At 34.2% G+C, this 72,089-nt stretch overlaps 2 pseudogenes; one reads left to right on the plus strand and one right to left on the minus strand.

Moving 5' to 3' along the window:
* The first annotated feature begins 2,934 nt into the window (after positions 1 to 2,934).
* LOC143590498 (uncharacterized) lies at positions 2,935 to 32,215 on the plus strand (annotated as a pseudogene).
* Positions 32,216 to 64,292: 32,077 nt separating this feature from the next.
* On the minus strand, positions 64,293 to 65,916 carry LOC143590499 (heat shock 70 kDa protein 4-like; annotated as a pseudogene).
* Between the last annotated feature and the right edge of the window lie 6,173 nt (positions 65,917 to 72,089).

Below are 72,089 nucleotides of genomic sequence, written 5' to 3' on the forward strand. Positions count from 1 at the left end.
CACTGCATTCTCTTTAATCCACTCACAACACCTAAACCACTCTCTCTAAATTATGAAATTTTCCTCGTAAATTTGATGGGTTGAATGAGAATGCTCTAATGACGGTTAAAGTATGATTATTAGAGTATTCACATTCCATCCATCATTTTTCACCCTATAAGCATTCACAAAGTCATCAAAATATGTGAGTGGAGTTTTTAAATGAAGGAAGTGATTTAAGGTGTTGTGAGTGGAGAAGAGAGAAATTCAGTGATTTGTCTGTATATTTGAAAAGTTATTGTTCATGCCATATAGTTTTTTAATATGTTTTGAAAATGGTTATGAGAGAAGGAAAGAGAAATGGTAATGATAAAAGTATAAAAAAATATTATTTAATTGAAAATGTTGTGATTTTTAGTGTAATTTTGGATTTGAAGATATGGAAATGATGGGAATGCTCTAAATCCGTTCTCCAAATTACGTGAGGGGGCTCTCCATTATATAGAGATGGTTAAAAGTGGTTGTGAGAAAAGGAGAGAGAAAATATTATTGTTCATGGTTAAATTTGGAGAAACACATTGTTCACCTCTATAAATTTTTAATGTTTTTTGAAAGTGGTTGTGAGTGAATAAGAAAGAAAAGATAATGATAAAAGTATAAAAAGGTATATTATTAAATTGAAAATGAGAGAGAAAAGATGATGTTTTTAGTGTAATTATAGAAATGTAGATGGAGAACGGATTGGGAATGCTCTTAGTTAACTAATATTCATACTTTTTATAAAAAAAATACTCTTATTTAAAAACTTTCCATAACCCATACATCATTTTTATCTTTATCCTACTCACAAACAATTACTATATTTCTCGTTTTAATACAGTAATTTTTTATGTATACAAAGTTGATATATCAACTTTTTATAATTTAGGGTTAAAGTAAACAAATGGTGAGTGGGATATATAAAAAGTTGATATAACAACTTTTTTAATAGTTTTTTATTTTTAAATTTAAAGATAGGGAAGAAGATGATGGTTGTGATAAGAATGCTTGCTCTAAGGCCTTATATCATTATTTTGGATCAATATTTTTTATTTCGACCTCAAATTTTAAGCTTAAATGGTAATACCGGAAACAATAAAACTAAACCCAAATTTAAAATTTTTAAAAATTAGAATCAAACGTTTTTCCAAAATTTAATAATCGAAGTTTCAGTGTTAGCTCAAAACTAACCCGAAAGAAACCGTGCACACCAACAAGAATAAGCTACTTTAAATGGAATTGAACCCAAACTAATCAACCGAAACCAAACGGTTTCCAAAAATTCAAAAACCAAAGCTTTGGTTTTAACTCAAAACGAACCCAAAACAAATCGTACACTGAAACTTCGAACCCTAGACTAACAAGCTACTTAATAGTTTATACTAATTAAACTCTTTAAATAAGCTACTTTAAATGGAATTGAACCCAAACTAATCAACCGAAACCAAACGGTTTCCAAAAATTCAAAAACCAAAGCTTTGGTTTTAACTCAAAACGAACCCAAAACAAATCGTACACTGAAACTTCGAACCCTAGACTAACAAGCTACTTAATAGTTTATACTAATTAAACTCTTTATCTCTATTCTATATAATGCAGGAGTTATTGGCAAAAATAAGAGTGTGATTTTAAGAGATTTACAACCCATTAAACACATGGTACAACTTCAAAGAGAGACAAAATGGTAATTGAAGAATTAAATCTCACGTGTTTTCAACTTTGTTTAAAATAATTACAATTTTTCCCTCTAACTTTAGATATCTTTTGTTAATTTTAAAAAAACTTACAAGTTTACTCCTCCATCTTTAACATTTTTTGACAACTTTATTTAAAATTATTATTCTTTCAATATATGTTAAAAAAACACTGATCTTACCGTTGCAACGTGTTTATTTTGTCAACGTTTCGATATAAAAAACTCTCAAATCCGACTTGTGGATTATAATGTACATATCAATAAAGCATTGAAGTACAAGTTTCTTGAAGCATAGGTATTTATAGTTTAATACTTAAATGTTGCAGTTATCTTTGTTATTATTATTATATTTATAATTATTATTATTAATATTATTTTATCTCTTTCAGTTTTCGATTCCACGTACTCCTCCTGAATAGTTGCTACTGTAACAGTTACTACATAAAACCACCCACGCTCTAATAAATCTATCCAACAAGAACTTCTATTTCTTTTTTGCCTTTCATCTTAAATTAGGGTTTTTTTTGTCGTTCGCGTGTTCTATTGAATCAAATTGCTGAATAAATTTTGTGGTGAATTAATTAATAATGACCAAATTATCGATTTGGTTCGTAGAGAGTCAATTATTTGTTGGTTGTTTCATCTCGATATGCCCACTGCATTATCTCAGGCGGTTGCAACATATTTTGATTCTTTTTGTTTCAATTTACGAATCGGAACCCTGACTTGGCGGTAAATGACATATATACTATGAAATCGAATTGCGTCGACGCTTAAGAAATTTGTTTGTGCAGCTATTCAGGTCTTCAATCGGCCTTGGGGGATTAAAATTTCATAAGGATATGTGCAAATTAGATCATCCCAATTTTAAGGTTTTAATTGATCACAACTATTTATATGTTGCTTTCATATCTTAATTATTTTGCTTCTTCCTATTAATATTGTCCATGACAACTTCATGATTCATCATGCTTATTGTGAAAACAGATCAAATTTGTCAAACGTGTATTCAGAATGCATAAAATTTCTTAGTAAAAATTGATTATCATTATAATAATATAGTTTGAAAGTGATATTGTTGAACTGTATGTGACGTTACTATAAAAACTAAGACTCAAATGCAGTCTTCGTTAGGAGAATTTGAAGTTGTGTTGTCAAGTTATCATATCTCTTCAAAGTCAATATGAACTTTTTTTTAGCTTAATAACATTAATTATGGCATGCCTTTATATGATCTCCTATATGATGTTGAGAGGTAATCATGTTTTACTAATTTATAACTAAAAACAAATTACTTTTGATGTGATTTATTTATCCTTTTTTATTTTAGGTTTGTATTTGTGCTTCAAGGATCAATCAAATTCACTAATGCTTCTGGAACTGGTCAAACATTGACGGTAAATGACCTCACTTGATCTTGTAATCGTTTTGTTCTATGTATAAGTATATATGTTTTGCAAGAATTAATTTAACATATTATTAATAGCAACAAATATGGATGTTAATAAGGTCAAGGAACTGCATCTGTTTTGAGTTCAGAAATATTTAGTTTGTCTTTACTCTCTGTTTGAACTATAGGTAGTAGATCTGTTTGCTTACATACCTCCTAACTTGAAACGCCTCTTTGAAAGTTATGAATGAGACACACTTGTTATATTCATACGAAGGTACATTTTTCTTTGATTTATTATCTGATTATTAATAAACCACAACGTCTATAAAAATTCACTTTTATACAGGTACGCTTATGTGAGCCTGTTGTCGGTTCCACTGATCAACTACTTCTTGACAACCCTGGATAGGTACATATGATTTTTAGTTAAATATATTTAACTTAACCCATTTGACCCGTATTCTTTTTATTTAAATATTTTAGCATAACCCATTTGACCTGTTAGATATAAAATTGGTTGGTTTTACTTTAACCGTATGTAATTACTATCTATTACTATGGATATTATTAAGGATGTTAAAAGGATACTATAATGAGAGCTCCTATGATTAGGTATGTAACAACCTAATATACTTTACTATATACTTTACTGTGCATTTTCCCTATTTGATTTCATTTTTAAAGTTACAGTGAAAAGAAAAAAAAAACAATTATTGTTATTATTTAGTACCCCTACAAGTTAAAAAGAATGCAACTTATAGTTAACGGACACTTTGCATGAGACCTACGTACCTTCTTTATATCATCATTAATGCTACATGTACTTGGAATTCAAAAAAATATCGTTTAATGTTTGGATATGATACCATTGTTTAAAGTTAAAGTAATAATTCTAAGACCATCCATACTCGGGCGTTTTGGGGGGTGCGTTTTGGCCCAAAACGCCGGGGAACACCCCCCCCCCCCCGGCGTTTTGGGGTTTTTTTTGGAGCGTTTTGTGTATAACGCGAGAAATGGGCGCAAAAATCAAAAATCTATCCGTTAAAAATTTCATTAGATCCCCTTTAGTATACATTAAAAATAGATAAAGAACAAAACCTTAATTGCAAAAAAAACCATAGAGGTGGATCTAGGGATGCTAAGAAGAGAAACATGCTAGGGTTTATTGTTTTATAATGGTTGAGTGTTTTTGTTTAGTCCCTATGGTACTATTTATTTATGTAGTTAACCTTGTTTTTAATATTATTTGCATTGAAGTCCTTGCAACTTGGTACTTTGTTTAAGATATTTATATATAGAAAAAAATTAGAAACAAAATGTATTTACGATAATAAGATGCCATATGCCAAACTTGATATAAGAATGAATTTTTAAAACTTCTACATTCGTTTAATGTATTTTTCTAATATTAATATAGTTTTTTAATTTTATATCTATTATTTAAATGAATTATTATTTAAAAAACAAAAATAATTAACGGTGACTGAGCGCCACGTGGCGCATAATACCTGGGGGTGGGGCTTTATGACCACATCATATTTTTGTATAAAACCATAACTCTGAGTGGACGCCACGTGTCACATAATGTCTGGGGGTGAGCCTTTATGACTACTCATGGTCTAATCATTTAACAAAAAAATCAAAATCAGGTAAAGCCTAATGCCATTTACCTTTAAATGGTCAGTTTCTTATTACTATAGCAAGTTGGCTTTTCAGAAGACATTGTCACATTAAATGTTTACTTTTTACACATTAAAAGGGTTGAGTTGTCAAAGGATTCGGGTTAAATAGTGTTTGGTTGAACATAAAACACCTTTTGTCCATCTTTTAAATAATTATGCTTTCTTTGAGTCAAGGTTCACTTTGGGCTACTTTCTACCTATTTAACGTGTTCCCCTTTTAATCAGGTTTAGTTTTTCCGACCCATTAAGAAACATCACAACCGGTTGTATTGGTTCGGTTTTATTTTTTGCATACAACCCCCTAAATCTCTATATTTAATTATTTATAGACAAATGTACCCAAATAGTAACTATTTGGGTTGTAACATCATGCTTTTGATTATAATAAATAAAAGACGTTTGTTTATTTAAAGTGTGTTAAAATTTTAATTAAGATAAATAAAATAATTGAGTGTAGGCTTTGTCCATAAAAGATGGAATAAGGGATGGTGATGGGCCTTAGATCCATGGGTTTAAGGATATATATAAACCCCTAAACCTCCCGAAAACCCTAAAATCCCTCATTCTTATCCTCTAGCCTTCATACACACTCAAAAACACACACACAAACACTCTCAAACCTTACGGCGATCCGCAACAAATATATAGAAAGGTTTGTGTTAGATCCTTGTTATACAAGAAAGAAACAAGTCCAAGGTCACGTATTGAAGCTTACCCGTAGCTCAAGTGAACCTAAGAGGTACGCTTTACGCTTAAAGGTTCCATTTTTAAAAGACGTTTGCCCTAAGATTTGGTATGAAGGCAAATCAGGCACTTTTTATGCAATAAAAATGTGAACTTGATGCTAAATATGGACTTATTAAACTCGTTAGTATGTACGACTCACTTAGTAACCCTGGATCTAGCTTAAACAAGTTTGAAATCAATAAAGGTTTAAACTTTATTGCTAAACGAGCTAGATCTTAGTCAAGGGTAGAAATGAAAATGTTTAAAAGATGAAATAATACTAAAATATGATAATAGATGATAATATATGTAGAAATAATCTCTACTATATATAATATACAAGTTAGGGACCTCTTAATTTTTAAGAGGTACCCAACTTATTGCTATAAGTACAAACCATATAGCATGGATTTTTGAATTTGAAGGGGTAATAAAGTCTTTTAGTCACTAGCATTTTACGTAACATTTACTTTGTCAATATGTAATTACATTTTTTATCTTTCATCTTTCCTTTTTTTTGTAAAAAATGGCATACGTACTTTTTCACCCCTTTATCTTTGTCCATATATTCCTCAAACATATTTTTTCCACTATTTCTTTTATATCCTTAAGTATATTATGTTTTTTAAAAAAATTCAAACATATCATTTCAACACTTTTATTTTTATCTACGTTTTGATATAATTTTTTTTAAACTGAGATGTGGATTATAATGTACAACTTATTGATGCATCAATGTACATGTATATGAAGCATTATTTTGTTGGGCTGAAATTTAGAACAAATATCAATTTATTTTCTACCTTAACATTATAAATAAAAAATACCAAAAACTGTATGATATAATCGTGGCTCTGATTAAGTAACTGTTCCCTCCACAACATCCCAATTGTTAATCCCCCTATTGTTGCCTCGACTCGTTGATAATCCCCCTACAACCTCTTTCTTTTCAAACCCTAAGAGGTTAAAGTTCTCGTCGATGAAGATCGCATTCTGTTTACAACCTTGGTTGGGTCTCCGACACCGGTGGAAGTATCACCACTATGCATAATTCACAATCATATCCAGTGTTGTAAAAATCGGATTCCAAGGTCTTGGAATCGGCGATTCCAAGGTCCTCGGACATCAACCTTGTCGCCTTTTCCCAACTCGGCCACCATTACTCGCCAAGGTCCAACTCCGTCGAAAGTCGGAGTACTCAGGATTACTCAGCCTCCAAGGTCAACTCGGCCACAATTATTTTTTTATTTTTTTTGTTTATTTGTTTAGTAAAATGGTAAAAATAACAACAAAACATGAATTTTTTGAATCATGTTTTTTTTTTCATATGGAATTATGCTTATTTTGACGTGAATTATGCTTATCTTAACATATATATAATATCCTATAATTAATTTATGTTATATGTATATCATATCCGAGTACAAGCCGAGTACTCCCCGAGTACTCCGAGTACTCCCTACAAGGGGGTTGCCCGCCTAGGAACCGCCTAGCGAGTTTTACAACATTGATCATATCCCACTCCGGTATGTATCTCTCTCAACTTCCTCTATATCTATAGATTCAATTCTGGACGTTGTTCTTTTGTGATGTTGTCTACAAATTTGGATATGGGCCTGAATGCTATGTGAGTGATTTAATGTTTTATGTAATGTAATATATTAAACTAAAACAAGTAACTACGTGGGCATCTTAAGCATGCATCAAGGTGCTAACATTTGCAGTTTATGACTTTGATTGCAGGTTTTCAGATGTGACATTCGAGTACCACTGCCACATAATCAGATTGTAAGACATTGATGCCATGACTTAGAGTTGATATATTATTATTAGATTATATATTTAGATATATAATCCACTTAATGCTTTTATATTTCATTTTCTATATAACATGCAAAAAAGTCAACTGCAAAAAAACTAAATTTATAATTTAACAATATTATGTATGGTGTTGTCAATAAACACACAATCTATTTTACTAAATATAGTTCTATAATCTTGTGAGGCTATTTTAGTCCTTTCTATTTATACCTCCTAATACAAGTCCAAAAAGTATATGGTTTACATTTTTACTTTGGACTTATGTGCAGGATAAAGTATTCGAACAAACTAAAAAAACCAAGGGAAAAGCGGTTTATGAAGCCATCGACGCCCAAGGCCTGGTCCCAAAGTCCACATCATCAAATTGTTCTTCAACAACAATTAACGAACCTAAAAATGCATACGTAGCTGTTAACGAACCTACAGTTTTAATCTTTGTCTAGCTCGAGTTCTAAATATGACAACCCAAATAATGGCAACACCGACCCCCTCTTTTAGGAACAAGAATGTTGGTAAGTATTCTCATTAACATATTGGTGGTAAGCAACAGAGTGGTCCTTTGTTTTTATGTAGACTATTTTGGTGATTGTTACATTTGGGCTCCACATCTACTACGGGTTAGTTTATTTGTTTAAGTTAGCTCGTAGTTAGTTTTTGTTACTTTGAGGTGCCTTTGGGTATATCTTTAGCTTCCTTTTAGTTGTGTTGCATACGGTTATTCTTTTTATTAATTAAGTTTACCAGGTTCCCCAAAAAAATATTAGCTAATAATGGTTAATAAGTCAAAAATACCAAACGGGTTAAAATTATAATTTTAGTAAATGGGTCAATTTAATGAACTGAATCCAAGCAGCCTTAGAAGGTTTAGAAGATTCTTTGACAAAAAGTGTATTATGGTAAGTACGGAAACATTGAAGAAAATAAGAAACTTGGTAAAACGCTCTGCTTGCGGTGCGCCCATGTAATGTATATATGTGTGAACCCTCGGGGGCGTGGTCCTTGAGGCACGGGGGCGTGGTTGAGGATTTTCTTGAGTTTTCTTTCGATTTTTCTTTGTCTTTTCACTTGTTTCTTCGTTTAAGGCTTGGTTTTACCTGAAATTGCCTTTTAATATGATAAATAGCCTTCTGAGCTATATTATTCGATAGAAGTTGCAGTTTTTAGAGATTAATTGATGCTAAAAAGATGTATAATTTTATGTACATCACAATGTGATGCTCAAGGTCTCGCCTTGGAAGTGATTATTCGTTTTAGGAAGAGGGGAAAGTTGAGTCCAAGTTACATTGGACCATTCAAGATTGTAGATCGCGTGGGTGAAGTGGCTTACAAGCTAGATTTACCTGAAGAGTCGGAAAGAATTCATTCTACTTTCCATGTTTTTCATTTGAGAACATGTCTAGCTGATGACACGTCTCATGTGCCATTATTAGACATTGAAGTTGATGAACATTTAAACTATATTGAACAGCTTGTAGAGATCGTTGACCGCAAGGAAAAACAATTTCGTCATAAAGTTATCCCATTAGTGAAAGTGATATGGAAGCATCGTAAGGGATCAGATGCCACTTGGGAAGTTGAAGAAGAGAAGCGCAATTTTTACCCTGAATTGTTTAAGTGATAGTTAGGTTTCGGGGACGAAACCTTTTTAAGGAGAGAATACTTGTAACATCCTACTTTGGATTACAATAAATAAAAAGGTGTTTGTTTATTTAAAAGCGTGTTAAAAAACTAATTAAGATAAATAAAATAATTGAGTGTAGGCTTAGTCCATAAAAGATGGAATAAGGTATGGTGATGGGACTTAGGTCCATGGGTTTAAGGATATATATAAACCCCCTTAAACCTCCCTAAAACCCTAAAATCCCTTATTCTTATCCTCTAGCCTCCATACACACAAACACTCTTAAACCTTACGACGATCCGCAACAAATATAGGAAGGTTTATGTTAGATCCTTGTTATACAAGAAAGAAACAAGTCCAAGGTCATGTATTAAAGCTAACCCGTAGCTCGAGTGAACCTAAGAGGTACGTTTAAGCTTAAAGGTTTAATTTTTAAAAGACGGTTTGCCCTAATATTTGGTATGAAGGCAAATCAGGCACTTTTTATGCAATAAAAATGTGAACTTGATGCTAAATATGGACTTATTAAACTCGTTAGTATGTACGGCTCACTTAGTAACACTAGATCTAGCTTAAACGGGTTTGAATCAATAAAGGTTTAAACTTTATTGCTAAACGAGCTAGATCTTGGTCAAGTGTAGAAATGGAAATGTTTAAAAGATGAAATAATACTAAAATATGATAATAGATGATAATATATGCAGAAATAAAAATAATAATAATAATAATAATAATAATAATAATAATAATAATAAAAACGCTTAATCGACTGAAAAGGGTTTTATTGAATGGAATGTATTCGAATGGGAAGTATTCGAATAGAAAATGGAAGGAAAGGAAACATATGAATCAAGTCCTTAAAAACCTCTGATTCAGCAGAGTAATCGAATCGAACAAAGACAAGTAATCGAATCCAAATAAGAAAGTAATCGAATCGAATGTGAAGAAAGTAATCGAATCGAATCTGAGGTAAAAGTGATCGAATCGAATGCCCATTCGATTAGAAATGACCATTCGATTAGGAAAGGAACCATTCGATTAGAAGGTTTCATTCGATTAGATCAAGACATTCATTTAGAAACTGGCAATTCGATTAGAATCTGTCCATTCGATTATTAAGGTTCATTTAATTAGGATCTGCTATTCTATTATAATCTATCATTTGATTAGAATATGCCATTCGAATACAATCTGTCATTAGATTAGAATTTGCCATTAGATTAGAATGATGATTCGATTAGAATGGTGAAACTGATCAGAATGGGATTCGATTAGAATGTGATTCAATTAGATTTATGATTTGAGTGGAAGATATAATTAGGAGTAGTTGAATAATACTATACTTGTTTAACAGTTAGCCGTGCACAGTTAAAGAAATCAGTTACCATTAACTCTGAAAGGAACGAAGTTCAGGTGAGTTTCTAGCCCCACTTTTCTTGTTATGTTTTTGGGGATGCGTGCATACTCAGTGTGAATGTTAATACACTTGCCTTAAGTGGTAAGCGTATGCCATAATGATAAGTGTGATAGTTATATTATATTAATGTTATGAATGAATGTTTGTCGGTGCGTGAACGATTTTCGGATATTGCATGTATTGTCAAGAAAGGTAATATGTAGTATGCATAGTATGAGATGTGTATGTAAAGGAAAGTATGTATGGAATGTGTACGTAAAGGAAAGTATGTATGGAATGTGTATGTGTAGGAAAGGATGTAAGATGACATAGACAAAATGGACCAAACCCTAATAGTATCTGAGACAAAAGGGACCAGACCCTTATAATATCTGAGACAGAAGAGACCGGAACCTACAAATATCTTAGACAGAAGGGACCAGACCATAATAATATCTGAGACCGAAAGGACCATACCCTAATAATATCTTAGACATAAAATATAGTATGAATGTAGTATGAAAGTATGAAAAATATGATGGAATGGAGAATGTTTGTATGAATGTAGGAAAGAAAGATAGTAGGTAACGTATTTGATATCTATCTTCGGATGCGTATATGAAAGTATGTGTATGAATGTATGTTTCCTGATTAACTAGAACTCACTTAGCGTAGTTGACTTTTAGTATGCACGTAGGTGAGTAGGATGAGACATCTGATTTGAGGAGGGCACATGACAGAAGAATAAAGAAGCTGACATCTGGAGACTTAATGCTATGATATTATAAAGACTTATGTTTTATTTTGAAAGACAAAAGATGTTTATTTAAGAAAAGATCTTAAAATGCTATGCAATGTATGATAGAGTTTTATATTTCGTGAAAAGTTTTAATTAACTCTGATATTTAAAATCGTGTATATGAATAAATCCAACGCCAAAGTAGGGCATCATAAACGGGGCCTTACATGGGTCAAACTAACCTAGCCTAATCTACTTTGACCCGTTACACATATTAGTAAATAGAAACAAAACAAAGTTAAAAAGGCAACGGGTCAATGGTTTTAATTGCCCAATGTGTAAATGCATATTACCACCAAAAATAAATTTATTTAATAAATATTAATTTTTTATAAACAAATGGACAAAATGGGTTAATATGTGAATCATTATGGTGGTTATAGGCATCGATGGACAGTTTAATGTCTTCTACAATTGAAAAGAGTTGCGGTTGTTATAATGATGTAAACTTAAACACCTCTCACATTGCTCACACAAATTGATGTAAATAGTGAATCTTTTTATATTACAATTGCAGGTTCGTTGTGAAGTTTTGATGCATGTTTGTTGAGATGAATATTCTAGAATCTCGAAGCAAAAGAAGGCCAACGGTCTCATACTGGTTTGTTTAAGAAGCCAATATTGTATGTTCAAAATTTTGTTTCTTTGTTGCAGTTACAAACAAGATGGTGAATTTGGTTATGGGAATGAAAGAAATGGTAATGAGTTGTATCTAAAAATTGTTTTTTTTTTCTTTTGCTAGGCATTTGTTGTCAACCTAAGCTTTACTAGATTGTAGTTTTTTTTGTTTTGGATATAGGTTTGGCTTTGAAAAGTCAAGGTTTTATCGACGCCGCAGCAACACGTAGGTTTCCAACTAGTTTTTGTTAATTAGTTTAAAAATCAAATACTTAAAGGACAAAAATTAATATAAAAACTTGAAAGTTTTAAAGTGTTGAAAAACTGAAAATGATCCAAACTCTAAACCTTCTAGAAACACGTATTCTCCAATTCCCAATCAAGTTTCAAACCCAACGTTTTTCCGGTTAGACCATGTGTAGTCATAAAGCTCCATTACCAGGCATTATGCGCCACGTGGCGCCCAGTCAGAGTTATGGTTTTTTACAAAAACAGGCTGGAGTCATAACTCTCCACCCCCAGACATTATGCGCCACGTGACGCCAGTCATTATTAATTTTATTTGTTTTTTTAAATACTAAATCATTTAAATAAATTAACATAAAATTAAAAAATACATTAAACTTCCAAATAAAAACTAAATTAAAAAAAAATACATCAAATTAAAAAAAATACATAAATAACTAATAAAACTAAAACTTATTTACATTTTTCTAAAATTTTCGCTCGTCGAGCGGCTTTTAGAGATTTGACTATCGGGTCGTCTTCGGATAGCTCATTTGATAAAACCTCGATTTCTTTGTCCATTTCATTCCTTCTAAGTAGGTCGACGGCGTCCAAATTTACTTGAAGTCGTTGGTTTCCAAGGTCGTGTAAAGCTCGATGTTTTGGAAACCGGGCAACACATTTGGCATAGCGTTTTGTAGATATGCAATGTACGCGGCCATTTGCGAGTCATACGTATGCGGGATGGGTACGGTTGGCGTCGGGGCGGTAGATTGGTTCGGTTGTGGATTTTGGTTGCCTTGACAGGCATATTGACCGAAACCGATAATATTTTAGTTGTTATTTGGAAACATGATGGTATAAATATTTGTGTAAAAGATATAAATTGGTATAGAAGTGGAAGGAATGTGTTAAAAAAATGAGTTTGGTTTGTTTATATAGTATAATTAATATAATTTTTTTTTTAAAAAAGCCCAACGGCTCCAAGACCCCACCCAACGGCTCTTTTTTTTATTAGCGTGCCATGTAAGCGCGTTTTGTATAAAACGTTGGAAAAAAAAAACATAACGCAGGGGGGCGGTGTACCCCCCGCGTTTTCACCCTATAACGTTGGTGGCAACGTGCCACTACACATGGTCTTAGTATAAATAAACAAATTTCCCACTTCCACCTTCCAAAACACATCATCCCAAATTCAGTACAACACAATGACATTATCCAAAATTCAACACTTTTAGAAAATCATTGATTTAGGTTTCGAATTTGAGACCTTAAGATTTCAAGCCTTTACCATCATTCACATGCTATTGTACCAAAATACCAATTGCAAGAAGAGGCAAAACCTTTTAAATGCCTAAAATTCTGAGCAGAAGTGATACGATACATGATTCTAATACATTATATGAATTTAATATATATTAATTAAGTTTATCTCTTATTTAGTTTTGTTATTGTTTCTAATTAGGTTTTCTTATTGTTTATCTTTTCATAACCTTATGTTTTTTTCTTTCTTATAAATTGTAATCACTTCTTTAAGAAAAATAATTAGAAAATTGTTTCAAGTTTGGTTTCTCTTCTTTTTGTTCTAAGAGCATAACCCACTCTACGGCTTTATCGAGAGATTCACCATCTCGAATCGGTCTTATTCTTCTTCTTATAATCCACTATACGGGTCTATCGAGAGATTGACCATCTCGGATTGGTCTCTATCAATTTGGTGCTTTCATTCATCGCCCTCATGCCTCATTCGGCTCTTGAAGACCTGATCATGGCCTTGGTCGTCAAAATTGATCGGTTATTGATCCAACAAAAAATCAAGCATCGCCCAACAAGCTACCCTAGCCAGGTTCCACTTTGACTCCCTCACAACCACCATGAACCAAGTCATCGCTAACCTTACCGCCACCCTCAACAAAATTTCCGGCACATCCTTGTCAATGTCCTGCCGAAAATCAGCCCTTACACCCCTAATCCTGGCATCTCCACCACCTCCTGTATTGGAACACTTTGTTCCCATCCCAACCAGCGGCCTGTAAAAGACAAGGAAACCGCTACCAAATGACGTGAACTTGGTCGCCATAGCAAAGAAAATCACCTCCAACTCTTGTCGCGCCTACAAAACATGTGCGGCCCATATGGGTTTTCAAAAGGTTCTAGTGTCAAGAACTTCAACATTTATAGCTTCCACGACACAAAACTTCGTTGCCAAAACACATATTCCATATTTCACGACGAGACGCGAGTGGCAACCATCGTGGCGCGTCATCCCGTCCTTGAGGAAAAAGGGCGTTTTGACGAGGCGTGGAATTGATACAATACATTTAGTTTCACTATTGTACTTTAATTAGGTTTCCTTATTGTATATATTTTTCTAAATCTATGTCTTTTTTTTCCCTATAAATTGTAATCGTTTCTTTTTAAAAAATAATTATAAAATTGTCTCATGTTTGGTTTCTCCCTTTTTTTGTTCTGGGAGTCTAACCCACTCGAATTGGTCTATATCAACAGTCTCGCAACTAAGAAATTTTTCGTTAGAGAAAAAAGGTTATTTAGTTTCAAAATTAAATAATAAATTATTAAGTCTAAAACAATTAATGTGAAATGTGAAATTAACGATAGTTAAATTATGATTATTAGAGCGTTCACATTCTACCCATAACTTTTTATCCTATAATTTAACTAAAATTCATACTTTTAAAAATTTTAATATTTATATTTAAAAATTTCCCACAAACCATCCATCATTTTATCTATATCCTACTAAAAACAATTGTATTATTATATTTCTCATTTTTATACGGTCACAGTAATTTAATGAATGATGAATACCAATTTTTTGATATAATATTTTTTTATAATCTAGGGATAGAGTAAACAAATGGTGGATGATATATATAAATAATAATTTTTTTTAAATTTAAAGATCGGTGAAGAGATGTTGGATGAGATAAGAATGGTTGCTTAAGGCCTTGATCATTATTTTGGATCAATAATTTTTATTTTGACATAAAATTTTAAGCTTAAATAATAATACCGAAAAGAATGAAAGTGAACCCATATTGAAAATCAAACACTAGAATCAAACGCTTTTTCAAAATTCAATAATCGAAGTTTCATTGTTAGGTGCACACCAACAAGACAAATTAAACAAAATTACAACAAAAAAATGTTTTTAACTATTTTCAAGTGCAAATAATAAAAGCCAAAAATAAATATAAAAAAGTTTGGCGGTGGTGAAAGAAACAGTCGAAACCCTCACTACAAATAAAAAAAATAAAAAAAAATAAAATCAAATTTGAAACGAAACGTTTCCCTCCCTCCCTCCCTCCCTCCCGGTTTAACAAAAAACAAATAAATCCCCCACACTTTCCGCTTTACACAAAATCAAAATGAATGAGGAGACAATCACCACCAGTCCACCACCGTGCCCTAACACCGTCCGCCGTAACCCTCCCCGACACCCTACTCCGCCGTACCTCTGTCGTTTTACGTTTAATTATAGTTTGTGGATAGTGATTTGTTGTTCTGTGATGTTATTAGTTTTTTTTTTTTTAATTTTGGGATTAATAAATGTTGTGGTTAACTGATTCTTAACAAAATCATGATAATTAGGTCAATTTTAGTTATGTAATAGTGAAAGGATAAGTTGTCGTAGTTTTGATTTCAGTTTGTTTTTGGCAGAGTTGAGTATGTGAGACTGAGAGAATCATATTTAGGGTCTAGCTTTTTAGTGTTTAGTATTTTTAGGGTTTTGTCTTAAGGTTAAGGTTCAACGAGCTGGTTCCAACACTGCTGTAAAGAGTTCACTTGGAGTTCTTCGAGTCATTTCCCTTTGGTTCTCCTATTTTTTTGGAGTTTCCTGATCAGCCCACCATTTCCTTTATATTAGGCTGACGGTTCTGTGATATTTGGAATTGTTCTTCATTTTTCGGACTGATAACTGTTTTGATCAACAGGTTGTAATACAATCATGATAATTAGGTCAAAGTTTTGAAATAGTGAAAGGGTAAGATGTTTTTGTAGTTTTGATGATTTCAGTTTGTTTTAGGCAGGGTTTCTTTAATTATGGGACTAATAACTGTTGTCTTTAACTGATTTTAACACAGTCATGGTAATTAGGTCAATTTAGATATCGAGTATTGTAACATTAAGATGTTGCTTTAGTATTGATTTCAATTTGTTTTTGGCAGTGAAGTATATGAGAGAATGATGTATCCACTAGTGACAGACTTTTTAAAGGGAAAGAGCGGAATGCTTGCTGCCATGGGACCTAGTGGATCTGGTAAAACTCACTGTTTTTGGAAGTACTAGACAGCCTGGTATGGTTGCTCTTGCTCTTCGCCAAATATTTTCAGAGAACGAGATCAGTAGATCCAAATGTTCAAGGTCATTTGTTAAATGATAGTTTCATGATTCATGTGTTTATCTTCGTGTTCTGTTGATAAGTATAAGTGTATAATCATGGTTTGTTATATTGTTGCAGGACTTTTCATCTATCGATGTTCGAAATATACTCAGAGCGAGGAAAAGGGGAAAAGATTATGAATTTATCACACGAAGGAGGTGATTTATTCATGCAACAATCAAATATTAAAGGTCTCAAAGAGGTTGTTTAACTTTCATTATTATATTATTATCCCATATGTTCATCTCCTGAATTTACGCATCTTTCTTGAATCTACCTGAAATAAAATAGGGATACTAAAAGTGTTCAATTTGTTTTTATAATGATGCACACAGGAGGTCATTCATGATGTTCAACAAGCTGAATCCTTGATTGCAAGTGGAATGTTAAAGCGTTCTACTGCTATGACAAATTCCAATATTCAGTCGAGGTACATGGCAGTGGTCATTTGTTTGTTAGGAAGTAATATTATTTCTACTGTCAACTTTTTTGTAATTAACTGTGATATTCGCTTGTATCTTTAGATTGTCCCAGTCGTTCACAGTGCATTATAAACATTCGCTGTGACCTTGATAACCTTGATGAAGATCAGTCTTACACTGCTGTATTGACCATAGTTGACCTTGCTGGAGCTGAAAGAGAAACGAAGACTGGAAATCAGGTGCCTATTATTACTGCTTTTAGTTTTGTTATTTCACATGTTAGGTGCTGTTTGTTTTTCAGAGGTAAAATGTCAGAAGACTGCGAAACCACATCTGCCAACATCTGTAGCAGAAGAGGTGGACCAAAACTCTGCAGTCTGCAACAAGAAGACTGTTTGTTTTTTAACATCTGCAGACTGCTAAAATAAGCTGAAATTTAAATAATTAAAGAAAAATAAGTAGTATAAACGATGATGGTTCGGGTGAAATATATGACTCAAAAATCTTCAAATACCATCATCTATAAATATCAAAAGAAACTAAAACTTGAAATTCATCAATGATTTAATAATCACTATAAAGAGGCTCAGACCTATCGAAACATTGGTGCAAAAGGTTCAAAGTGCCATGGCTGCAAGGGTACCTGCCATCCTGCATTTTTGCCACGCCAGGCACATATCCTGAGCTGATGTTAACTCGAACAACATTAGATCATCACAGCCACAAACCTGATTTCATATTTCAAACAACCATCCAAAAAACCCAAATCAAATGTCAATCGACATCGACAGAGGCGGCAACCGGCGTCAGAAACCGTGGATTTAAAAGCCATCACTTCCCCACACCGGAGTACAGCCACCACACCGAATCCGGTAACAATCAGAGGTCATAAACCCTAGATTTAACAACCGTAATTTCCCAACATCGGTGAGCTGCCACCACCACACGATCGCTGCCTAGGGTTCGTAAATCAAACCCAGTAACAATCGGCGATGATGGCGGCAATAGATAGAAAAACACAGCCATAAACAAAGATTATGGTGACAACAAATGAAAAGAATAAAATGAAGTGTGGTGGAGTCATCAGTAGCAACTTGGCTCATCACTTCTGGGAGAAGAGGTTAAAGAAGTAATAATACCAACACTTCTGGGAGAAGAGGGCGCGCAGACGTTTTTTAATGAAACGTCTTCGAAAAAACAAACACACTGCAGAGCCCAACGTCTGCGCGCCCTCTTCTCAGTGCAGACAAAAGAGGTGGAGAAGTCCTTCTGAGGAAAAACAAACAGCACCTTAGTTGAAAACTTGAAATATCTGCAATGTGTATACTGTGATTGCTCTATGTTCATATCAAGTACTGGATGTGCCTTTTTCGGGTGTAACTAATTTTGTTACTGGTTATTTGTGTGTGCTCATTTTTGATTTAGAATCTTGATTGCTTTTTATGTTTTTGACAGGGAGCTAGATTACTGGAAAGCAATTTTATTAATAACACATCTATGGTTTTTGGATTATGTTTGAGGGTATGCATCAAAACTTTAGTTATAAAATGAAAATATTATATTTACTTTGCTTACTTTATTTTCTCTCTCTTGCTATATATACAAGTGTATACACACACTTTGCATTCTACAATTTAACACTGATTAGGCTTGTAAATGAACCGAATCGGACATGTACGTGTTTGTCTGTTTAACTCTAATTGAGCAAATGAATGAACACAAACAATTAAACGAACACAGTTTTGTTGTTCTTGTTCTTTTGTTAAGAAAAGTAGCGTCTTCGTGTTCATTAATGAAGACAAATTAACATAGATTAACAAACATAACCAAGCGAACACTAAACATGTACATCATTCTGTCAGGGGGTTAAAAATTTATTAAAATTAGCGCATTTAAAAAATGTAACTGAATATATGCACGAATGAATATAAACACATGTAAACTAACGAACATAAATGAACGTGAACAAGCGTAAATTAAAGAACATAAATGAAGTTCACGAACATAAGTAAACGAATAAGACTGTTCATTTGTGTTCGTTTAATTAAAAATGAGCGCAAATTTTTGTGCATATTGTTTGATAAATAAACAAATTTCTTGTCAAATGATTCATTAAACGTTCGGTTCGTTTACCACCCAATACAAATCTCTTTCATTTGTTGATAAACAGTATTTATAATAACCTGTGATTTACTAACTGTTTAATTTTCTATCTTTAGTCTTTATTAGAGCACCAAAGGAACCCTAAGAAACCTTTACATAAGCATTTCCAAAATTCAATGGTAAGCCCTTGCATATTAGTTTTGGTTAAAGTTTGTTCTTATTGCTTTATATTTTTTTGGCATAGTTTTTGAGACACCATCATTTTGTATTTTTTGCCAGTTAACAAAATATTTGCGCGATTTCTTAGAGGGAAAAAAGAGAATGGCGTTGGTATGCATCTTTATTTCTAGACATGACAAAATGTTTGATCTGACAATTTAATGTCATGTCATGATACTATGAATTTCTTTTATTTTTGTGTTACAGTTGGTTGGCTAATTAATTACTTTTTGTAGATATTAACAGCCAAACCAGAGGAAGAAGATTATCAAGATACATTGTATTTATTGAGACAAGCTTCCCCCTTCATGAATATAAAGTATAAAACTTTTAATGTTTGTTTTTGTCATTTTTGACTATTTGAAGTCAACTCTAAATATCTCATTCAATGTTTCTGTTTTAGGTTTGAGCGTATTGAAGAACAGCCAATAGGCAATAAAAGACGGATCCAAACGTTGCCAAAAGCTGAAGTAACTAAAAGAATGAAGCTCAGTAGTAATGAAGTTTGCATGGTATCTTTCATTCGTTTTCCTACTTAACGTTTGAATGCTTATTAGGGTTGTATGGGTTGGTTTTGGGCTTAAACTGGACCGAAAACCAAAACTTCTGTTGATGAGTTTTAAAAATCGTTTGGTTTTGGTTTTGCCATTTGGGCTTAAAATTTATACTACGAAAAATAATGAGTTTGGGCCTACATCTTTTCATTAGTTAGTAGTTAATTGAATATTTTACATTTGGGCTAAAAATTTGGATTGCATTATATATAAGATTTTTTGTAATTTACTTAGTTCAAAATTTAAAATGAAAATTCATAATCTGGTTCTGTTCTTTTACAGTTTTAGTTACTTGCGAAACCAAGACAAACCTAAAGTTTGATTTTTATTAAAACATAAAACCAACCCGTCAGTTTTTGTTTGGGTCCGGTTATTTTGGTTCAAAGTTTTCAGTTTCGGGTCAGCCTTTTGGTTTTTTGCGCACTCCTAGCTTACATATTTGAACATTTAAATTGTTTTGCTACTTTTTTAAATGAATATTGCATACTATTTTACTTTCGCATTGTTAACTTTCTTTTTTCAGGATAATGAAGTAAAGGGCGATATTCTTGATCAGCCTCATAAAGAAGGTTACACAAAAATTAGATTCCTTATTTTTTTATTGTACTTACGTGGCACCATTTTTTTAGTGTTTTAAGGTTGGTTTGCTGTTTGGACAGAACTTATTTCAGAGCCAGACAAAGATGTCGAAACCAGTGAATCATCATTTCAGTTTCCAGTTGATGTTAATATAAAAGCAAACAAGAAAAAAGTTACTAAGGAAAGTGTCATTAATCAAGCTAATACAGCTAGGGAGAATCGGATTCTTTCAAACTTTTCTAAAGCCTTGTGGAAAGTTTTGAAAGAACACAAGAACAAGTTAGAGGTAATCTTTTTTACTGACAATTGCACATGAACAATTTAAACGGACATAATTTTTTTGTTCATGTTTGTTTGTTAAGTAAATGAACGTGTCTGTGTTCGTTTATGTATGTTTGTTAACAGTTTAAGCAAACTGTTGACGGACACAAACAGACGTAAACAAACAAACATAACTTAACACAGATAAATGAGCATAAACAAACTTAATTGAGTGAACTACCAAATAAATGTAATCATGATTGTTAATCGGTTAGGCCTTAAAATAGTAGAAGTAGACTAAATTGTGATAGTCTTATAAAGTTTAAATGGGTGTATATATATACGAATGAACATAAAAAATCGTAATTTAACAAACATAAATGAACACCGATGGACAAACATAAACAAATGTAAAGTTATGAAAACATTCACGATTGTATATGAAACGAACGAGGCATGTGTTCATAATCGTACTTTTAACTAAAAGATACAAAAGTGTTGCTCGTGCTCGTTTGTCCGTTTATTAAATAAACGAATGTAAATTAACATAAAGGAGCAAACATAGAAAAACGTAAACGAACAAACGCATGTGAATTTATAAAAATGAACGACACATGTGTTCATTTCGTTCATTTAATTAAATGAACCAAAATTGTTGTTTGTGTTCATTCTTTTACTAAATAAACAAACATAAATGTACTTTCCGTTGAATGATTGACTGAGCATTTAGTTCGTTTACAGGCCTAAATCTTGTATAGTTCATAGGTTAATAATATTTTTAAATATGTATCACAGGCCAGTGAAAATGAAGCTAATGTTTTAAGACATAATCTTACTGCTGAAAAAGAACGGTTGCTGCACTGGAATCTGAACTCAACTTGATGAAGGCTTCATGCTTATGTGGAAAGGTTCCCAAAGTTCTGTACTGTTTACTTAAACATATAATATACTTTTATTTTACTTTTCTTATCATTTTTTTCAGTCTAATGCACAAGTATCTTCACATTCCAACAAAATGAAGTGCATTAAGAAGAAACAGATAGCTACTGATCCTGTAAGCCTACACACTTGTTTTCATTTCGTAGTATTTGTAATGGGCTTCTTTTAACTTAGCTGATTTGAATTAAAATCTATATTCAGGTCACTGCTTCTGTTCCACTAGTTTCTGATTGTTTCAACACGGTCAACTTAGAAAACCAGGTTTGTAATTTGAGTTTGGTTTTCCAAGGTTTGAATAATAGTACAAGTTATCTTATTATCTTTATATAGCTTCAGGTTGATGCACAAGTGTTTTGTTCAAATAATTGTGAAGAAACTGTGGACACTAGTGTGATATCTAACATCAATGTAAGTCACTTATTGTTGTAGGTTATGTTTGTATTAGAGGTGGTAATTTTTATAAGTTAGTACTTTTACACTATATAATTTTATTCATAACATTGTTATATTATTTAGTTATTTTTATCATAGTTTTATATATAATATTGAATTTATTATAAATATATGTTCAATAAACATTATATAAATAATAGGCTTGTTTAGTTTCGCTAGCTGGCTCGAGCTTGATAAGTGAAGCTCATGTACAGGCTCGTTAATTAACAAGTTTACTTTTTGGCTCAAGTTTGTCTAAGCTCGGATAACTCAAGCTTTTAGTGAGCTGTTCCCGAGTAGCTCTTGAACGGCTTGGCTTGTTTACACTCGTACTTACAATCATCTAAACCTTTTTACGTAAAACGTTAGAATGACATAATATTACTCTTTATAATTATAATATGGAGTAAACAGTGTTTCCAATCAACTCAACCTGGCACTCATAAAATGACATGTTTTGATACGGGACATGGTTTTGATACAATACCAACTCGAATGTCCTTTATGTTGCTACATCTACTATGTTTTATGCGTTCTTTTCGATGATGACAGTTATTTTGTTATTTATTAGGATACAAGCTCGGTTGAAGTTGCGTCGACATCGTTGAATGTTCAGAGTTTTGAAGAACATAACAACGAGGTATATCATAATTGTGATGGTTTGGATAGTCTATTAAGTTTATAAATAGAAACTGCTGTTATGGTGTTATAACAATTCTTAACTAATAAGTTTTTCATTGTATTGATGCACAAGTGTTTTGTTCAAATAATTGTGAAGAAACTGTGGACACTAGTGTGATATCTAACATCAATGTAAGTCACTTATTGTTGTAGGTTATGTTTGTATTAGAGGTGGTAATTTTTATAAGTTAGTACTTTTACACTATATAATTTTATTCATAACATTGTTATATTATTTAGTTATTTTTATCATAGTTTTATATATAATATTGAATTTATTATAAATATATATTCAATAAACATTATATAAATAATAGGCTTGCTTAGTTTCGCTAGCTGGCTCGAGCTTGATAAGTGAAGCTCATGTACAGGCTCGTTAATTAACAAGTTTACTTTTTGGCTCAAGTTTGTCTAAGCTCGGATAACTCAAGCTTTTAGTGAGCTGTTCCCGAGTAGCTCTTGAACGGCTTGGCTTGTTTACACTCGTACTTACAATCATCTAAACCTTTTTACGTAAAACGTTAGAATGACATAATATTACTCTTTATAATTATAATATGGAGTAAACAGTGTTTCCAATCAACTCAACCTGGCACTCATAAAATGACATGTTTTGATACGGGACATGGTTTTGATACAATACCAACTCGAATGTCCTTTATGTTGCTACATCTACTATGTTTTATGCGTTCTTTTCGATGATGACAGTTATTTTGTTATTTATTAGGATACAAGCTCGGTTGAAGTAGCGTCGACATCGTTGAATGTTCAGAGTTTTGAAGAACATAACAACGAGGTATATCATAATTGTGATGGTTTGGATAGTCTATTAAGTTTATAAATAGAAACTGCTGTTATGGTGTTATAACAATTCTTAACTAATAAGTTTTTCATTGTATTAATCAGGAAAACAATGTTTTATGTGAATATGTTGTGTTTGATAAAGAAGATTTGATTGAATTTGGAGATTCAGAGTTCATCAATAACATAGCAGGTTAGATTTTCAATTATAGCTCCTTTTTTGTTATTTTTATGCTTATTTTATAAGTTTTTTTTTACTTTTGTCTAAATTGCTTGTAATCATACTTTAGAGACGGATGTTAATGATTTACTTGGAGATAAAGGCCAAATGAAACACGAGGAAGAAGAAGAGGAGGAAGACCAAATCAAACTGGAGGAAGAAGAGGTTTGTTTGATCTTTTTAGTGTGTTCAGTTGGAAAATATTGTGCTTTTTAATATGGCAACCTTTGTCATTTATTTTTCATATTAATTTCAGTTAGTTGCACAAGATTCATCTTCGGAAGTTAGTGAATCAGAGTGCTTTCAGAAGCCAGATGTATTGGGTGACACTGTAAGCATTGCAGTTATATTCTTTATATATGTTTGTTATTTGTAAATATGCTTTCAATGAAGTTATATTTTAATGAAGATTTCTAACCCTAACTGAAAACTATCAATATTGCTCAGGTCACTACGGATCATGAAATAAGTCCTTTTCGAGTGATACTGAAAGACACTGATCTTGAACATTTCGAAGAACAGAGTAAAGAGGTATATCATAGCTAGAAATGGTTATTTATGGGTCGTTTGTTACAATTAAAGTTGATAGTTTTGTTATTATATGAAGCAGAAAGTTGATGTTGATCATGTTTTAAGTCCAAATGTTGTGCTTGATAAACAAGAATTCAAGGAAACTGAAGAAAGAGTGACTAATGGAGAAGTAAGAGGTTCAGGTTAGAGATCCGACCTGATCTTATGTTTTGTGAATATTTGATTACTTTGTTTTTTAAGCTATAGGCTTTCCAATGACTATGATTACCAACTGATTGGTAATTTAATCACTTTAAAGTAGTATCATGGTTGCTAATTTGACTAAACTAGATGAAATGTTGTAATCAATGTGGTTGTTTGAATACAATTATGCCATTGTAATACATTTGAGATGGCTTTCAACATGTTTTCTTATTTTTACGCATTTGAACAAATTGTATTAAAAACAGCAATACGAAACTTAAAAAGTTCAGTGATTGCTATTTCTAAACATAGTTCGTACAGTGTTGTTGGACATTGTTTTTTTATCAAGGGTCTTCATATGTTTGTGTTAGGTTCAGTTGGGTCAATGTTCGTTTTTATTAAGGTTTCTTTTAATTTGCTTAATTTGTAGGTTGTGATAATTTAGAGTCAACTGTTTGCGATTCAGAGTTACATCTACATGGAGAAAATAGGTCTTCATTTGTGAAGGAAGACCGGTCAGAACACGAGGAAGATGTTAGTTTGATTTTTAACGATATCAAATTACACATAACTGTGTATTATAGAAATGATAATTTTATTATTGGTTATTTACTTTGGTTGCAGGCAAAAGCACAAGTTTCATCTTCACATCTCTGTGAGTCTGATTGTGATGAAAAGCAGGATATATTGGATGACACTGTAAGTAAATACACCTTTTTAATAGTTTTAAAACTTATAGATATATGCATATTTAATTACACAAATAATCTGAATGATTGATGATGAATGCTATTTCACTTCTGATTAGGGAATAAGTTTTGTTGAAGTCATATCTAGTGATCTTGGAAAGTTTGAAGATCGGAGTAAGGAGGTAAAGTTTATTGCTAGAAATTTTTATTAATGGTGCATAATATCCAAATTTGATAATGCTACTTTATTTTGATCAGATACTTGATCTTTCTTCAAATGCTGTGTGTGATAAACAAGAGCTGAAGGAAGTTGAAAAAACAAAAGCTGATGGAGAAGTAACAGGTTCGAGAATCCAACCAGACCTCATGTGTTTCTTGTTTCATTGATTGTTTGTACAGTGTTGTTGGACATTGTTTTTTATAAAGGGTTTATATATATATATATATATATATATATGTATTAGGTTATGTAGGGCCATTGTTTGTTACATTAAGGTTTTTTCTTTACTTTGCTTAATTTGTAGGCTGTGATAATTTAGAGTCAACTGATTGTGATTCAGAGTTACATCTACATGGAGAAAATAATTTTCCATTTGTGAAGGAAGACCAGTCACAACACGTGGAAGATGTTAGTTTGATCTTTAATGATATCAAATTACACATTATTACTGTTTTAGTTAAAAATGCTAATTTTGTTTTTTTTTTCTGGTTACCTATCTTGGTTTCAGGCAAATGCACATGTTTCATCTTCACATCTGTGTGAGTCTCAGTGTGATGAGAAGCAGGGCATATTGGATGACACTGTAAGTAAATACTCCTTTTCAACAGTTTTAAAACTTATAGATATACACATATTTAATTACACGAATAATCTGAATGATTGATGATGAATGCTATTTCACTTCTAATCGGGGAATACGTGTTGAAGTCATATCAGGTGATCTTGAAAAGTTTGATGATCAGAGTGAGGTAAAGTTTATAGATAGAAATTGTTATTTAATGGTTGTGTGTGATAGTTTTACTTTATTTTTTTTATCAGATACTTGATCTTTCTTCAAATGCAGTGTGTGATAAACAAGAAATGAATGAAGTTGAAAAAACAGAGGCCGGTGGAGAAGTAACGGGTTAGAGATTCAACCAGACCTCATGTGTTTCTTGATTCATTGATTGCTCTATGTATTTACATTAACATTTAATAACAAATAATATTTCATTTAGTATATTTTTTTGTCATGATAATCGTTTAATAATTAACCTGATATATCGTTTGCTTTTTGTAGTTGCTGATGAAGTTTCTTCTTCTGTGGTGGAAGTACAACAAGAACCTAAAGAAAAAGAGGTTAGTTAAACATTTAATTATCTATTTTCTTGAAATTGTATATGCTATATTGTTTCATTGTTTTTATGTCACCTAAAAACATGGTTGCCGGTAGGGGTTAAAAGTATACTTGTGCACTGAAATTAATATTTAGTGAATATTTTACCGTGTAACAGACATTATTTTGCTTCTGCTTACCAATATGTGCATGGAAAACATATTCAAGATTTTTGTCGATACCTGAAATCTGAATGAACAAACACGGGGTAATACTGTTGATGGTTTTTGTTTACTCTCTGCCTTGTCCACAGCTTGAAAGACATGTAATCATTGATTTGCAGCTATATGACACTTGCTACTTTTTTTAGTTTAGATATACGTGTTTTTTCATTGCTTAACGGTTGCATGTATGTTTTTTTTAAAAAGCAATGCTTGAGTTTTAGGAAACAATGTTGTATTTTGTTGTTTAATGAAATATAAGTATCTTAGTTTCCTGCCATTAGTGTTGTTGTTGTTGTTGTTATTATTGTTATTAATTGTTTTTGTGACCAGGTAAATGCCCCAATTTCTTCATCAGATCTTGAGGGATCAAAGTGTGTTGGGAACACACAGCTTATAGATTTAACTGTAAGTAATTCTGTTCATTTATTTATGTTTGTTTGAACTATTATCCAATCTTGATCCGTTTACCTACATAAAGATCAATTCGAGTTTTATTTATCTTTATGTAGTAAAATGACAGTTTTGTTAAACAGTAAAACTTCTACACTTCTAATGTTTTAAGTAAAAATTTCGGTATTTTAGTTTTTTCTACTAAAAGGGTAAATGGACAAAAATACCCTTATGTGTTGTGCAATCGACTTTATTTAACATAAAAATCTATTTCTAATGTGTCAAATGACCTTTTATAATAAAAAAGAATTCTAAATTTAGGTATTTTGGACGAAAATACCTATGTGCCATGCACGACTTTAGTTAACAGAAAAATGAAACGCCCGTTAGAGGAAAGAACGAAAACTGTGACAAAATATAAACAGAAAGGATGATCCCAGTTATTTCTATAGTTTAAGGACGAAACTTAAAATTTGCTGTATATCTAAAAGACTAAAAGTGTAATATAAACCTTTCATTCTAGCTTACCTTACAGACCAATATAGTATCTATATTTAACATGCTCTATCTCCGATTTCAGGAGTCCCCGGATCAACAGCTGGTCATACATGAAGATGTTATCAGTTCTCAAAGCTGCAATGCTAGTATATTGCCAGAGATGCCACATGTGCAACCCTCCCAACCATTACCAGCCGTGAAACCAAAAAGGTAAGGCCTTTTTATTAGCAAAAGTTTAGCCCTACAGGTGTCAATTTGATTTAATGAATCAAAAGTTTGTTGGTATTTTAACATTTTTTAAAACAAAACACAATTTACTTGAGATTCATACAACACAGCCTAGATCAAACTATATTATATTCAAACAAATGGGTTGAAATCGAGCCAGGGGTTATAATTCTTATTATCAAATTTATTTTGATATTAGAAACATTTTTATAATTTGTGTATTCTTTTAAAGTCAGTATATATGTTTTTTTGCAATTAGGAGGCTTCATCCTGCTTCATCTCTGATAAAGAATATAACCTCTTGATGATGCAACCACAATGCCAAAGGTACATAATATCTCATTTATTCAACTTTCAATAAGTGTGTGCATATATATTGTGTATTCTGGTTTGAATTTACTCCATAGGTTAAAAAGCAGCTTCTTTATTTTCTATTTATTTAACGGTTACTGTTTGAGCTATCTTCAAGCATAGTTATGTAACCATTTAATTAATTAATTTGAAAGTATGAGAGTGTATGTATGTTAGCATAATGTTTGTGAGTTGCATACATGCAGCAGCATCGTCATGGAAAAAGAGATGAAAATGAAGATGGTAGAATAAGAACACAAGGCAACACCGCTCTTCTACGCATCCTATTACGTCACCGAACACATATATCTTGGTATTGTGTGCGATGCTAACACAATTTTTGTATGCTTTTGGTAGCTATATAATATCTCTTTTTTGGTAAAGGTTCTTTTGTTTTCTTATTAGAAATGCTAATAAACCGTTAAATCCTACCAAACTGAAGCAGGTAACCCTTTGTGTTGGCTAATATCTTACTTGGGCTACTACGTAAGATGCCGAAACTTGTAGTGCAAGATAAAAGGTGGTTAATATAGATAATAAAAAGTTGGTTATATCTATCTAGTTATGATTCATGTCGGTCTAATGAATTTAGGTTAGCTATTAACCCATCTCAACAAATCTTATATCCATGCCATTTTGTTTATTAATGTCCCATTTAGCAATTGAGTTTTAGTTCAGCTTTGACCAATAAAAAGTCAACTACATCAGAAAACTCCAAATTGACTATTAATGTCCCATTTAACCTTCATATATTTATAATATCCTTATTTATCTCTTTGTCTTTTACAAAATAAGCCCTAAACCCGAAACCCGAAAACCTAACCCTAAACCTTAAACCCAAACCCTAAACCCTAAACGCTAAACATGAAAACATAAACCCTAAACTGATCCCTAAACCCTAAACCCGAACCCTAAACCATAAATAAAAAAAAAGCAACTTGTAGAAAAAGAAAATGAAATCCTTAACTTTATACTAATTTTGTAATTATATGATTTCAAGGGGTATTATTAAAGTTGGTTTTTCCAAGGGGGTATGATAAGCAACCACGGGGGTACGTTTAGCCTGACCCTTTCCAGCATATGAAATAAATGGCAAATGATCATTTTAAACCTCACTTTAAATGTACTATTCAAATTATGCAAATGATCATTTTAACCCTTTGCTTCGTTTTTATTTTTTAACTTTTACGAAAATTATGCAAATTCCATTTTTTCTAGCATTTCACCATGCCCATCTACTTGAAGCTCCTAGCAAACAATTGAAGTTGACTAGTTGCACAAACATGGTATTTTCAGGAACCGGAACCAGGAAGAAACTAGTTTAGGGTATGGTCAACAAAAGTCAAAACCAGATTTGGGTATAGTATGGTGTTTGGCCGGATTTTGACCGGGTTTTTTTCAGGTTTCAGGTAGACTTGGGCCGGGTCCTGACCGTGTATTAGTGGAACCGGTTCCACCGGGTTGGTTCTGGTTTTGGGGAGAAACCCAAAGCCCGGTCCGTACCTGCAAGTAGGGTGGGCTGGGTTTGGTCCGGAACCCGTTTTTTGGTGCATATCTACTATGACTCTTTACAGTGATTTGACAATAACTCACCCCAAGAGTTTTATATTATAAGTCTTCGGTACTCATGGGCCGAAAACGGGCTTAAAACAAACATCTAGATGTTTCGGTCGATTGGGCCGAACTCACACAAATATTTAATAGGCCTAATCCGTTCACTCTTTTAAAAATGATTCCCACAAAACGCTCGTTTCAAAACCAGAGTCTTAAAAGTAAAAGAAATAAATATAAAACAAACTAAACACAAAAACTATACTTTTAAAAAGACTCAATTTACCCTTTAGACAAAATTTGGGATCAAATCGTCCTAGGACTAATCAAGGGACATTTTTCAGCACACATACTTTGCTAGATCTGGTCCATTGTCGATATTGTTGTCCACTTAAATCTATGCCCATCATACTTACGTTGTGGTCCGTTTCTTAATGGTAATTGTAACAACTCAGGTTTTTGAATCTATATTTTTACCCGACTCGGTTCGATGTTCGGGTTATTTTATTTAAATAAAATGTATTACGTTTATCGAGTTTAAATTTATTAATATATTATTTTTTTATTTACCTATAATTATAACTTTTATGTTTTGATAGTTTTAACCTAAACTATAAACTTTATCCTTCTTTGTACCCATCCTCAAACATCAAAACATCAAGGACTAAAAAGGAAATTATGTTATAATCCATATTATCGAACTGGATATCCATCATCCAAACCAGAATCCATATTCATTTCTTGCACTCGATGGCTTAATCAGTCAACTTGGACCATAAGATTTGCGTTATTATTGATAATTGATCGTGTAAATATCTTGTGTTTGTTATTTTCAAACTGAGTAAACATGTTAGTTATATCAAATGTGATCGTTAATCCCGTAATAAACGAACTATAAACCCTAAATCCCTAATTCTATATAAACGTTGATATTCCAATTAAATTCACACATACAACCTTAAACCCGTCCCCAATAATAACCCTACACGTAATTGTATTCTTATCAACTCTTGACTGCTCGTTCATAACCTATAGCGCCGGCCCTGTTCTGCTTCTGTTCACCCAATTCCGATCAGCTTTCGAGGTAATTAAACACATGGATAGGTTCGCGATGATTTGTTCTTCATTAACCCTATGGTTAATTTGATTAAGTGTAACAGATTTCATCAAATTAACTTCTAGGGTTTGGTTATTCAAAACTGGTTATTTCAGTTCGTGTTTTTATATAATGGTATCTGGATTTTGATTTTATGTCGCTGTAGCCCAGCTGGTTATTACGTTTGAGTCAGGAAGCGTAGGTCGCGGGTTCAACCCTTTGCACCCCGATATTTTTGGGTTTTTTTGTTATTAATTCTTTTTAAGCTTTTAATAATTATATTAATAATAATAATGACTAATAAATGATATTTTAATAAAAACCGGCTTTGTAATACTCGTTTAACTCTCTTGTTCGTTTTCGTGTATATACATATAAGCAAATATGTATAATATATATATATATATATATATATATATATATATATATATATAGTGAAAAGATCCAATACACTAATGCCTTAACGTACATTACGTACGCGAATCCATGTTTTCACGAATCGATCCATGAAATCACATCCAAACATCTCGGAATCGTCAATACATATCCAATCAATCATTTATTCACCGAAAAAAACAGTTTTGGATTGTTAATCAATCAATTTTTCACTTTTTTCACGAATACCGTTTTTTGAGCGTTTGCTGAGCGTTTAAATTTTGTGAGCGTTTTCTGAGCGTTTTAAGTTTTTGCCTTTGTTTTTTTCCATGGAGCGTATCGGGTACCTACCGTACGTTAAGGCATTAGCGTACAGTAACTGCACCACACACATATATATATAATAACTTAAAAACTAATATCTGTATAAATATAACAATCAACTAAACTATCTATATTTATAAAATTTAAAATTTAAATGTAATATTTTCCAAGATATGTTTTCATGAATCAAAATAATAATTTTATAATAAATCTTTATATAAATATAATAGTTATTATAATATTAATTTGTTATTGTTTAACACTAGTTGTTGTAAGTGAATCCTTACTTAAGCGTATCCATTACTCTCGTTTCTCTTAGACTTTAACGTTCGCGTGTGACTTTTCCTGCCTTCTCATTATCTTAATCAATTTTGTTCGTCTTTGAGGTGAGTACCACATTCCCCTATTTTACTTGTTTTCCACGTTTTTGGGACATATGCGTAAATTATATTTCTCATATATACTTATACACAAAACTGCAACTATTGTCTTATGTGTTAACAATTTATACCTTACTTTTATATGTGCTTACATGCTTTATGTGAACCACATTCGGAGAGGTCCAACATAATCTCAGAATACTATGATCATACGCCTGTCGTTATAGCTTTGTGCTTCTCGACATCTCAGTTATACTTGCTCATTTGGTTAATTTGTTATTCCCATATGACTTGTTGCAATTACTTTTTTTTATATATACTACAAGTATATTTAAACTGGTGTGTTGCTCACTCAACCTTGTGTTGACAAAACCACTTTATTTTTAACGCATATGCAGGTTATCGTTTGATGTGAAGATTAGATCAAGATTGGAAAGAAAACTTAAGATTAAAGATAGAGAACATTAACAAGACATTTGTTTCAATGGTTTATGTTTGTTTTGAGAACTATCTGTCTTTTGGATATTGTATTGAATACTTGTACTTATCTGGAATTAAATTAAATAGATATAGAAATTTCTAATATTGCATAATAGTACCTTGAGAGCTGTGGACAATCAGTTCACGCCCCAGCATTTCCGCCGTAGGTTGGGGTGTGACAGATCGGTATCAGAGCCGAAGATTTAAGATAGGTCGTTAGTGGTGCCATAGTAACAGGTTTCGGAGCCCCATACGTGCTTATATGTTTACCTTTTTGTGTTCAATTTTAAAATGTTTACATCTTTCTTAGGTAATTATTTATTTATTATTTTTTGTATTGTTATGCACACACACACACAAACTCCGAGGCCATTCCTCAACACTCAAAGAAAACTTTTCGAAAATTTGATTGCTTTTATATACGGGAAATTCCTTAAGAATTCCCACCTGTTGTTTTCACTCGTTCACCTAAGGGCTAGGTTATGTGGCATGTCCATATGATAAATGAAAGGGGGAGAGCAATTGTGAGTTGGGCCTTGGCAAAACGGTTTCGAGAACCAAAGGTAAGACGCTATTCCTTACTTGGGGGATAACCTGACCACATTACTCGACCGTAAGGACCGGAGCGAGACCCAAAAAATTCCATATGACCGACACCCTAAGCTGTCAACCGTGACCACATTAGTGGTTGCATCCCTATAATATTTTTAAACCAAATTCACGGTGGTTCGTTGGTAAACTCGGTTATCCCGATTATTGTGTTTCGTTATTTAAATGGTTAGTTGGGTGAAAAATCCATGGAACCCATAGGCACTCCTACTATCTATTTCTGTGTTGGAGTGATCAACGTGGTGATACACAAGATACTCCGACTACCCAAATTTTACTTTGATAGTTCGTTATTTAGTTTGGTCGGTTAAGACACCATGTAACGCTCATTGGGCCGACAAACTTCATTGCATTGTTAATTCGTTAATTAGTTGGGACAATCGAATTGCCATATAACGCTCATGGGTTGTCCAACTCAGTTGTTTTTATTCGTTAGTTCATTGGACCATTCAAATTGCCATGGAAAGCTCATGGGAGGCCAACATCCACAATTTATATTTCGTGAGTTTATTTTAAACTTAATCAAATCTAACTTTTAAACTGACTTAACTCCTCATGTAGTCATCACACATTAATCATATTGACTACATCAATCAATAACTATTTACGCTATGTACCCCCCCTCATCTTATAATCTTGTACTTTTAACCCTTATGACGCAAAGACAACGTTATTATAAGTTATCTTTATACATAAAAATTGTATTATTCTAATGTTTTCCTTAACTTATCCTTCATCTTATAAATTCTCATTTTTGATCCCTATAGTATGTCGTCTCTAAGAAACCACCGTCGTCACCAACGTTCATCTGGTTCAAGCGATCACCGCTTGGCTGCTAGGATCACAAAAGAATTTGCTGCTGCAATGCCCACGATTGTCACCCAGATCCAGAGCCTTAACTCCAACGGTTCGGCCACCTCGGCTGCACCTAATAACCATGACTTCCGTAACTTTTTGAACACCAAACCTCCATCCTTCCGTGGTGAGGAAATTCCACCACTTTGCTTCAATGGTTCGAGGAAATGGAAAACATCTTCATCCAATGCGAATGTCCGGATGCCAAATGGACCAAGTTTGCTTCTAGCCGTTTTGAGAGTCGAGCCGTCATCTGAGGGAATGCCCCGAGGAACGACCAAGGGTCTAATTTGGTCGTGTCTATGTCTTGGGGAGAACTTAAGGAGGCAATGAAGAAGGAAGTTTTCCCGGAACACGAACTGCAGAGATTGGAAGCTGAATTTTAGGATCTTAAGCAGATTGGTAGCGATAACTCCACTTACTCTAACCGGTTTCGCGAGCTTAGCCGTGTTGTGCCCCCTTTGGTAACCCTCGACACTCGTGGTCTTCCGATCAACTTCCGAGATGCCGTGATGAGTCGTGACCCATTAACCATTGGTGAGTCGATGGACCTAGCTGCCTCTCTCACTGATAGTCATGTTCGGGATGGCTTGTCTCGCAAGGATTCCAAGCCTACTCCCGACAAGACTAAGCCGACTCCTCTACTGATGTCGAAGATGAGACTAAGCCTTCTTACAATAATTACCGCAACAATAACCATAACAACAAGCGTAAAGCCTATGCCGTTAACCAACCCAGTAACCAACCTCCTCCTAACCAAAACCAAACTGCCCCAACAAAAAGACTTACCTTGGTTCTTGGCACATAGGGGATGAGGAGCCCCAAGGTAAGTCTTTTTGTTCATGGCAGTTTGGTTTTGGTTAGGAGGAGGTTGGTTATTGGGTTGGTTAATGACATAGGCTTTACGCTTGTTGTTGTGGTTGTTGTTGCAGTTATTATTGTAAGAAGGGTTAGTCTCATCTTCGGCATCAGTAGAGGAGTCGGTCTTAGTCTTTTCGGGAGTAGGTTTGGAATCCTTGCGAGACACGGCTCCATCCCGAACATGACTATCGGTGAGAGAGGCAGCTAGGTCCTTCGCCTCACCAATGGTTAACGAGTCATGACTCATCATGGCATATCGAAAGTTGATCGGAAGACCACGAATGTACTTCTGAATACCGTGAGTGTTGGGGGTTACAAATGGGGCACAATACGGCTAAGCTCGCGAAACCGGTTAGAGTAAGTGGAGTTATCTCTACTAATCTGCTTAAGATCCCAAAATGTAGCTTCCAATCTCTGTATATCGTGTTCCGGGCAAAATTCCTTCTTCACTGCCTCCTTAAGTTCTCCCCAAGACATAGACACGACCAAATCAGACCCTTGGCCGTTCCTCAGGGCATTCCACCAGATGACAACTCGACTCTCAAAACGGCTAGAAGATAACTTGATCCGTTTGGCATCCGGACATTAGCAATGGATGAATATGTTTTCCATTTCCTCGAACCATTGAAGCAAAGCGGTGACATTTTCTTCACCACGGAAGGATGGAGGTTTGGTGCTCAAAAAGTTACAGAAGTCATGGTTATTGGGTGCGGCCGAGGTGGCCGAACCGTTGGGTTAAGTCTCTGGATCTGAGTGACAATCGTGGGCATTGAAGCAACAAATTCTTTTGTGATCCTAGCATCCAAGCGGCGATCGCTTGAACCAGATGAACGTTGGTGACGACGGTGGTTTCTTAGAGACGACATACTATAGGGATAAAAAATGAGGATTTATAAGATGAAGGATAAGTTAAGGAAAACATTAGAATAATAAAATGTTTAAGTATAAAGATAACTTATAATAATGCTTCCATAAGAAGTAAGGGGATTTACTTCATAAGTGTTGAAAGTAAAAGATTATAAGATGAAGGGGGGGGGGGGGGTACATAGCGTAAATAGTTATTGAATGATGTAGTCAATATGATTAATTTGTGATGACTACATGGGGAGTTAAGTCAGTTTAAATTTTAGATTTGATTAAGTTTTACAATAAACTAACGAAATATAAATTGTGGATGTTGGCCTCTCATGAGCTTTCCATGGCAATTTGAAAGGCCCAACGAACTAATGAATAAAAAAAACTGAGTTGGACAGCCCATGAGCGTTACATGGCATTTCGATTGTCCCAACTAATTAACGAATTAACAATGCAATGAAGTTTGTCGGCCCAATGAGCGTTACATGGCGTCTTAACCGACCAAACTGAATAACGAACTATCGAAGTAAAATTTGGGTAGTCGGAGTATCTTGTGTATCACCACGTTGATCACTCCAACAAAAATACGACAACAAGTTAAGAAATGGATAATAGGAGTGCCCATGGGTTCCATGGATTTTTCACCCAACTAACCATTTAAATAACGGAACACAATAATTGGGAAAACCGAGTTTAGCCACGAACCACGTGAATTCGGTTTAAAAATATTATAAGGATTCAACCACTAATGTGGTCATGGTTGACAGCTTAGGGTGTTAGGTCTCGCTTGGGTCCATAGGGTCGAGTACTGTGGTCAGGTTATCTCCCAAGTAAGTAAGAACGTCTTACCTTTGGTTCTCGGAACCATTTTGCTAAGGCCCAACTCACAGTTGCTCTCCCCCTTTCATTTATCATAGGGACATGCCAAATAACCTAGCCCTAAGGTGAATGAGTGAAAAAAAACAAGTGAGAATTCTTAAGGAATTTCCCGAAAATAAAAGCAATCTAATTTTCAAAAAGTTTTCTTTGAATGTTGAGGCATGGCCTCAGAGTTTGTGTGTGTGTGTTCATAATAATACAATAAATAATAAATAAATAAGTACCTAAGAAAGCTGTAAACAATTTAAAATTGAACACATAAAGGTAAACATATAAGCACGTATGGGGTTCCTAAACATGTTACTAGCACCATTAACGACCTATCTTAAACCTTCGGCTCTGATACCAATCTGTCACACCCCAACCTACGACGGAAATGCCGGGTCGTGAACTGATTGTCCACAGCTGTCAAGGTACTATTATGCAATATTAGAAATTTCAATATCTATTTAATTTAATTTCTGCTAAGTACAAGTATTCAATACAATATCCAGAAGACAGATAGTTATCAAAACAAAAATACACCATAGAAGCAAATGTCTTGTTAATGTTCTCTATCTTTAATCTTAAGTTTTCTTTCCAATCTTGATCTAATCTTCACATCACATGATAACCTACATATGCGTTGAAAATAAAGTAGTTTTGTCAACACAAGGTTGAGTAAGCAACACACCAGTTTAAATGTACTTATAGTATATATAAAAATAAGTAATTGCAACAAGTCATATGTGAATAACAAATTAACCAAATGAGCAAGTATAACTGAGATGTCGAGAAGCACAAAGCTATAACGACTAGCGTATGATCATACTATTCTGAGATTATGTTGGACCTCTTCGCATGCGGTTCACGTAAAGCATGGTAGCACATAAACAAGTAAGGTATAAATTGTTAACACATAAGACAATAGTTGCAATTTTGTGTATAAGTATATATGAGAAAAATAATTTACGCATATGCCCCCAAAACGTGGAAAACAAGTAAAATAGGGGAATGTGGTACCACCTCAAAGACGGACAAAAGTGATTAAGATAATGAGAAGGAGGGAAAAGTCACACGCGAACGTTAAAGCCTAAGAAAAACGAGAGTAACGAATACGCTTAAGTAAGGATTCACTTACGGCAAGTAGTGTTAAACAATAACAAATTAATATTATAATAACTATTATATTTATATAAAGATTTATTATAAAATTATTATTTTGATTCTTGAAAACATATCTTGGAATATATTATTTTTAAATTTTAAATTTATAAATATAGATAGTTTACTTGATTTTTATATTTATACAAATATTATTTTTAAGTTATTATATATATATATATATATATTATACATATTATCTTATATGTGTATACACGAAAACGAAAACGAGAGTTAAACGAGTATTACAATGCCGGTTTGTATTAAAATAACCTTTATTAGTCATTATTATTTTATTAATATAATTGTTAAAAGCTTAAAAAAACTATTAACAAAAAAAACCCAAAAATATCGGGGTGTAGGGGGTCGAACCCGCGACCTCCGCCCCCTGACTCAAACGTATTAACTGGCTGGGCTACAACGACATGCAATCAAAACCCAACTTCCATTAATTAAAAACACAAACTGAAACAACCCGTTTTGAATAACCAAACTCTAGAAGTTAATTTGATTAAATACGTTACACTTGATCAAATTAACCATAGGATTAATGAAGAACAAATTATCGCGAACCTATACATGAGTTTAATTACCTCAAAAGCTGATCGGAATTGGGTGAACAGAAGCAGAACACGGCCGACGCTATAGGTTATGAAGGACCAGTCAAGAGTTGATAAGAATACAATTACGTATAGGGTTATTATTGGCGACGGGTTTAAGGTTGTATTTGTGAATTTAATTGGAATATCAACAACGTTTATATAGAATTAGGGATTTTGGGTTTATAGTTCGTTTATTACGGGATAAATGATCACATTTGATATAATTAACATGTTTATCCCGTTTTTTAGGCCTAAAATAACAAACATAAGATATTTACACGATCATTTATCAATAATGACACAAATCCTATGGTCCAAGTTGACTGATTAAGCCATCAGGTGCAAGAAATGAATATGGGTTCGGGTTTGGATAATGGATATCCAGTTTGATAATATGGATTATAGCATAATTTCTTTTTTGTCCTTGATGTTTGAGGATGGGTAAAAAGAAGGATAAAGTTTATTGTTTGGGTTAAAACTATCAAAACATAAAAGTTATAATTATAAGTAAATAAAAATAATGATATATTAATAAATTTAAACTCGATAAACGCAGTACATTTTATTTAAATAAAATTACCCAAATATCGAACAGAGTCGGGTAAAAATATAAATTCAAAAACCCGAGTTGTTACAGTAATAGGACGCGAGCAAGGGGACCCCATATGGCTAACAACGTGGTTGATCAAGTCAATAGTGTAATGACTTATGATTGGTAGAAAGACTGTAGGTTCGCACTTTGAGCTTTATTAATATTCATAAATGTAGTAAGAAGATATGAACACCCAGATGATATACCACATAAAGACTCGTGGTCTTCGAACCCTAGATAATCCCATTAATACAAGATTTAAGGTTATAAAACCATACGCCTGTGAAGTGTTAAACACTAAAACTAGAAGCATAAGAATTTAGTTTGGACCATCGATTGTCTAGCATACTTACACGTTAGTAGGGGTGTTCAAAAAAATCCGAATCCAAATCTGTATCCAAAATATCCGAGAATTAGAATCCAAACTATCTAAAAGTTGGGATATCCGAAGTTTCGGATATCCAAACCTCGGATATCCGAAAGTTCGGATTCGGATTCGGATAGTGATTCTGGAAATTTTGGGATACTTCGGATACCCGAATTGTTTTTAATTAATTTATTATATATAATGTTATAATCACATATACTTCGGAAACCCTACTATTTCACAGACACACAACCACTTCAATGATCAAACCCAAACCCATCTTCAGATCTCGCGGCCACTCTTCCAACCTTTCCGACCTCCGCCGCATCTCGTCGTTGGTGGTGGACGGTTGCATGGTGGTTAACTGTGGATTTCTCACAAATAGACGGTGGTGAGCCGGTGCTTAACTGGACGTCTACTTCTGGCGAGTACCAACTTCATACTTCACACCATTGATTGTATCTTCAAACAAATTCCAACCTTTAGTTCTGTATTAGTTCTATTTCTAGATTCATTGTAGATTTAGTCTAATAATATTTATTCAATTTTTAGTTTCAGATTCGTTTATTTGGTTTGTAACATAAAAGAGTTTTTTCCATGTTAATTTTTACATATTGTTGAAGAACAACATGTGCGTATTTTGTTTATTGGTTTGTATTTTTAATTTTGAAACAATTTTTTTTTAGAATTTTGGAAATCTGTTTCACTAACCGAACGGATATCTGAACTTCGGATATCCAATATTTCGGATACAGATTCAGATAGTAAAATCCACTATCCGAAATGTTCGGATATCCGAAACTCCGGATATCCAACTTTGAACACCCTTACTTTGGATATCCGATATTTCGGATACATATTCAGATAGTGAAATTTACTATCCGAAATGTTCAGATATCCGAAACTCCGGATATCCGACTTTGAACACCTTTACACGTTAGGCCTACCCAAGCATCATATGATAACCAGTTCACATTCTATAAAAGCATTTTTCTTGGTGATCTAGCTCAAGGCTTGAGTATGGTTTCAACATTTCATTCCAGTTTTTATGCATGTGTATTAAAAAGATTACACGAAATTAAGATGTATCCCACTTTAGAACATGTTAATTAATTTCATACTATTAGTGCACGGTTTTGTCATCTCGAGTGTTTGTAATTATCGTTTGCAAATTATTATTATTTTAATGTAAGGGTATTTATGGAAATTAAGTTAGTTCGTTAATCTATGGGCTAATTCGTTAAGGTTGTTTAACGAATTAGCCAGTTCGTTATATGTAAGGTCCATTCGTTATGGATGTTTAACGAATGGACTGTAGTTCGTTATGTATGTTCCCATTCGTCATGGAATGTTGACGAATGGGGGCATAACGAATCAATGATTCGTTATACTTTCATTTTGATTCTTGTAAGTTAACGAATTGGAGCCAATTTGTTACGGGATGTGTAACGAATTGGTCTCCAGCATCTATATATAGGGTGTTCATACCCTCATAATTTAAGTTTTGAGTTTAACGTATCGAACCTCTGCAGAAATACGCTGTCGCTCAATTCTTCCTTAATCTATTACTAATATACATACTACAATTACTAATACATATATATACATAATTAATAGCATATCAAAAACTAGATCCTTAAGGTATTTGATCTAATCCTATAATCAATATTTTTTAGATCTAACATATTCACAAGTGGTATCAGAGTGCAATACGTTTCGTCGGATTTCATAACCATTTGATGGGTCTTTTAATCGATTATCATGTCGGTTCTAACTTATAAATATAAACTTCGATAAACCTAACTTATACTGAGTTTTTTTGTCAAAATGAGAATCATATATCGGTTACCGAAACGTTTCCGAGATGATTAGCATAATTTGTAGATCATTACATCGTGTTACATGGTGTAACTGATTCTGGGTTGCATGTTTGACCTTCAAAGTTCATCCCAATTTTGACTTTGACTCCCGATTAGTCAAAATTGTACATTATTGGTGACCATTCGTTATGTGTTAACGAATTGACACTCATTCGTGTTCAATTCGTTACAGATACCATAACGAATCAACTCTTTAGTGATTTTGATAACGAATTACACCACATTAGTTCTTTAATTCGTTATTCATTTAAGGGTGATTCGTTATGTCTAACGAATTAAGAAATTCGTTATAACGTAGTACCTAATTCGTTATAACAAACTAGTCACAAATTGTTAACGAATCACACTCTTAGAACTGTTTTGAAAATTTAAAATTAAAAAATTTATAAAAATATTTATTTTATTTGATTTTCATTTTTACTAAATCTCGGGTTTTATGTATTCTCAGTTATGGCAGATGAAGTTATTCAGGAAGTTCCCGCTGCTGAGCAACAACAACAGGAGCCGGAATCCCCGTTGTTGTCGTTTGACTGATGTGCTAATAGTAGTCTAATATTTATTAAATACAAATAAGCTAATCTAGACACTAAGTAATAATTCTAGACTCTTAACTTAACTAAAACTATTAACTAGCAAGTGAACCGGTCGACTATAGTACAACTACGTAAGTCCGGATATCGAACCCACGAGACTCTTTAAATTACGTAAATTAACTAAATTAGACTCAACTACAGACACGATTATTTATTTATTCTTAAAAGGGGGTTTTACTAAAAAACTAGTATTTAGTTAATTAATAAAACTTAAAACGACTTAAACCTGGACTTAACAAAGGATGACGAACAACCACCTAGGCTAGAATCCCTAATGCATCAATTATCAAATGGTTGGAAAATGCTAAGTTATGGAACCAGGATCTTTACCTATTCACTTAATGGGAAACCGAACGTGACCCTTGACCCTTCTCAAGAAGACACCTATGGAATCTTAATAAGCTATTAAAATTACCGGTTTAGTTAGACCCCCTTACAATCGCTAAATTATTTTATGACAAGTACCTCTATAAGAAATCCTACCTTACAGCGCAGAAATCAAAGGTAGTTTAATGAACTCACTCGACTAGATAGACAAGGCTGATAAATAAAACCTAGACGGACTCCTTACTTAGGTCTACTTGATTAATTATTATTGTTCCTATGGTTTTATTTCAAATTAACCATAAACTAGTCAAAAACACACAATAGATGACCTAACAGAATCCTATTATATGACAAACAATCACCAAGGAAACTTTAAAACAATAAAACTCATCAAACAATCCTAAGCAGACATATGCATCGAATGAATAACAATAAACCTCTTACTTAATCATAAATCCATAAACGAAAACAAAATCCAAACCAAAATCCAACAAAAGTTCATCATATGCCAAGAAAATAAAGAAAATAAATTGGTTCAAATAATTAATTCATGGCGAAGACAATAAATTAAACCAAATAATAAATATGTTTGAATGAGTAGATGTTGAACCCAGATACTCTCCGCTCAAACCAACGGCTTTCTTCTCTTGCGTCAGCCTCTTATTTATCTCGTGACCTTCTCCTCTTTCTTGCGTAACAATCTTCAATTTATATATAAAATAATAGGCTTTCTTTTTGTTCTTTTGATTCCCACCGACTTGAATCCTAAAATAATATTAGATCACAATTAGTTATTTAACATACATATGGGATTCTCTACACACGTGAATTTTATATTTATAGCATATATAATATTGAGTTTATTTGTATCTATTTATTTAAAACTCACCACATATGATATAACTTTAGTACACTAAATTTTTAACAAACTCTTAATTTAAATATTTAGAAATAGAATATGTTTGAATTATTATCTTTTTGTCTCAACTTTAGTAAAAACATTTAATTCTAGCTCATTGTGTCGAGAAACTTAAAAAAACATAAATATTAGCCACTTGAGAATATTCAATAAAAACCAAACTCAAAGTACTTAAAAGTGTAGGAAATATATATATATATATATAATGTATATATTTCAGGCCATATCAAATATCCCCACACTTCAACCTTTTTTCGTCCTTGAACGTTTCATGTACAATAAGGCTTGCTTCAGCCCCACGTACAAGTATTTATTACATGCGCTTATACACAGCCTTGGAGGTCGTAAATGTGGATTCGACGAGTGTCGTACCATGTTACAATCAGCATTTGTCGCGTTGATTTTGAACAAACCATTTAATTTCTCAGAGATGATCTTCTTTCATTTTAAGGAAAATTGCTTAGTTCAAAACCGACACAATAAATTCCTTATGTATCCACGGTTTTTTCAGTTAATCATTCAGGATGCTATTCCTGATTTGGCGATTGATTCGACGCTTCTCAACGATGTGCTGAAGCTGGAGCATATGACTGCTGATACATTGAAGAGGATGAAGCAGTATCGCCAAGAGACGTCGAGGACCAAACGTTTTATCGGTCATATCTCGAATGCGGCGTATGTATGTTCTTCTGATGATCGTTGGATCCACGATGATTCGGAGTCCGAACGTGACGAGGGTCCAGGTGGGAACGAAGGAGGTGATGATGGAGATGATGGTGGAGATGGTGGTCAAGGAGGTGACCAACGACGTGTTGACGTTGTGGCAACAAGTTCTCATGCTGCACAACGTAAAAGAAAGGGCAAGGAGCTAGCATCTGAGCAACCTCCCAAGTGTCGTGTGGTTCATGGAACTAGGGTGGAAATAGGTCCACGTGAGCCTAGGTCGTCTGATATTCAAAGCCTGGCGATGCCGCTTACTACTAGCACCCTGGAATTCACATTGGCGACTACGCTGACGTTTGATCTGAGATTTGGTATGATTCCTATCTGTCTTATCTTCGATACCAAGGCCTACTTCTGCTACTAGGGCTGTTCAAAACCAGATATTCGAACTTTCGGATATCCGAACCTTTCAGATCGTGAAAATCACTATCCTAATCCAAATCCGAAACTTCGGATATCCGAAGTTCGGATATCCGAAATTTCGGATATCCGTTCGGTTAGTGACGGATATCTGAAAAATTGAAAAAGGAAAAAAAGTTAACAAAAAGTCATGACACTGGCGATAATCAGTTAACCACCCTTGTCAAGTCGTCTGTAGATCTGAACCATAGGGAAGTTGGTATCCTCCGATGTCTGAACCGTAGGTCGATAATCAGTTAACCACCACCTTCCAGTCATCCAAGACGAAGTTCAATAACCACCACCCACGAGATTCGGAGGCGTCTGAAGAAGCGGGTCTGATATTGTTCGTCTCCAGAATCAGTCTAACCTTCGTCATGAAACACAATCAGATTTTGAAGCAATTCGATTAATCCTTACCGTTCATGGTATTTAAACAACATAAATTTGTTTAACTAAATCATCAATTTTGATGAACAAAGTGAGTTGGTGAAACTCTCTGGTGATAGCCGCGTGTAAACTTAGGAAGATATTTAGGGTTTCAACATATATATTTATCTATAATAAATAAATTTGAAAAAATAAAATTTAAATTTCGGATATTGGATATCCGAAATATCCAAAAATTTTCAAAATCAGTATCCGAATCCGAATCCGAAAATTCGGATATCCGGGATTCGGATATCCGAAACTTCAGATATCCGAAATTTCGGATAATTCGGATTTGGATTTTCGGATATTTCGGATTCGGTTTCGGATTCGGATATTTTTGAACACCCCTAGCAGCTACTTCGGCGGTTCCTCCAACACCAACCATGATGCCGACTCTTCCCATGGACGTCTCGTTCATGAGAATTAGTCGTACTAAAGGTCCTGTGCAGCCGGTACCTCAATCGTTTCATGCTTTGCCCCCGGAAAATCAAATGAACATGCTCTTGAGTTTGATTCATCTATATGAGAATCAAATGACGACCGATCGTAAAGCTCAAGAGAAAATGTTAATTAATCAAAGGCGTATGATGGGGTTTGTCTCTTATTGTCAAAAGGAGACAAAGGAGCTTCGTTAGATTGTCAAGGCTCAGGGGGTGAAGATCAAAGAACTGGAGGATCTCATTCTTCAGCTTACGTGCAAAAATGATCAATTGAAGAAGCTGAAGAACAATGTTGATGATCCTGACGCTTCAGGTGCCGGAGGTAGTGAGCCGAAAAAAGCTCACGGATCATCCTCTGGTGCTGGTACGAGCGGTGGTGAAGGCGGTGATAGACAAATGGTGGTTTATCATGACTCGACGAATGTTCAACCAATCGAGTCGGTAAAAGCCTACACCATCCTGTTCATGGATTTCAAGAAGGGAATTGTGATGAGTTCTGCCAACCTTGATGATATAGAAGAAGGTCAGTTCATCCATCAGGCCCTAACACGTGAACATATTGCATTATTGTTCTTGGTAAAGGCTTGAAGACCAATTTTATTAGAGTTATCGACCCGATGTGGCTCTTTAACCTATTTGAAACAGACAATGACGTGCTGTTCGTGAACAAGATTTTGATAGAGCGCTAGGAAGACTACAACCGAGCTATGCATTTCCAGCGTGTCATACGAGTATGTCATGAGTTCGGGATTCATAGTTGTCGCGATTGGCAGACAAAGCGCTTCAAGTAAATTATAGAAAAAGAGCTTAAGACGAAGGGGGTGTTTGTTAGTGCACGGTTTTGTCGTCTCGAGTCTTTGTAAAAATATCATTTGTAATTTATTATTATTTTATTGTAAGGGTATTTATGGAAATTAAGTTAGTTCGTTAATGTATAGGATAATTCGTTAAAGATGTTTAACGAATTAGCCAGTTCTTTATATGTAAGGTCCATTCGTTAAGGATGTTTAAAGAATGGATTGTAGTTCGTTATGTATGTTCCCATTCGTCATGGAATGTTGACGAACGGGGGCATAACGAATCAATGATTCATTATGCTTTCCTTTTGAGTCTTGTAAGTTAACGAACTGGATCCAATTCGATATGGGATGTGTAACGAATTGGTCTCCATCGTCTATATATAGGGTGTTCATACCCTCATAATTTAAGTTTTGAGTTTAACGTATCGAACCTCTGCAGAAATACTCTCTCGCTCAATTATTCCTTAATCAATTACTAATATACATACTACAATTACTAATACATATATGTATACATAATTAATAGCATATCAAAAACTAGACCCTTAAGGTATTTGATCTAATCCGATAATCAATTTTGATTAGATTTAACGTATTCACACATACAAGTCAACGGTCAAATCGACGTTTCATTCTTAAGGGCTGAATCTATCGACACATGAATTACAGAGTCTATGCGTTTAAGCTACACTATTTTACATGTGTTGAACTTACTGTTAACACGAAGGTTCATATCATCTCACACACAAATTCAACAATCAAGACACTATTTTCGAATTATTTTAATATAAAACACTCTCTTTTTGTAATTTATTAAATTTTCTCCCCCAAACACACACTATTTTTGTATTTTTTCAATCCCCCACCTAAATTTGTGCAAAAAGTAAAAACTAAAAGAAAAAAAAGTTTTATGCACAAATTTACATTAAAAATATACTCAATAATTGAAACGAAACATTTGAAGGAACCCTACAAGCGCAATGAATCGAGCTATACCAAAAGATTTGGTAAAAAGGTCCGCCACATTATTATCAGTGTGGACATGTTCCAAATGAATCAATTTACGTTCGAAATAGACTCGAATAAAATGAATTTTAATATCAATGTGCTTGGTTTTAGAATGTTAAACCGGATTTTTAACAATAGCAATTGCAGAATCATTATCACAAAAGATAGGAGTGTCATGAAATTTCAAACAGTAGTCCAACAATTGATGTTGCATACAAATCACTTGTGAACAACACACATACCCAATTACATATTCAGCCTTAGCACTGGACGCATATATGTTTTATTGCTTCTTACATTGCCATGAGATAAGTCTGTCTCCCAGGTACTGACATCCAACATATGTGGATTTCCTGTTAATATCACAACTTCCATAATTGATATCAGCATACGCATATAGATCAAATTCTGAATTCTTAGGATACCAAAGACCTAACTTCAGCATTCCTTTCAGATATCTAAAAATCCGTTTAACAACAATTAAATGAGAGAGTTTAGGAATAGCCTGATAACGAACATATTGACAGACTGCAAACAAGATGTCAGATATAGGACCCGATTATTGATCGATACAAAGTTTGATCTATGGTTTCCCATATGGACCTGAATTTAGCATTGGTCTCTTAGCCATTGGTGTCGAAGCAACCTTGGAGTACTTCATCTCAAACTTGACCAAAATTTCTTCAACATATTTCCCTTGATGCAGCAAAATACCATCCGAACTTTGACAGACCTAAAGACCCAGAAAAGTAGTCATCTCTTAGAGTGAACTCATATCAAACCTCTTTTTCATTACTTCCTTAAACTGAATACACAATTGTTGACTCGTGGACCCAAAAATGATATCGTCCGCATAGATTTGGACCAGAATAATGTCGTTGTTGATTTTCTTGATGAACAGAGTTTGATCAATTTTACCTCGCGTATACTCATGCTCTAACATATGGTTTGTCAAAGTGGCATACCAAGCTCGAAGAGCTTGATGTAAGTCGTAAAAAAACCTTGTTAAATTTATAAACATGTTTTGGATGTTTCGGATCAGTAAATCCGGGTGGCTGATCCACATATATCTCTTCTTTGACTTCTCCATAAAGAAAAGCCATTTTGACATCCATATGATAAACTAGTAAATCCCATGTATCTTGTAAGTAATTGTATTTCTTAACCTAAAAAATTTATAAAATAAATCAAGTGTTGGTATTGCTTTAATAAGATCTATGTTTATGATTCGATTAGTTGTAGGTTACTATTCACGACTCAGGTGTGATTAAAACTTGCATCAATATAAACATAACCCTCAATCTGACGAAAACCACGTACCACCAACCTTGCTTTGTTTCATAATCACCCCACTGACATATTTCTTATTCCGAGAAACCCATCTAGTGTCAAGAGACTTCTTAACTTTCGGTAACTCAACCAACTTCCAAACCTTCAACTTGTCAAACTGATTCAATTCTTCATGCATAGCCTCAACCTAGATCGGTTCTTATAACATCATGTCAATGCTTTTTGGCTCAGTCTGAGATATAACACATGAGTAGAGACATTCATTTATTTTTCCAACCTGACTTTTGGTAGAAACTCATGCCTCAAGAGGACCAATGACGTTTTCATTTGGATGATCACGTTGAATGCCGGTAGGAATATGATGATTTGGAACTGAACTGCTGACTAGAAGATTCGTGAAATTGTATTGGAATCAAAATTTGGAAGTATACTGCCCAGATACAGAGCTGTGCGAGTACGAGGTACTTGTCACACCCCAACCTACGACGGAAATGCCAGGCGCAACTGATCGCACTGTAGCTCGTAAGACACTAATAATAATAAAGTGACATTATATAATTTTTTAAATTCCAAATAATCAAAGTACATCACTATTTCAAAACAAACATTATCCAGAATTCAAAACAAATAAATCATAATTATTTTTAGTTGACATCCTAAAGGTATTCGACTACTTGCATGTCTTCACCTAACTCAAGTAAGTACCTGTAACATGTATGAAAATAATTTATCAACACAAGGTTGGTGAGAAAATACACAATTTAATACATATAATAAATAAAATCAATTGCCATGCGGATGCGTAATTACAATAATTACTTGTAACAATAACATATAAAAATCCGTTCATTATGACACTAGGGAAAGCTACTAAGATGGAGTAAGTTCTTTCTAATGAGGATGAGGATGAGGCCACCAACAATAAAACATAAACACTTAATCACTTTACATGCTAACAAATAATTGAGCAATACACGTAAACGCATATAATAGATTTGTTTTTGAGGCCGTGAAAACAACAATATTGGGTTTATAAAATACATGTTGTCCCCAAAACATAAATAATTGAAAAGGGGACGTGATCTACTTACCTCAAATACCGTCTAGTGAAAGAAGATAATAAAAATAGAAGAAAACACACTTAAGCGAGCTAACCAAATCGAACTTGAAGAAACCCTAAAATTCAAATAAGTATTTCAAAGTTGAAATAAAACTAGAACGAATAAGAATTAATAATAAAATATGAGATTTAACATAAAAATAAAGAAAACAAACTTTAAGCGAGTGTTCGGTTCGTAGTCAGTCTGAGTGTCGTTATGAGATCGAATGGGTCCAACACGTCCAAAAATTAATTAGAATATTGAAAAGTCAAAAGCTAATTCGTGTCAATTCTTAGTGTAATTGTAAAAGACCCAAATCAGTTTCCAACATAAAGCCTAGATTGATTTTGATTAAATTGAACATGAAATCCCTCAATTCTTTTGAAATTGATTGAGGGCTTTCATTCAAGGGTTCATAATAATTCATAAAATACAAACTTACCCGAAACTGATAGAAAATATGGATGGATTAAGAATTAGACTCGTTTGACCTTGAAAGTCAAACTTGAAGAACATTTGGAGAAATATCTGAATTCAGGAATAAGGAGAAGATTTTTGAGTTGAGATGCAAGTTATGAACGACCTAACGCTCTTGTATTTATAGAGGCCAGATTCTAACATTTTCTTATCAGAAATTGGATGATAACTTGATTAAAATTCAAAATGAATGAGATAAACACTTAAATATGATAATTATCTCAAAAATCCTCATAAAATTCATATGTTTTAGATAGTATTTGACGGAGAATGTTCTAGAATAGTTCTAGTTTGAATTACCATTGATTTGGATATAGTTTGAATGATTAAACGAGTCAAAGATGTGTTTGATGCTTAAACAAGCTAATCCGGAGCCATTAAAACGATAATTAAACAAGCTCCGAGATATAGGAAGCATAAGAAAGTGAAGATGGATGCTATAGAATGGTCTGGGAAGAGTTTGGATGAGAAACCAGAAGCCTATGCTAAAACTTGAACAAAATAGGTTGACAGAAAGCGACCAAGAAGTAAAAAAAAAACATATTTTGGGCTAGAAAATGAGTTACATGATCCATAATATATGAGTTTTGGGTTTCTTAACGCGAGGAATCCAAAAATAATGTTTTTTAGTCTCGGTAAGTGAAAACATGAGACTATGCCATCGTGATACGCGATGGACATAAAAAATGTGAAAAACGGGTTATGACCTATATCTTCTATTTTACGAACCACAAACCATTTTCATGACTTCCAACCACTGTTAGGCAATTTTGGGTGAATTCCTAGGTTACCAATAATCTCTTGATCAATTCTAATGGCTTACCTCATCAAAATTGAAGATCTAATGACGAAGATGAGTGGCTAGTCGTCTTGAGTTATAGCCGGGATGTAGAGTATTATACTTCTACAATTATTCTCATGTTTTAAGAAGAACTAATTGTAATTGTTAATTATTGATCTATGAACATTGATATTTAGTATTATTATGCATTCAGTCGGTTTAGGTTTATTTCAATCAGAATGATTTGTTTGTCAGTTGTTGTAATGCTTGTTTCATATGGTTGTATAGATTAGTTTGAATAAGATGAAGCATACAATTTCCCTTAGTTGAGTCACACTAGCAAGAAACCTTTGATAACTAGTGCCGCATGCTAGTGATTGTTGACGCCTAAGGTTTAACTAGTTGGTTAACCAGATTTGATTATTAATAATCAATCCACTATATTGATATGAGATTGATGTTTGTTACATGCTTGAACCTTGGGTGTGATTTGCTCTTTTTAATTGTTTAAAACTTGATTAATATAAAACTTAAATCATTTCTAGTGTGACCAGCACTCAAAAATGATTCCTTCATAATATTAAAACTTAATTACATATTACACTAACCACATGCTACTCGTGATTTGAACCCCTACTTGCCTTAACTAGTTTAAGGTAATTAGGACACTTGTTTATTATTGTTTTTGACTAGATCACGATAGTCTAGCATCAATGACCTAGTGAGCTTGGTTGGTTCCACTTGCGCCCCATCATTACTCCTTAATTCTTTACAAGCAACACTATTCTTTTTGGTGTCAACACCATTCTTTATTCCACCTCCACTTGAACTCTCTCCTTGAACAAATACCATCCCGGAAAAGTTGATTGGCACCATCAACTCACTTATCTGAGCTTCCCAATTAGGTTCACCTGACTGAGTCAACATTGCCCTTCCACCAGCACCTGAGGTACCTTGATCAATCTTCTTTATTCACGAGTTCTTACCAACCTCTCCATTAGTAACATAAACAATCTTCACCTGATTCACGGGTTTTGTTACGGCCGCATTTGTACACTCTCTAGCAAAGTGTCCATGCTCATTGCAGTTTTAACACTGAAGCTTCTCCTTGCCAAGCCCAATCTTGTTGTTTATGCCGGTTCTTTGATGCCTATTTTTCCCATACTTCTTGATGAAGTTCGTTGGCTTGTGAACAACCATTTTCATTTGGATCCTGATAACCATCTCTTTAAGATCCCATTTTATTGATTTTAGAATGATCACCTTGAGTGAAGTTCTTTGGCATGACATTTCCTTTCAGCAGTTCTTCATGACTGGCCATGAAGGCATTGAACATAGTGATGTGGCAATCATCAACCGGAGGGTTGTGTGGGTTTGTGTTGTTGACATAAGTTTCCAACCCATGAGCCTTGAGAGCTTGACTAACGGCTTGATTCACCATGTTTTGATAGCATTTTGAGTGGATGAATCATTCACACTAGCATATGAAATGAGTGCTTTGTTTCCCCATCATGAAATTCATAATGACTTGCCTTGATGCCATCAACAATGTGAACACTTGGATGAGCTTGTGACAAAAAAGCGGTTCGAAATTTAGTCCCGGCTAATACTCCTGCTTGATTGAGATAACTCATGTGATTTGCCACACGAAGCTTATAATCCACTTCTAATGATTAGATGATAGAAATCAAATGTGTGAGTGAAGTGTCGTACATGTACCTTTTTCTTCTTATGGTAGTGACATTTCTTCCAAGCGTAAGGAAGTGAGTTAAGAATTTTATTGTTGAGTTAAGCAAATTGTTGATTCCTCCGACTTCATGAATGATTCATGCGTTTCTCATCTTCGTATTTGAAGCTTCAAAGCGATCAATAATCAACTAGATGCTTTCACCTTGAATATGGCCGAACATATTGAATATCACGTTCAACATCTCATTTCTACTCTCCCTCATGTCAAGGTTACCTTCAAACTTCTCCACCAAAGCATTCCAAAGATCCTTTGACGAATTACACTCCTTCACAATATAAGTAATTTTCTTGTCCAAACACATGGTTAAGTAAATGACTGCCTTTTGAACAACTACAATCAATTCCAAATCATCTGGAGTCATGGCATAAAGAGGCTTCTCAACCTTTTCACCGGCATAATTTCGCTCATGGGACGATGAGATTCTTTGTTAATTGATATTTGAATACTCATTTCTTGAGTTCTAGCAAAATTGATAAACTGTTATTATCAGTCATTGAATTCTTCAAAGCTAATGAGTTTGGGATGCTTATTCTTTGATCAAGAATTATTATCCATTAGTAAGTAATGTTTTAACAGCATCACAGCTTCATAGGCCATGATCAAGTATGCTTAAGGTTAAATAGAAAATTCGGAAAAAAATATAAATCTTCAGAGTCAAAATCGGAAATCAAGAATTGAGAATGCGAATTGATCAACCAATGCGAATGCAAACTGTCTATCTTGCGAATCAAAACTCTTGCGAATCAAAAATTGAAAATCACTACCACGCGAAACTAAAACTTACGAATTACTAATGGTTACGAAATACCAAAACTTGCTAATTACAAAATTGAACTGCGAATGTGAACTGCAGATTGTAAGTAACAAAAAAATTGTGAACTTTAAAATCTTGCGAAATTACAAGTTTTACGAATGCAAACCTGATGAACTCAGATTCGTTGATTACGCTGATGAACATGAAATTTCAGATTTGGTCGTTTTTGAGCAAAGCCAAGGTCCAAAATACACCAACTCCAACGAAAACATAAAACCAAACCCAAATATACCAAACAACACGATCAAAATTCGAAAAGATGACCCGAAAACCTAAAAAAGTGTTGCGCCGAAGCTCTGATACCAATAGTAGGTTCTCGGATGGATCTCACAACTATGTTTCGGGTCAGTCTATGTTGATAGTGAGCGGAAATCACTAACAACATTCAGATCCCGGATCGTGTATTTGTTTAAAACCGTAAGAACAAAAGAGGAGAAGATGAAGTTTGCAAAAGAAAGGTGATATAGGGCAAGAACTGTTTTAAAACACCTCTCTTCATTCGGTCATTCCTTTTTATCGGTAGTGCCACTAATAGGTAGTTTCACAAACAAGCAATCCTCTTCATTGTATTTGGTTTTGTCTTCATCGTATTTCGGTTCTTCGTACGAATCAACCTCATCCTCTCTGTCTTCATCAAGTGCTACATCTTCATTTGGAAATTCATCTTCGTCACAAGGAGCGGTGTTAACAAACTCGTTAGAATCTTTCTGTGCTGGTTTAGCTTGTCTCTTTAACATTGCAAAATAAGTATACACATATTCAGGAAGCTTTCTTCTTGGCTTCTCGAATATGAACGCTGCCCGTTGATTCCCGAGAATTTTACGTTTAAGTACATTTAACTGATCTTCCATGCATTGCAACTATTTCTTCCACTCTTGGTTTTCTCGTAACAAAGCAGAAATCCTAACTAATAAATATGTTTAATCGCTGCTTGACATTGGAAAGTTTGTTTGAAGGAAAGAACCAGTTGAAACGGATCGTGTTTCGGCTTTGATAGCAAGTAAATCGGTAACGGATACTAAATTTGATTTGAATATAAAACGGATAGATTAACGGCTTGATTTCGGATACAGATACACCTCCGAACCAAATCGAATGGCGTCTAACACACGTTTAGGATACATAAATCACCACCTAAACTTGTGACTAGATTCCAAAGGTCACTATTCAAGTTGCCACACTTGAACTAGCATTGGAGAATTAATTTCAACTCAAAATCCATTGAGAGAAAATTAACACCACTATTTTTTTCATTAAACATAAACTCACTGCCTTACCCATGAAATAAGGTGATAACCAACAATAATTGATCGTGGAACATGCAGGGAATAAAAACAATAAAAAGCAAAATGAAACAAATTTTGCATGGGTAAAAAATGTGTGGGCTATGATCGGGTCACGTCGGGTCTTCGGGCTTGAGTAAATAAATGAGTCAAGTTCTTTTATTGCGGTTCTTTAGGTTCGGGTATGCGTAAATTTTTGACCCAATTAATCGATTTCATTAAACGAACCTTATGTGGGAACACATGAAAACCCTAGTGAAGCAATGGGTAACATGACAAATAAATATATGGGAAATTGGGATGGTTTGTGTACAATTGATAGAGAACGTGTGCATGTACTCATAAGGCTAATTGGTCTTTTGATCTTGCTAAAGCTTTAATCAAAGTAAATTTACCATATGGCTCAAACAATTGGAAAATTTTAGGAGTGACACATGCACTTAGAGAACTCCCAAACGCTGTATCACTGCCATCTTGTCATGCCAAATGGGTAGAGTTTTTCCATGTTTTGAAATTCATAGTTAAACGCAAATCCGAGAAAATGAAAAATGGGGCAGATGTTGTATCTCGTGTTATTCTTGTTAATTCAAGTTTTAGGACAAACTTCTTCAAAGAATGGGAGGATGATATACATAAGGTTCGGTTAATGAAATCGATTAATTGGGTCACAAATTTACCCGCACCCGTGCCTAAAGAACCGCAATAGAAGAACTTGGTGAACCGACTCATTTATTTACTCAAGACCGAAGACTCGATGTGACCCGTTCATAACCCAATGTTGTTGACCTATGCAACATTTTTTTCATTTTTCTTTTTATTGTTTTTATTTCCTACATGTTCCACGATCCATTATTGTTGGTTATCACCTTATTTCACGGGTCATGCTTGAGTTAGTTTATTTGTGTTTATTTCTTATATGCACTAGAATTTTAATTAATGAAGGCAATGAGTTTATGTTTGATGACAAAATAGTTGTGTTACTTTTCTCTCAATGGACTTTGAGTTGAAATTAATTCTCCAATGCTAGTTCAGTTGTGGCAACTTGAATGGTGACCTTTGGAATCTAATCACAAGTTTAGGTGGTGATTTATGTATCCTAAACGCGTGTTAGACGCCCTACGGCTTGGTTCGGTGATGTTTCTGTATCCAAAATTGAGCCGTTGATCTATCCATTTTATATTCGAATTAAATTTCATATCCGTTACCGATGACTTTCTATCAGAAGGCTAGTGAGCTTTGGTTAATATAGCCCATTTCATAGGGGAACCTCATGCTCCTTGGATTTATATTCATGGCTCTAAATGGGCTTGCCCATTGGGCTTTACAAAGCAAATGTGCTAAGGCCCAGTACACAGTGTTAAATGAGAGCTTACAATAATATTACAATTAGTGAGCTATCTAATTCCTAAGCCTACATAAAATATATACAAAATGGGGGCCAACATTGCTTATTTACATGGTAGTTTAGATAAAAAGATCTATATGAGGCAACCTATAGAATTTATAGAGGAAGAATTGGGTAAGAAGGTATGTTTGCTAAATAGATTTGACTAGCATATGTTATCACAACATTGATTTCTTACAACAGTATGGACTTAAGCTATCACCTAGATAGTGATAACTTAGATTTGACGAGTATATGTTATCAGAAGTTTTTTCTAGGAGCAAGTATGATACTTGTGCATGTTATAGAGAATGTGATAATGGTGATATGGTGTATCTTTTGTTTTATGTGGATGATATGTTAGTGGCATGCAAGAGTAGTTAAGATCAAGGCTACTAAAGATATGTTAATGAAAGATTTTGAAATAAAGGATCTAGGAGAAGTGAACAATATCCAAGGTATAGAAATTGAAAGGGACATGGGTAAAAAAGTCCTTAAGCGGTCACAAAGATCATACATAAAGAAGGTATTGAGTAAATTTAGTACGGATCAAAGTACACTAGTTTTTACTCCTATGGGTAAACAATTCAAGTTGCCAAACAAGAATTCTCCTAAGACTGATGAGGAGATCAAAGTTAAAGTTAGATGGGGTGCCTTATGAAAATGTTGTAGGAAGTCTTGTTAGCAGATTCTCTTCAAATCCTAATCATCAGCACCTGGAAACATTTAAATGGATCTTAAGGTACTTAAATGGAACTAGAAATGTTGGTTTATTGTTTGGTGAAGATACTAGTTTAGAAGCTATAATACAAGGTTATGTTGATACTGGGTTTGCCAAAAAGTTCGATAAGGGCAGGTTAGTCACAGTCACATGTTATGTATTTAAAGTGTGTGGAAGTGTGGTTAGTTATAAGTCCACTGCTTGGAATGCATCTGATATGTTAACTAAAGTGGCTTCAAGTTCAAAATTTGATTTGTGTTTGAAGCTGCTAAATATTGGCGATTAACAGTTTGTTTGCTTGATCATGACATAAAGGTGGAGATTGTTCGAGGTGTTATGTGATGGTCAACTCAAGTCATCCGTTGTTAGTTAATACTGCTACATTAAGTTTAGGGGTGTATTGTGACATTCGTCATTTTCGGTTTTACTTGTATTTGTATTATATCAAAAACCCAACCCGTTTTAATGTTTCGGAAGCGTCGTTATTAATAAAATGTTGGGTTTTATGTTCGTATATGTTACACAAATGTAGGATCAAGTAAACATCATTTTCGGTACGTTAAAACACCTCTTTATGACTAAAAATGACTTAAAACAAATCTAAGGGACTAATATTGTCAAATATCAAAAGCTGGAACCAACACCCCCCCCAAGGGGCGCCGCGCCGCTCCACCACCAAGCCCTTGGTGGCCGCGCAACGCCACCACCTCCCTGCAGATTACCAGCTCGTTTATCTTGTTGTTTTGTGCATTGTTTAACCTTTTTAGCTTAACCAAATGCATGCAAACCTTAAAAGCAACATTATGGACAACCCCTCACCCTTTCCCTATATAAACAAATCCCTTGCACCCATTTTGGTTTGCTCTTTTTCTCCAAACTCTCTCAATCTAAGATCCAAGTATCCATTTTTCAAGTTCTTAATAGTTTGACTCTTCAAGGTCAAACTAATACTAACCTTTGTTTCTAACTAATTATGTTACTTAAAGCTTGATATTATAGCTTATCTAAAATATATTCCCCTTTTTTCCGTGGCTTTCCCGTCTCCGGCCATGGTCGGTTTCGGTATTGCTAGGCAAGGTTACATGGAGGACTATTATAGTCCTTGATAAACACTTTAATTTATGCTTTAATTTTGTTTAAGCTTATTAATACTGTTTAGTCCTTAATTACTTTTAGTTTCCAAATTATTTTATTAGTTCAATGGTATTTGGGTATGTGGTAGTCATCCTCGGTTTCATCCCGAGCCAAGAACTGAACCAAAACCAAACTTTTGTTTAAATACTTTATTGGTAAGATATTGTATGTAGAACTTGAGTATTATCATTTCTAAGTTTTTTTTAAAGAGTTATATGGTATTGGGTATGTGGTAACCATCCTCGGTCTTATTCCGAGTCAAGGACTGAACCAAGACCGAACTCTCGTTAAATGCTTGACATTTAAAATGATTTAATAATATGTTACATGTAAGATTTGTATATTATAAATTCTAAGTTCATTTTAATAAGTTCTATGGTATTGGGTATGTGATAACCATCCTCGGTCTTATTCCGAGTCATGGACCGAACCAAGACCGAACTAAACCTAGTTCACTCGCTTAAGACACACTAGTTGTGTTTTGAGCCACCGAATCTCATAATTTCTCTAAAACCATATTATAAACTAATTTTAATTGTTTTCTCAAAATACTTGGTATGTTGGAATTAACTTGATCTTATAACAAGTTTGGACCGACAAAACCAAATACTCGCTTAACGAACGTCGAGGTTCTTCTTAATAGAACTACACACTTGGTTAAGTTTCTTTTGATTTCATTGAGTTATCTCATAACATTTAATACTTTGGAACCTCGGCTTCGAGCTTTACCAATTATCAAGACTCGAACCAACAAATCCGAACACTCGTAAACTCTCGTATTGATATCTATTTAACTTTGAAATATTGCAGTTATACCCAAATATTTACTTAACAAAGGTTAAGTAAAAACTAATGAATAGAATACCGAGACCCGACTTCGAGTAAACTTACTTTTATAAAAAAATTACTATAATTCTTATGTATTTACATTTTAACCTTTAAACTTTAATTATTTATTTTACTTGTCAAGTTATTTTATCTTAAAGCTATTAAAACCATCTACTAACTCAAGACCCTTTTTAATCTAGGTCTTGCCCGTTGAACTTACCCATCCCCATTTTATCGCAAACTATCCTTCAAGTTACTTATTTCATGTGAGTGCATTTCATCCCCCGTTTTCCTTTTTATACTTTGGGGGTAACATGCATACTTATTTAAAACAAGAATGATTTATAATACTCTATCCTCAAACCGCAAACTCTAGGGTTTATTATACTTAGAATACTTTCTCTATTGTGTGTTATATGTTTCATATGCTTTACGTGCATGAGTTTTTATTTTAATGCTGTTGTGGAACGAAATAAGTATTATCATACGCAACCCTAACTACTTAGCCATGTGTAAGTAGAATAGGACATCATTATCCGAGTATGTCGGTTGCTACCGATTAGAAAGGATTCTCATTTACTTATGATTTATATACCGCAATTGATGCTTTTATTTATAGTCTCATATACGTTTGTCGATTTTGCCTCATATTATATATAATCACAACTATGAAATTGCTCACCAACATAGGTGTTAACAAATATAATTTTATGCATTGTTACAGGTTTGATTATTGATTGATTGGAGTTTGAAGATGCTATCTTATTTGAGATCGTTTAGGTTATTAGAAAATGAACAATTAAATCCTTATATTTGGTGTTATTTGTATGAAAAAGATGTGTTACTTTTGGTGATTGAATGAAATTAATGAGTTGTAAAATTTTGTCACTTACTAGTGTCTTGTGTTCTTGGGAAATCCGTTGCATCCCATCATGTTCCGTCGTCTTTGGCTGGGGTGTGACATGTATTCTGTTAACATGTGAAAGATAATGCAGTGTAAAGAAGTGTAGGTCAAGTTTTCACTTCTGATGAACCAGGGGGTTAAAGTGTCGAAGATGGTAAATTTTGTTTACGGCTCTGAAGTGTTTTCGATAACCTGAAATTAGTTCTTCAGATTCGTTTCTTTTCTATTCAATAATCCCTAATCATTTGAAGGTGGTTAAGAAACACGGAATTGATACCGGTTGGATCCAAGTCGATGTTTCCCGGTCTTCGAGATGAACGAACCTACGCCTTCATCTTCTTTATACATCCTTCAGGTTGAGTTACATAGACATCTTTCTTTAACTCACCATGTAAGATGGCTGATTTTACATCTAGGTGATGTACAAGTCATTTTCCTTGTGCTGCCAAGGCTAAAAATAGTTGAATTGTTTCCATCCTTGCTACGCGAGTGAATACTTCGTTATAATCTATTCCTTGTTGTACATAACCTTTTTTAAACAAGTCTCACTTTATATTTAGTGATTTATCCATTTGCGTCTCTTTTAACATTGAATACCCATTTCAAACCTATTGGTTTTTAGTTTGATGGTAGCGAGGTCAGTGTCCAAGTCTTGTTTTTCTCTATCGAGTCTATTTCATTCTTCATTGCCTCTTCCCATTGTTCATGTCCAGTAGTTTCTTATTAATTACTAGGTTCTTCGTCATAGGCTAGTAACAAGTTTTCTTAAAGTAGGATTTCATGAATGTTGAGGTCATTTATGGATCTAAAACCTCGAACAGGTGTGTGATCAAATTTTGTTGAGGGTTCTTCAATTGAAGAGTTACTTACTAGAGAAGGCACTTCTAGATTTGTTTGATCTATTTTGAAGGTTGAATCATGATTTGCTTTGGAATTATCAGGTTTGTATTCTTCATATATGATAAAATTTGTCCAAACTGGTCCTTTACCACTTACCTTTTCTAGGTATGGTTCCCAATTCCAAGATTCATTTTCAACGAACTTCGCATCTACTAACAGATATACTATTTTTTTCCGGATCAAACAATCTATAAGCTTTTGATATGTGTTCTGTTCCTAGATATACCCTTTTCTTGCTTTCATTATCAAGTTTCTTTGAGATGTGGAATAGGCACCATCATGTAGGCAACACATCTATAGATCTTCCTGTTAAGGATTCATACGGTGTTAAGGTTTCCAAGGATTTTGTCGGAACACTGTTTAATATATAAACTGCGTTTCATGCTCCCTCAGCCCAAAGGTCTTGTGGTAACTTCATAGCCTTTAACATGCTTCTTGTCATACATAAAATAGAACGATTTCTTTTTTCTACGACACCATTTTGTTGGGGTGTGTGTTGGGGAATTTTTGCAAACGGTTATCTTTGGATATCTGAGAGTCGTGTAAACACTATCAGATCAAAATTATTTGTGGTTCCCAAATATTTTGACCAGATGAAACTCAGAATTATGAGAAAGTATCAAGTATAGATTTGTGTACGTTACGATTAACCAGAGAAGTTACATATGATCAATATGAATAATATATTAGGGTTGGGTCAGTTATAACTGCTTAGTAGTTATCACAACATCATGTTTGAAATTCAAAAGAGATGACGCTCCTGTTGTTTCATTAAAATTAATAATAATATTAGTTACGAAATTTAATATAAATAAATTTCTAATACGATTTTAATGAAGCAACAAATGTCTGAAATAAAAATTTTAGCTCGACCCCAGCCAGGAGCGCTGCCCCCGAACCCCCTCCAAGGGGGCGCTGCCCCTTGGAACCCCCATGACTTAGGTGATTCGCCGTAAGTTCCAATTATAATAAGGTCAAATAAGTGTGCACCCCGCACACAATTTATTTAGATTCATATTACAATTAACTTGATCAACAAGTTAATCCCCAATTACACTAAAATCACTAACAGTGTGTAGGGTGCTCTGAGTTGTCTAAGGATTCCTTCCTCCTCACAATATGATGTAAGAGCGTTTGAAGTAACTTCACTACCTTGGTCGGTTCTTAGTTTCGTAAGTTTATTCCTTGTCTTTGTTTCTACATCTTTTCTGAATTTCTTGAAATATTCATATACTTGGTTCTTCGTCTTTAGCAAGTATATCCACATATATCTTGAATAATCATCGACCAATAAGAAGAAATAATTGTTACCAACTTGAGTAATTGGTGATATTCTTCCACACAAGTCAGCATGTACCAATTCTAAGGATTCAGTAGCACGATACTTTGCTTGTTTAGGAAGTGGAGATCTACTTTGTTTTCCTACAAGGCATGAGTCACATACTTGTGCAGGATGAGTGATTGATGGTATCCCTCGTGCCATTCCTTTGGTGCTTAGTTGTTTAAATGAGTCAAAGTTAAGTTGACCTAAACGTGCATGCCATAACCATGCTTTTGTATACATTTGAGTTTGTAGACATACAGAAGTTGCTATATGTAGCTTTAATTTTTGTACAATCTATTCTTAGATATTTTTACTTTCAATATAAGTTTCTCATTGGAGTCGTACATCCAGAGATGCTCATTTTTCGTTATGATTTCAAATCCATTTTCAGTTACTAGGGGTGCAAATGAGCCGATCCGAGCCGAGCTCGACTAGGCTCGAGCTCGTCTCGTTTAGCTTACATAGAGCTCGAGCTCGGCTCATTTCGAGCTCTATTTTCAAAGCTCGAGCTCGGCTCGTGAGTGGATTTTGAAGCTCGAGCTCGGCTCGGGATCGGCTCGTTTACTATTTATCACTTATTTTTTATATAATTATAATTATTTTTATATATTTTTTCTATTATAGTTTTATGTATAAAATAACATATGTTATTTAGTTATTTTTTATTTATTTTTTCATAACATTATATATATTAATTAATATTTATAAAATATATATTTTAAAAAACATTATATAAATGACAGGCTCGTTTAGGCTCGTGAGCCGGCTCGAGCTCGATAAGTGAAGTTCGGGCTCGGGCTTGTTTATTTAACGAGCTTATATTTAGGCTCGAGCTCGGGCTCGGGCTCGATTAAGCTCGGCTCGATCGAGCTTTTTAACGAACCGATATCGAGTAGCTCGGCTCATTTGCACCCCTATCAGTTACTTGTCCAAGGCTTAATATGCTACTTTCACATGTGGGATAAAGTAGACGTCGGTTAATTATTTTTTGTTAACCATTCTTACATTGAAGTTATATGGATCCTTTTCCTTTTATATACACAAAGGATCTATCTCCAAATTACTTTACCACTAATCTTTTCATTAATTTCAGTGAAGTAGGATTGTTCACCGGTCATGTAATTACTAGCTCCATTATCTAAGTACCGCTTCATCTAAGGACATTGTGTCCATGTCATAGTATTTCTCAATCGAGGCAATAATTTGTAAGAACTTATCTGGAACTGAATCTAGTAGTTTATATACCATGGTAGCAGAGCCGGCCATGAGGGGAGGCAGGGTAGTCGACGACCATAGGCCCGACACCCCGCTAGACCCGAAATATATATATATTTTTATAAAAAAATATGTATAATCAATGTTTCAACACAATTAAATGACCACTAGCTTGGTCTAGTGACAATGAGATAGAACATTTAACCAAGAGGTTGTAGGTTCTAGTCTTATTTGAGATATTTTATAAGTTTATTTTTATACAAAAGTTTTTTAAACAACTCAAATCATAATTAAGTAAGCCCATTTAAAATTAAATTGTTTAAACCCAATAAAATGTTTTTTTCACTTAAGACCCAAAAAAAATTTCGCCTTTGGCCCAAAATTTTTTTCGCCTTCTCGGAGCCGGCCCTGCATGACAGTTTCTTCAAGTTTTTGTCCTAGGCTTTTAAACTTTGTGTTTAGTGCACTTATTCTTCCGGCAAATTGATCAATAGTTTCATTATCTTTCATTTGTAGCATTTCAAATTCAGTTTGAAGAGATTGAATTCTAGCCTTTTGAACGAGTTCAATCCCGATGTATCTTACTTTCTACGCTTGCCAAATATCTCTAGACGTGGTATGAGATGCTACCTGCATCACCATATTAGTTGAAAGAGATAAGCGATTGCTAATCTATCTTTCTTTATGTCGATCTCAGTTTCGGTTTCATTTTGAGGTTCCACAGTTTCCCATAATCCATGTGCATAGGATGGCCTTCACTCGCACGGCCCATAGGGTAAAGTTTGTGGATGTCAACATAGGAGTTTGAAGATTGATCGAGACAGTCTCCTTTGTCTCGTCATTCTTAGAATTCTCTGATTTATCTTGCTTAGAGCTTTTCGTCATAACTGTTTGTGTGGAGTGGATTTCTTTTTATTTCCTATTTTATTTACGTCTTTGTTACACTTAAAGATCGTAAGTAGGTTTGTAAAGAATTCCAAAGGGTTAAAAATGGTAAGACAAAGGTTTTGGTCTTAAAAAGGTATTATGTGTAAGTTTTGAAAAAATCCTTTAAATAAAATTAAAAACATTCAGAAACAAAACAACGGGTTTCGATTTTCCGATGAACGGAGTAAAATTTGGGTTCCAGTAGAGTTTCAAAGATTTCTAGATTTTAAAAGTTGATTCAAGTTTTGATGTCAAATCAATCAAGGAACAACAACAAATTCTACAATTCACGATTGAAACAGGGGTTCAATTCTACAATTGACCATGATGATTAATGTGGCTTTGATGCCAATCTAATAGCAAAGGATTTAAGATAAATAGAGATTTTTATGTTTTGATCAAATCAATCGTGAATTACAAATGCCATTGTCTTGGACCCGTCAAATACAGTTAACTAATAACTACCCAAACTTAGGTTAAGGGCCAATAACACAATATATTTACATAATTAAATTAAAACAAAAACATTTCTTCTAATAGAAATATGGTGGCCATTATATTATCTGCTATAGACCCGCCCAAAGTTGGTGGTTGAACTACTTCAAACCGGGATTGAATCACATGCGCGGTCATTGATATCATATTTGACTCATATTCTGTTACGAATTTGGTCTTGAGCTAGAACCAGGTTGAAACATAAAACAACCATGTTAAAAACCTAAATCCTAAGGGTTGGATATTTAATCACGTAAAACATAGTAGATTGTTGTTTATTCAGCGCCCTTGCTGCATGTTATAACCCATGTAAAATGCAATAGAACCTAACTACCAAGTCAGAGAGACCAACTGAAACATCAAACATGGATTGCAAAAAAGAAACATAAATGTTGCAAAAGGGTGGACTGTTTGTAGTTATTCATACGTTTTTTAGGTTGTATAAGAAACACCATTAATGATCTTTGCATTGCTTAATCCTTTTCACCATCTTCTTGACGTCATCCTTGGACGAATCTCCACTCTTAGCTATTGTGATACTTCGTTTGCTACCAGTGGATATCACCTCAGCTGAAACATTGAGAATACCATTAGTATCCATGTTAAAGCAAACCTTAAGATTTTCTACACCTTTAGGAGCTGCTGGGATGCCATGAAGAGTAAACGTGTCAAGAAAAACATTTTCTTTGACATATTTTCCTTCACCCTGATACACATCAAATTTCACAGATACTTGGTAGTCTCTGCGAGTGGTATAAATACGCTCCTTGATGGTGGGTATGGGTGTGTTCCTGGGGATCACAACACTCATCATATGATCTTTCTCATTATCCACTTCAACATCGACCCCGAGAGAAAGAGGAGTCACATCTAATAGCAACAAATCCTGCACCATTTTGTTCCCACAACCGCTTAAGTTTGCAGCCAACACTGCAGCACCATAAGCCACAGCTTCATCCGCGTGGATGTTCTTGCAAAGTGGTTCCCCGTCAAAAAATTTCATCAGCATTTGTTGAACCTTGGGAATCCTTGTCGACCCACCAACAACCACCACTTCATCAACCTGGCTCTTGCGCATATCTCCATCTCTCAAACAGTTCTCGACATGCTTAATGCACATGTTGAAGAAACCAACATTTATCTCCTCGAATTTTGCCCTACTAAATTTCATAGTTAAATCAACTCCCTCGCACAAGCAATCAATTTCAATCGGTGTTTATACTGTTGATGACAAATCCCTCTTCGCTCTCTCCACCCAAGTGAGTGCCACCACCGACAGCTTTAACGGTAATGGTACCAGCCTTGCTGATCTTGAGAAGAGACACATCAAATGTTCCGCCACCCAAATCAAATATCAACACATTCTTCTCATTAGGACTGTCAATATCAGCACTCTTATCTAGACCATAGGCGATTGCTGCTGACGTCGGCTCATTAATCAAGCGCATAACCTTAAGGCCTGCCAACACACTGGCATCCATGGTCGCCTGGCGCTACTTGTCACTAAAATATGCAGGAATGGTAATGACTGCATCAGTAACAGTTGTTCCTAGGAATGCTTCAGCAGCCTCTTTCAAGTATTTTAGAATCATGGAAGATATCTCTTCTGGGGAAAACTTCTTTTCTTCGGACGCGTGTTCAAATACAATGATTGGCTTCTCCGCTGGTCCTTCAATTACCTTAAAAGGTCTAGTTTCACTGTCTTTCTTCAGTATAGCATCACTGAATCTGGTTCCCATTAAACGTTTAACATCTGCACATTATTTGAAAAACACACACACACACACACAAAAACTTGTAAATGTAATACAAATATAAGATTGGCATCTGGTGAAAGGTCATTACAGAAGGAACTTACCAAAAACAGTGTTGTTAGGGTTTTTGGTGATTTGATTTTTTGCAGCCTCACCGACAAGAAGTTGCATTCCATCCCAAGCAACACATGAAGGAGTGATTCTGTTACCTTGTTTATTAGGAATGATCTCCACACGGTTGTGCTTATCAAACCAGGCTTCCACACAAGAATATGTTGTACCAAGATCAATTCCAATTGTTGTTCCTTCAACTCTCTTGGCCATCTTCAAAGAATATGTATTTGATGAATGTGTGGATCGAAAAAAAGTATATATAAAACTAAAATTAAAATATCAAGCCCCCTTCAATTTCAAAACTAAGGAAAAGGGGAAGGGATTTCTAATCCCTGTGATCTTGGTGGTTTGTTGCTATACCGAAAGGAAAGTAATTTCTTTTGAAATGTTATAAATCTTGAGGTTTGTATATTTAGCTATTATTCCTTTCATTATTCTACATTATTATTGTTCCACTTAAGTAATTATCACAATATCTTTAGATCTAGAAGAGTTCGGTTACTAGAAACCTAGGAGTTGTAGTCTTATGTTTGAGTCATGATTCTTAGAAAACCAATGAGACCGCTAGCAACGGTTCATTAACCAACTATCATAATCGGATGTCACGTGGATAAATAAAATAGATATATAACAGTATTTGAATTTTCAAATAATCGTGTTTATTTTATTCTGAATCATACATTGGGCCAGTCAAATTAAAAAACCTAATTTATGTTAGGGACCAAAACCATTGCAAGGTACGGGACTTATCCCATATCATTTGTATGGACAATTAATTTGTGGTTTATCAGTCAAATGGGTTGCCTCACCAATTGGACTATTCGTTTGATTGAGTTCTATAGTTTGGCATGAACAATTTAGAATTTAGATAAAGACCCTGATTTGAATTTGTGAATTAACTTTTGTTATATAAGAGGAAAGAGAGAAAGATGAAAGAGGTAAATGCACCAAACTACCCCTCACGTGCAACATCTATATCAAAAGTTATCTGGGTTATATTTTTGGACCACTAATGAAACCAAAGTAGGTAGTTAGAGACGTTATTTGAAAATAAAAATATTTGGTGGAAAATAATTGGATCAATATCACATCATTTCTTATATTAAGAAGATTGTGTCAACCTATCTTGAAGCCGTTAGAGAGAATTTCAAGCCATGAATAATGGATTGCATTACCTTGTTTAAGTCTCACATACTTTTCCTATTTATTGTATTCTTTTGTCTACTTTGTAAAGCAATAAAAAATATGATCTTAGGATCAACCTGTTCAAAACCACTCGACATCTACCCCTCTCAAACTTATATCATTCTTGTCAAAACCTTGCTTCAAAATATTTTTTCTAAACATGTGAGCAATCTTCATGACTGGGATCAACAATGATGAGCTCGCGTTTAAATAACAAACCTTCTCAAGAGCAGCCTCAACAACCAAAATCTGTCAACACCCAAACCTACGACGGAAATGCCGGGACATGAGTTGATTGCTCACAGCTCTCAAAGTACTATCATGCAATATTGGAAATTTTAATATCTATTAAGTTAAATTCAAATAAAACCAAATACTCAATACAATATATCCAAAATCTAATAAGTTATCAAACAAAAATATATCAAAATTTAAAAGTCTTGTTTATTTTTCTAGTTGGAAATATGGACCAGACCGTTTAAGTCAACGCGGCTGATCGGGTTATGACCCATAAAAGTTACACCTTGGGTAACGAGCATAAAATCCGCTTAATTAGTTAACCGGTTATGACAAATAATATGATAGAGTTTATTTATTGGATAAATAAACTAATACGGCCTTGAGGCCCGGTTATTGTTTTCATAGTATTATATTTATAATAATAACCTAAATTGTTATCCAAGTAATAATAATAATAATCATACGTATTATTAAGATATACATATGATTACTTGGAGAGGAATCTAAGGATATTATTATATATATTATAACATACATACAATTCAGATTTGGAATTAATTAATCCAACGAGAACAGTAGCCGACCCCATCTTTGCTTTGGTCTCTTCTCACGCACAGAAGGGAATCAACTTTATTCAAAGGGAGCCGACTAGCACCGTTGCCGTTACACGCCACCGGTTACTCTTATTGCCCTTATTCTGCGGCTGCTGTTTTGAACACCACCACCACAACCGGGTTATTTCGTATCATAACCTAGCGTCGCTCGTTAACTCTCAGTGTCTCAACCATTTATTCATTAAACAAGGTAAAAATAAATATTGTCATTTAGATTTATATTTAATGTGGTTGGTTTCGTCTCTTACTCGTATTGTTTGTAATCGGATCCTGTAAGGTTCCATAAAGTGATGATCACTTGGTTTTTAATATTCCACTACGTAATATGTTATTTATATGATTAATAACTATGAAACCTTTTAATTATAACCGGGTTTAACTGTTAAACCGTTGACTGATCACCACTGGAACCACAACAGTGGAATCAGAGTCTTGGTTACAAGATACGAGTCGAATCCGGTCTTTTCACCGGATCTACATCATAAACATCAAGCTAGTTGAAGTTTTTGATCTAGATAATTTTCTAGGGCAATCTTGGTTTGGTCAAAGTTTTCGTTTATTTATTTAACCAAAATATTGCCCGATTTTATTTTTTATTGAATATGTAAATCTGGCCCGACCATTGTGTGTTTGGTTGTTTGGTTTTTGATTTTGGCCATATGGATGGTTCAAAGTTGTATTTAATTTTTCGGTTTTATTTTATGGTTTTTGGCCACTTTGATGGTTTAAAATTGTAATAGATAGGGTTTGGTTTTTCATTATATGTATTTTATAACATTGTAATGAAGAAGACCCGAAGGAAAACCGAGGACGAGCTCCCGAAGTTCTTGAAGTTAGTGAGAGTTAAAAAGATGAGGGATGCACCAATAGTCCATCCTTGTGGTTGTTTTGTGTTGTGACCCCTTGACCCGATTGGTCTTGCTAATAGGCTCTAGCAAGACCAATCACCATTATTGGTCATTTAAGATTTACATATTGTTGTTTGTTATTCTAGTTGTTTGCTTTATTTTAATAGGTTATAAAACCACCAACCTAATACCAAGTATACTAAAATAAATTTTTAATTAACCAATTATGTTTTTGCAAAATTAAACTAAATTTGATTTTCCAAAACTTATAACTTAATAGTTTAATAATTAACTTAAAATTGGTTAGAGATATCTCGACAAACTTAGTTTTAATAAGTTATTTAAAACTAAGTGTCCTGAGAGATGAAAAGGTTCATCATATAGTCCCGATTAATATAGTAAAACTGGACTTTTACTCTATTCGGTAAATTCTAAAATTAATCCTAATTTTAAAATCAATAGTCTATGCCATTCTACTATAAGCCACACTTGAGGCATATTGCGAAATTTCAAGTTTTTGGAGCTACAACACCACACTTGTTTTCTAGCCTATTCCTTCAAGGTGAAAGGGTTTCATTGACACATCCGACCCTTTCACATGTGACTGTACTAGGACAACTATTACTTTACTATCCTGTTACGTGTTACAGTTGTCTGAAGACTAAAGTGGGCAAATATGAGGGTAAACATATCTACTTAGGCAATTGTTGTCTTAATAGGCCTCATAACCGAGAGTTCTGCTTTATTCATAATTAACAATCGTTGTCAGTCTACCTGACCACTTATGTTGTGTGCTACAGCTGCCATTACTAACTGGAAGCCAGATTCTCAAATCCCTATTTTACGAATGTTAATTTGGTCATTAATAATAGGATTATAAAATCGAAAATACTAATTAAATTACTTTTGCTTATTTAAACAGATGTCAACCGATAATAACTCATCATTCACCCTCAAGACTATTCTGGAGAAAGTAAAGCTGAATGGCATTAATTTTCTAGAATGACACCGCAATTTGAGACTTGTTCTCAAAATGTCAAAGAAGCTCTATGTTCTCGATGGACCAGTTCCATTAGAGCCTGAAAACAATACAACTGTTGCCAGAAAGGTTCTTGAGAAGCATAATGACGACTCTACTGAAGTTGCTTGCATTATGCTAGCCACCATGTCATCTGAGCTTGCTAAGGGTTTGGAAGATTTTGGTGTCTATGAGATGCTTGAGCAACTCAAGGGTATGTTTCAAAAACAAGCCCGTCAAGAACGTTTCGACACCATGAAACAGCTTATCAGCTGCAAAATGGAACAGGGATCCCTTGTTAGTGCGTATATCGTCAAGATGAAAGGGTACATCGACCAACTGGAGAAACTTGATTATCCCCTGTTAGATGAAATGGCAGCAGACTTCATCTTGAACTCTCTCCCCAGCTCTTACGACCAGTTCGTAATGAATTTTAATATGAATGCCTGGGTGAAGACAGTGCCAGAGCTACATGGTATGCTCAATATGGCTGAGATGAACATTCCTACTAAACCTAATCAGGTTCTGATGGTTCGATCTACTGGAGCGCAAATCCTCGATTCGTCGTCCTCCCCAGAGTCACAAAAAGCCATAATATAAGGTGTCAAGAAGCCTAAACCCAAGAACCGGGGTTATAACAGTAAAGGCAAGAAGAAGGTTACTGTTGCTGCCAAGCATGCCACCAACCCTAACAGGAGTGTTGCAAAGGAACCACCGCCGCCTACTGAGGAGCGCCAGTGCTACAAGTGCAACAAGATGGGGCACTAGATGCGTAACTGCCCCGAGCATCTATCCGAGCTAGCAAAGAAGAGGGCCTAAGGTGAAGGCTCCTCTAAAGGTATTTCCATATACGTTATTGAACTTTTCACTGTTTCTAGCAACACATGGGTATTTGATACCGGATGTGGTTACCACATCGTTAATGTTTACCAGTAGCCTGAAAACTATAAGAAACTCAAACAAGGCAGCATGGAACTCATCGTTAATGATTGGAAGAGAGTCTCAGTTCTTGAAACTGGAAAGTATCGTTTTGCTTGTCCGTCTGGCCTTGTAGTTACTTTGAATAGCTGTTTGTTTGCACCTGGTTTGACCAGAAACATTATTCAGTTTCTTTACCTTTTAAACAAGGATTTAAGTACACTTTTAATGGTATTGCTATTTATGCCTACTTGAATGATGTCTTTTATTTTGAGGCTAAACCTCGAAATGGTATTTATGAGATTGATGATCAAATTAACAATAATGTATTTATTCTTTCTAAATGTATTAGATCTGGCGTCAATGATACGTTTCTATGGCATTGCCGACTTTGGTCACACAAGTAAGGCACGATTTAAAAGACTCCAATCCGAAGGGATTCTTGAATCCACAGGACCAGAATCTTTTGATGACCTTGAGTCTGTAAACTCGCCAAGGACTCCTTCACTCATAAAAGTTAACGAGCAAGGAATCTGTTAGGACTTATACATACTGATGTATGCGGCCCTTTCAGGACCATGTCTAGAAACCATGAAAGATACTTCGTTTCTTTTATTGACGATTATAGTCGATATGCTTATGTGTATCTTATGAAACACAAACATGAAACTTTTGAAAAGTTCAAAGAGTTTCAAAACGAAGTGGAAAACCAACTCGGACAAACTATTAATATGCCTCGATCAGATCGAGGTGGAGAGTATCTCAGCTTAGAGTTCATCAATCATCTAAAAGAGCGTGGAATTGTTTCACAACTCACTCCATCCGGCACACCCCAACATAATGGTGTGAGCGAGAGGAGAAATCGAACCTTGCTAAACATGGTCCGATCGATGATGTGTAGAACTAACTTGCCTCACTCCTTTTGGAGCTTTGCCCTTATGACCGCATCCCGCATTGTTAGTCTGGTTCCAACTAAAAAGGTAAACAAAACCCCATATGAGATATGGCATGGGCATAAACCCAATTAGTCTTTACTTAGAGTATGGGGATGCGATGCATATGTCACCAGTGATTCTAATGACAAACTCGATCCCCGCGACGTAAAAGTTGTTTTCGTCGGATATTATAACCAAAGAGGATATTATTTTTTCCACCCTGATACAAATTTGATTTGTTATCAAAAGGAAGGGCCACTTCCCTGAGAAATAAATTCTCGATCGAGGAACCGGGAATAATATTGTCGATATTGAAGAAATTCGAGAACCACAAATAACCGCTGAGGAAGTTGGAGCATCTGATCAACAAGGTGTTGTTGATGATACATCAGACATAAACACGAGCGTTCGCAGAAGTAGTAGGACTCCCATACCAAATCCTAGATACCTATGGCATCTGGATGGTCCCGAAGTCCTATTAGTAGCTGAGTTAATGACGAAGCTACTAACTACAAATCTGTTGTCTTAGATTCGGAATTCGAGTAATGGCAAGAAGCCATGAACGCCGATATGCAATCTATGCATGACAATCAAGTCTGGAACTTGGTTGAGCTACCCTCGATGG

Source organism: Bidens hawaiensis, unplaced genomic scaffold (genome assembly GCF_021521415.1).
Source record: "Bidens hawaiensis isolate Kalapana, Puna unplaced genomic scaffold, B.hawaiensis_p1.1 tig00038618_1, whole genome shotgun sequence".
NCBI classification, from domain to species: domain Eukaryota; kingdom Viridiplantae; phylum Streptophyta; class Magnoliopsida; order Asterales; family Asteraceae; genus Bidens; species Bidens hawaiensis.